Below are 59,448 nucleotides of genomic sequence, written 5' to 3'. Positions count from 1 at the left end.
TGCACTTCAGCCTGGGCGACAGAGTGAGACTTAACGAAAAAAAAAAAAGCTGAAGACAGCATGTTAAAAAATTCAGATTCGAAGATGGGCGCGGTGTCTCGTGCCTGTAATCCCGGCTACTCGGGAGGCGGAGGCGGGAGGATCGCTTGGGCCCAGGAGTTTGAGTCCGGTTCAAGTCCCGCCTTGGGCAGCATAGCAAGACTCTGTCTCTAAAAAAAAGAAAGTTCAGATTCAAACACACCTCCTACTGCCCCAGAAAACTGAGTTGTTGGTTTTGAGACAGGTCTCACTCTTTGGGTGGTTGGTTTCGGAGACAGGGTCTCGCTCTGTCGCCCAGGCTGGAGTGCGGCAGCACAATCATAGCTCACTGCAGTATCACTTTGTAGTGCCAGAGAGGAAGGAAGTATTCCACACGTGTGCTCACACACAAAATTAGGGGGTATGCCAGGGTGCCAACTGAAAGAGCTCCCAATGGCCAAAGCTGGAAAAATTTGAGCAGCAAAATAAAGTAGTATTGCATTATAATCCCAAATATAAAGTATCCATGAGCCTGTGGTCATATAGATGAATAGAGAAAAATAAAGGGGGGAGAATAGACAGACAAATAGTTTGTGCAGAAGAATTCCAAATAACCTGTGTAGATACTCTGCTCTCAAGAAGGTGAAGGATTCCTCCCCATTCTGTAAGTATGGACTGTGCATAGTGACTTCCTTTCAAAGAGGAGGGTGCAGGAAAGGGGAGAAAAAGACTAAATTTACAGTGGAGAAACCGGACTTTGACATCCAGGTTGTTGAGGTTAACCTCAACATTGGTAAGTCATGTGATTAAAATGGCTCTTTACTTCTGGGATCTTTCAATCAAATCATGAAAAAAACACTAGACAAATTCCCATTGAATCACATCCTCCAAAACACTTGCCTAGTACTCCTCAAAACTGTTGGTGGGCGCAGTGTGTCACCTGTAGTCCCAGTACTTTGGGAGGCCAAGGCAGGAGGATCACTTGAGGCCAGGAGTTCGAGACCAGCCTGTCCAACATGGCGAAACCCTGTCTCTACTGAAAATACAAAAAACTTAGCTGGGTGTGGTGGTGCATGCCTGTAATCACAGCTACTTGGGAGGCTGAGGCAGGAGGATCACTTGTACCCGGGAGGCGGAGGTTGCAGTGAACTGAGATCACCTCATTGCACTCCAGCCTGGGCAACAAGAGGGAGACTCAGTCTCAAACAAGTAACACTGTCAAGTCATCAAAACAAGGAAAGTCTGAGAAACCGTCACAGCCAAGGATACATGGATGCTAAATGTAATGTCTTACCTTGGGTGGGATCCTGGGACAGAAGGGCATTAGGTTAAAAAAACCAAGGAAATCGGCCAGGTGCAGTGGCTCATGCCTGTAATCCCACTTTGAGAGGCTGAGGCGGGTGGATCACCTGAGGTCAGGAGTTCGTGAGCTGTCTGGCTTTCCAGAGCAGCCTGGCTAACATGGCAAAACCCCATCTCTACTAAAAATACAAACATTAGCCGGGCATGGTGGCGGGCACCTATAGTCCCAGCTACTCGGGAGGCTGAAGCAGAAGAATTGCTTGAACCCGGGAGGTGGAGGTTGTGGTGAGCCAAGATTGTGCCACTGTGCTACAGCCTGGGCAATAGAGTGAGACTCCATCTCAAAACAAACAAAAAACACTAAGGAAAGCTAGATAAACTATGAAGTTTAGTTAATAATATTGTGCCATATTAGTTCATTCATGGTAATAAATGTACCATTCTAATATAAGATGTTAATCATAGGGGAAACGGGTATGTGGGATTTTTTTTTTTTGCTGTCATTGCAATTTTTCTACAAATCTAAAACTATCCTAAAAATCTTCTTTAAATAAAACAGGTTCGAAGGCCATACCCACAATGGTTCCAATTCTGAGTCTGTGGTGGGTCAGAGGAATCTGCATATTTAAAAAACAGAACCCCATATAATTAAGATGCAGCCAGACGCAGTAGGTCATGCCTGTAATCCCAACACTCTGGGAGACCAAGGTGGGAGGACTGCTTGAGCCTAGGAGTTAAGGACCAACCTAGGCAACAAAGCAAGACCCTATCTCTACAAAATTAAAAAAAATTTAAATTACTCCTTGGGAGGCTAAGGTGGGAGTATTGTTTGACCCCAGGAGTTTGAGGCTGCAGTGGGCTATGATGGTGCCACTGCACTACAACCTGGGCAACAGAGTGAGACCCTGTCTCTTCTCAAAAAAAAAAGTAAAATTAGGATGCAGATAATCCAGGGACCACAGTTTGAGAAACCGCTGTTATCTAGGAGGTTGGCTGAGCAGAGCAAGGCATAAGAAGTCTTCCCCCAACTCTCTTCATACATGAATAGACTTGCCTGGACCACCCACTTGTGGTTGCCACTGTGTCCTGACCACAGAGCAGGTGGGGGTGAGTCTGGATTACCACAAGCAGTTTTGGTTCCATGTCTGTCAAAGCAGCAGCACCATGTAAAAGCTTCTGTTGAAGCTGTTCGCTTTCAGGGTAATTTGTCATGCAGCAACAGATAATATACCCCTCAGCCTTTTCAACCAGGGAGTATTTTTCCATTTCCAGAGTTCATTGAATTTATTTAGGATGGGATCCAAACAATATTAGCAATCACATGAGAGCTTGTTAACTAGTAGCCGTTCATTTCTTATGGTGCACCCTTCCAAATGCTTAATTTACATTTTATTTTTATTTATTTATTTTGACATGGAGTCTCGCTCTGTTGCCCAGGCTGGAGTGCAGTGGCACAATCTCTGCTCACTGCAACCTCCACCTCTGGATTCAAGCAATTCTTGTGCCTTAGTCACCCAAGTAGCTGGGATTACAGGCATGCACCACCATGCCTGGCTAATTTTCGTATTTTATATTTTTAGTAGAGATGGGGTTTCACCATGTTGCCCATGCTGGTCTCAAGCTCCTGACCTCAAGTGATCCACCCACCTCGGACTTCCAAAGTGTAGAATTACAGGCGTGGGCCACCACACCTGGCCATAATTTACATTTTATTTAACTGATAGGTTGCAGGGGTTGAGGAGGGGCAATTTTCATCCCATTTTACAGACTGAGAAAACTGAGGTTCCCACAGGGAAAGTGATTCGCCCTAGTTTACAAGGAGGTAAGAGGAGCCAGGATGGATGAGGTTCATCTGACGTCTGAAACCCTTCCCTTAACTGCAGTATTCCAACTGCTTCAAACTCAGTGTCCACCTCTGCTCCCCCTCCCTCCCAATCTTTAAGCTTTAGCTGATAGGTGGGCCCTCTGTGAAACCTCCTGACACTGCCATCTACTTTCCCAGCCCCTCAGAACACAGCACACCCTACCATAGACACGATCACACCCCGATGCAATCAATCCTCTGCAGTCAATTCCCCATCTGAGCTAATGGCATCGACTACAGCTGCTCAGGCTCAAACCTGCCCTGCCAACTCGATCTGTCCTTTCCTTGACCACCTCCCACTGACGTGTGAGTCACTGACAACTCTGTTGCCCAGGCTGGAGTGCAGTGGCACAATCTTGGCCCACTGCAACCTCCACCCCCCAAGTTCAAGTGATTCTCCTGCCTCAGCCTCCTAACTGGGACTACAGGTGTCCAACATCATGCCTGGCTAATTTTTTTGTATTTTTAGTAGAGATGGAGTTTCATCATGTTGGCCAGGCTGGTCTCAAACTCCTGATTTCAAGTGATCCACCTACCTTGGCCTCCCAAAGTGCTGGAATTACAGGTGTGAGCCACTGTGGAGTCTACCTTTCTTTTCTGTCTGTCTTTCTGACGGAGTCTTGCTCTACCAGGCTGAAATGCAGTGACACAATCTCAGTTCACTGCAACCTCCGTCTCCCGGGTTCAAGCGATTTTCCTACCTCAGCCTCCCAAGTCACTGGGGTTACAGTCACGTGGCACCACACCCAGCTAATTTTTGTATTTTTAGGAGAGACGGGGGTTTCACCATGTTGGCTACTATGGTCTTGATCTCTTGACCTCATGATCCGCCTGCCTTGGCCTCCCAAAGTGCTGTGATTACTGGCAAGGGCCACTGCACCTGGCCATGGAGCTGCATCTTGAGTGGTCTAGCCTAACTGTGGTCATTTCCCTTCTCACTAACAGGGATCAGTTTAGAAGCGAACACAGGCTCAATGAGACATACGGGCATCTGCTGGGAGCTGTTAAAGTTTTCCTCACTCTTAAAAAGGGAGGTAGGGAGGGGGGTTGTTTTCTCTTCCCTGACTCCCCTGCCCCCTGCAGGTCTGGATTTTGGTTCAAGGTTATTCTCGCCTCTGCTGGAGCCCTGGTTCTGCCCCTGCCCCTGCCAGGGGTCCCTGATTCCAAGGCTGAACCCCCACGGGGACAACCAAACTCCATGATTGTTTAAATCAACACCAACTCTTCTGTTACAGCCAAAAGCATTTCCAGTATCAAGACCCAAAATCACCTTGTTTGCTTATTATTACTGCTACCTTCCTGCTCCTACAAGGGAAGGTCCGTGAGGAAAGGGGCCTGTCTTACTTCACTATCCCTGTTGCACCGATTGGCAACGTCCAGTGCATTCTACAGCAGGTGCTTCGTAGATGTTTGCTGAATGAATGTCCAAATCAACATGCCTGTCTTCTCCCCAAGACCCCCAGCCCCCAGGGCAGGCCACAGCTGACTCACCTCCTGGCCTTAGCACGTGGTGGGGTTCCTAAGCCTTTATTGGATCAATAGGCTGGGAAGTCAAAGACAGCGGCTCAAGAACCCAATTTAATCAGATTTATGAGTTGACACGTACAAAAAACATGGAACAATGCAGAATTCATCGCAAGACTAGGGACTGAATCTGGAAGGCAGAGTCCCCGCCCTGGGGAGGGGCCCAGCGTGTTGGAGATCTCAAGGTTTTTTCCCACTGATTCTCTACGTCTTGGCCTTATCTAACACATGAAACCAAACCCCACAACTGAGGCTAAGATTTAAGAGCTACCCAGAGCTAACTTTTCCCCTCCCCAAGCCTCCCTGCTCTAGAAGTGGAAGGGAAAGAAGGGGAGAGACTATGAACCTAAGGAGAGTAGAGCCTCCAGTGCCACTGGACAGGGACTGCATAGCTGTCCAACAACTGAGCTCCTCCTGCCTATCTGTGGCCAAACGCCCGCCATGTGTGCAGGCTGGTTGGCCAACAGGGGATGGGGAGGGTGGGGGGAGGCAGAGGGGTACCCCAAACACCCTGGAGAGGCCGAAGGGAGGAGGGGCAGCACCGGAGGCCCCATTCAGACTTCCTGCCACGGGAATCACCACTGCAGGGGGCCGATGTCAGCTCCCAGCTCCTCTTCCTTCAGCTGGAAGGGCTTCACCGGCCACTTCACCCTGACGATGGGCTCCACGTGGTCCTGAAGGCGGTGCCGCTTCATGTGGGCATTTCGACTCTTGATCTTGTCAAACACCCTGAGGAGTCGCCAGAGGACATGGGGTCAGAGCAGGGAGGAAGGGATCATGGGGGGCTGAGGCTGAGGCTGGGAGCCCTGGGGGCGTCTCCAGGAGAAAGCGAGTACCTTTCACACTCTCTGCATGGAAAAATGCCCTGGCTCTCCACGCTTCCTGATGGCTCGGGGGTCCGCTTGGGGCCTGCATTTGGGCTGGAGCTGAGGATGGACTCCCTCCTATAACTCTTGGTTTTTATCTTTAACTCAGGAATTGGATGGTGGCTGGGTCTCTCCCGAGGGCTGCATGGGACCTGCAGAGGGAGCAAAAGTGACATAAAGGTGCCGACCTGTCTTGCTGTAAGAGAGGCACAGAGCTGAGGGCACACGTGTCTCCTGCAGGGAAACCCTTCCGTCAGGAGCATCCCTGCCCTCTGACCCCACCCTCCAACTCCACAGGCAGCAGGCACTGGGAGGAGAGACGAGCTCCCAACACCGCCCCGGTTCCTCTACCTTTTCCTCTGTCCTTTCCACCTCCTCCGGCTCTCTCTTGACCCTCTTTTCTAGCCCTGGGGCTCGGCCACAGTCAAACTTGATCATTTTTTTCCAGATGTAATAATACTCAACACACTGAGCTACCGTCTTTGTCTGGATCTAGTGAAAGAAAACAAGCAGGCTGTGGCCGTGCCACGCGGGCCCCGGGAGTGTGACCTTGCCACTGGGCCGGCCGCCTCCTTTGGAAAGCCCTTCGGAAGGATCTCTTCCTTTGGCTTGGCGTCACCACTCACCACAAAGGCACAGGACCACAAAATCCTTCCTGGGGATGAGGCCGTTCAAAGTGCAGCCACACAGTAGCCACCAGTACTTAAGCCTGCACATTCTGAGCAGTCATTCCAGCCCAGGTATTCTTTCCTAAGGAAGATGTGCACAAAGGTCCCTGCAGGGACGCTAACTGTGACATCATGCTAATAAATCGGAATGCCCTCTACAGGCAGAATACTACACAGACATTACAACAGCTAGGCAGAGCCTCTAAAGTCTTGGCAGGAAGTGGCCCACTCTAGAAGAAGGGGAGGTTTTGAGTGCACAGCATGAACCTATGGGATCATTTTCCCATTCCTCCACTAAGAAAGGATCCCACTAAAAATAACTTCTGTTAAAAACAAAAGGGAAGCTGGGCTTGGTGGCTCACGCCTGTAATCCCAGCACTTTGAGAGGCTGAGGCAGGAGGACTACTTGAGGTCAGGAGTTTGAGACCAGCCTGGGCAACATAGCAAGACCCTATCTCTACAAAAATTTTTAAAAATTAGCCAGTCATAGTGGTGCATGCCTGTGGTCCCAGCTACTTAAGATGCTGAGGCAAGATGACCGATTGAGCCCAAGAGTTCAAGGTTAGAGTGAGCTTTTTTTTTTTTTTTTTGAGACAGAATCTCACCCTGTCACCCAGGCTGGAGTACAATGCCATGATCTTGGTTCACTGCAACCTCCACCTCCCGGGTCCAAGTGATTCTCCCACCTTAGCCTCCTGAGTAGCTGGGATTACAGGTACCTGCCATCATGCCCAGCTAATTTTTGTATTTTTGTAGAGACGGAGTTTCACCATGTTGGCCAGGATGGTCTTGAACTCCTGATCTCAGGTGATCTGCCTGCCTCGACCTCCCAAAGTGCTGGGATTACAGGCCTGAACCACTGCGCCCGGCCAGCAGTGAGCTATGATGTGTCATGGCACTCCAGAGCGAGTATCTCTTTTTTATTGAGATGGAGTCTCACTCTGTTGCCCAGGCTAGAGTGCAGTGGCACGGACTTGGCTCACTGCAACCTCCACCTCCTGGGTTCAAGCGATTCTTCTGCCTTAGCCCCCCGAGTAGCTGGGACTACAGGTGCGCACCACCACACCCAGCTATTTTTTGTGTTTTTAGTAGAGACGGGGTTTCACCTTATTGGCCAGGCTGGTCTCGAACTCCTGACCTCGTGATCTGCCTGCCTCAGCCTCCCAAAGTGCTGGGATTACAGGCGTGAGCCACCGCGCCTGGCAAGCGTTTCTTTAAAAAAAAAAAAAGAAAGAAAGAAAGAAAAGGAAAAGTTTAATTGCTCTAGGAAGAAAATTTCTCAGGAAATAAAATTGACTATTGAGCTCACTCCAGAAAAGCCATTCTCCACTCAAATGTTTTTCAGCTTTTTAAGTATTCACAAACGAGGAGTCAAAACAGCACAAACTCTGCCTAAGAAACATCACTAAGTTTAAAAAACGTTGAACTTCTGCTTCTGAACAAGATGGAGCAACAGAACCAGATTTACCCTCTCGTCCAAAACAATGAAAACAGAGTCAAAATATAAACAATGTTTGGCAAGACACCAGGCGTCATTCAACAAAGGGCAGTGAACCCTGACAGGAAGCAAGCTGCCACTGCTCTGGCTTATCACCTTGTGTTTCCAGGCCACCACCTAGGCAGGGGCAATTTAGACAGAACCCAGCAGGACTTAGGGAGCTGAGGTGGAGCACAGTGCCCCCGGAGACCACGGTGGTAGAGCCTACAGGATAGAGGATAGGAGAGGAAAGAGCTGCACACAGAACATTCCAGAGATGGGGAGCAAATTTCCCCCAAGGACTCAGCCAAAGACTGCCCAGCACATGCATGGGAACAGACCAGCCAAAGCTGGGTAAAGAGCCATCCAAAACGATGAGAGGGAAAAGTGCCTGCTGCTCCTACAGGGCCAGGAAGAGTGCCCGTTCCCACAGCCAGAGTGGGAAACTTCATGACTCAGGGGGCACTGGGTAGGGCAGTGACACAGTCTTGCCTCAGTAAGGAGAAATAATCAGCCTTAGAGAAGAGCTATGCTGGTCCCATCTAAAAAATCTAAAACTGAATCTAAAAGTAGCTATGTCCCAGAACAAAACTCAAGAATATTTATAAGGCTGCAAAAATATCCAGCATCCAACAGCTAACATTCACAATGCCTGTGATCTGGTGAAAATCACCATGCATGCTAAGAAGCAGGATAACATGGCACATCAGGAGGAGAAAACCCAATCTGTCAAAGTCAACCCACCACAGACACAGATGTTAGAATGAGCAGGGAAGGACATGAAAGGTTACCGTAACTGTTTAATATATGTTCAAAGAGTTCTGCCAGAGGCCAGGTGCGGTGGCTCAAACTTGTAATCCTAGCACTTTGGGAGGCTGAGGCAGGAGGATCACCAGAGGTCAGGAGTTTGAGACCACCCTGACCAACATGGGGAAACCCCATCTCTACTAAAAATACAAGAAATTTAGCCAGGCGTGGTGGTGCGCACCTGTAATCCCAGCTACTCAGGAGGCTGAGGCAGAAGAATCGCTTGAACCCAGGAGGTGGAGGTTGCAGTGGGCTGAGATCATACCACTGCACTCCAGACTGGGTGACAGAGCGAGACTCCGTCTCAAAAAGAGCTAGGTGTGATGACACACACCTGTAGTCCCACCTACTCAAAGCTGGAGGATCACTTGAGCCCAGGAGGTCAAAGGGTACAGTGAACTATGATCACACCCCTGTACTCCAGCTTGGGCGACAGAGTGAGATGCTAGATCTTAAAAGAAATAAAAACAAATAAAAACTTGAAAACACTGCTAAGAGAAATTAAAGATGACGCATAGAGACACAGCCCCTGTTCATGGGTCAGAAACTGAGTGTTATTAAAATGTCATCTCTCCTTGGCCAGGTGCGGTGGCTCACGCTTGTAATCCCAGCACTTTGGGAGGCTGAGGCAGGTGGATCACCTGAGGTCAGGAGTTCAAAAGATCAGCCTGGCCAACATGGTGAAACTTGTCTCTACTAAAAATAAAAAAATTAGCCAGGCATGGTGGTGGGCGCCTGTAATCCCAGCTACTTGGGAGGCTGAGGTACCAGAATTGCTTGAACCTGGGAGGTGGAGGTTGCAGTGAGTGAAGATCGTGCCACTGCACTCCAGCCTGGGCAACATGAGTGAAACTCCATTTCCAAAAAAAAAAAAAAAAAGTCAACTCCCTCAATTGGCCTATAGAGTCAATGCGGGTACCAGTCAAAATCGTAGCAGGGTTTTTTTTTTTTTTTTGGTAAAAACGGATAAGTTACTTAGAAAGTTCATATGGTAATACATGATTTCAAGACTTATAAAGCTACAGTAGTAAAAACAGTATGGTACTACTTTTTGTCTTTTCAACAAAAGGTACAAAAGAATATCCACATACAAAAAATGAACTTTAACTCATATTTTACACCATATACAAAAATTAACATGAAATGAATTGTAAACCTAAGTGTAAAACCTAAAACTATAAACCTTCTAGAGAAGGCCGGGTGTGGTGGCTCACATCTGTAATCCCAGCACTTTGGGAGGCCGAGACGGGCGGATCACGAAGTCAGAAGATCAAGACCATCCTGGCTAACACAGTGAAACCCCGTCTCTACTAAAAATACAAAAAATTAGCCGGGCATGGTGGTGGCGGGCACCTGTAGTCCCAGCTGCTCGGGAGGCTGAGGCAGGAGGATGGCATGAACCTGGAAGGCGGAGCTTGCAGTGAGTCGAGATCTCACCACTGCACTCTAGCCTGGGCGACAGAGCGAGACTCCGTCTCACACACACACAAAAAAAAACTTCTGGAGAAAACAAGGGGAAAATCTTTGTGGTTGGGTTAGGTAAAGAATTCTTAGATACAACACCAAAAGCATAGTCCATAAAAGAAAAATTAATAAACGACTTCATCAAAATGATAAAATTTTTCTTTAAAAGACATGGTTAAGGCCGGGCGCGGTGGCTCACGCCTGTAATCCCAGCACTTTGGGAGGCCGAGGCGGGCGGATCACAAGGTCAGGAGATCGAGACCATGGTGAAACCCCGTCTCTACTAAAAAATAGAAAAAAATTAGCCAGGCGCAGTGGCGGGCGCCTGTAGTCCCGGCTACTCGGGAGGCTGAGGCAGGAGAATGGCGTGAACCCAGGAGGCGGAGCTTGCAGTGAGCCGAGATTGCGCCACTGCACTCCAGCCTGGGTGACAAAGCGAGACTCCGTCTCAAAAAAAAAAAAAAAAAAAAAAAAAAGACATGGTTAAGAGATTAAAAAGCTACAGATTGGGAGAAAACATTCCCAAAGCATGGATCTGGATAAATGACATGTATCCTGAACCGATAAAGAACTGCTACAACTTAATAATAAAAACACAGATGGCTGGGTGCGGTGGCTCACACCTGTAATCCCAGCACTTTGGGAGGCTGATGTGGGCAGATCACCTGAGGTCAGGAGTTCAAGACCAGCCTGGCCAACACAGCAAAACCCCGTCCCTACTAAAAATACAAAAATTAGCCAGGCGTGGTAGTGGGAACCTGTGATCCCAGCTACTCAGGAGGCTGAGGCAGGAGCATCGCTTGAACCTGGGAGGCAGAGGTTGCAGTGAGCGTGGATTGTGCCACTGCACTCCAGCCTAGGCGACAGAGTAAGTACTCCGTCTCAAAAACAAAAACAAAAACAAAACAAAACACAGACATCCCAATAAAAACATACGCAAGAGATATGAACAGACACCTCACCAAAGAAGGCATACAGACAGTAAACAGGCCCATGAAAAGATGCTCAGCATTGTCAGTCATGAAGGAAACACCATGCGATGCCACCACACTGTCATGAGAATGGCTGGAATTAAAAGGACTGGCCCTACCCAGGGCTAGCGAGGTTGTGGAGCAACTAGACATCTCATTTCCTGCCGGCAGAAATGTGAAATGATACAACTACTTCGGAAAATTGTTTGGCGGTTTATTAAAAAGTTAAGCGTATACCTACTAAGTCATTCCATTCCTGGTATTTACTCCTCTAGAAAACAAAGTACATGTCAATACCAAGACTTGTACCTGAATGTGCATAACAAATTTATTTATAGTCACCCCAAACTGGAAGCCACTCAAATGTCCACCAACAGGCAAATGATTACATAAACCGTGGTACGTCCATCCAGTGGAATACTATTCAGCAGTGAAAAGGGGAGATCAATACATGGAACATGGATGAACTCAAAATCATGATGCTGAGTGCGAGAAGCTGGACCAAGCAGAGTCCATACTGTGTGACTACTCCATTTATAGTAAACTCTAGGAAATGAAAACGAACTTACAGTGCCCTGGCAGATCAGTTGCGACTGAAGAGAGGGGGTGCAATGGGGAGTGATTACTATGGGGCAGGAGGAGATTCAGGGCTGAGGGACATGCTCATTATGTTGACTGTGGTGATGATTTCCCAGGTGTAGTATCAATATGTCAAAACTTAGCAAATCTTATTATACTTCAATTATGTACAATTTTGTGTACATCCAAGTTTTTTTTTTGAACAGAAAATAAGCAGCAGGACATTATATGTAGTGAGATCTTATCCTTTGGGTTTTTTTGGGGGGACAGTCTCATTTTGTCACCCAGGCTGGAGTGCAGTGGCGCAATCTTGCCTCATTGCAGCCTTCACCTCCCAGGCTCAAGCAATCCTCCCACCTCAGCCTCCCAAGTAGCTGGGACTACAGGCACGCGGCACCAAGCTAAGCTAATATTTAACTTTTTTGTAGAGACAAGGTCTCACTATATTGTCCAGGCTGGTCTTGAACTCCCAGGCTCATGCAATCCTCCCACCTTGACCTCCCAAAGTGCTAGGATTACAGGCATGAGCCACTGCGCCTGACCTCATCCTTTTTTTCTTTTTTGAGATGGAGTTTCACTCTTGTTGCCCAGGCTGGAGTGCAATAGTGGGATCTTGGCTCACCGCAACCTCCGCCGCCCAGGTTCAAGCAGTTCTCCTGCGTAGCCTCCCGAGTAGCTGGGATTACAGGCATGTACCACCACGCCCAGCTAATTCTGTATTTTTAGTAGAGATGGGGTTTCTCCATGTTGGTCAGGCTGGTCTGGAACTCCCAACCTCAGGTGATCCACCCACCTTGACCTCCCAAAGTGCTGGGATTACAGGTGTAAACCACCACACCTGGCCTTTTTTTTTTTTTTTTTTTTTGAGACAGAGTCTTACTCTGTTACCCAGGCTGGAGTGCAGTGGCACAATCCCCACTCACTGCAACCTCTGCCTCCCGGGTTCAAATGATTCTTTTTTTTTTTTTTATTTTTTTTATTTTTTTTAGAGACGGAGTCTTGCTCTGTAGCCCGGGCTGGAGTGCAGTGGCCGGATCTCAGCTCACTGCAAGCTCCGCCTCCCGGGTTCACGCCATTCTCCTGCCTCAGCCTCCGGAGTAGCTGGGACTACAGGCGCCCGCCACCTCGCCCGGCTAGTTTTTTTTTTGTATTTTTAGTAGAGACGGGGTTTCACCGTGTTAGCCAGGATGGTCTCGATCTCCTGACCTCGTGATCCACCCGTCTCGGCCTCCCTAAGTGCTGGGATTACAGGCTTGAGCCACCGCGCCCGGCCTCAAATGATTCTTATGCCTCAGCCTGCCATCTAGTTGGGATTACTCACCACCCGGCCCAGCTAATTTTTGTATTTTGAGTAGACGGGGTTTCACCATGTTGGCCAGGCTGGTCTGGAACTCCTGACCTCAAGTGATCCTCCCGCCTTGGCCTCCCAAAGTGCTGGGATTACAGGTGTAAGCCACCATGGATGGCCCTTATCTTTTTAAAAGTATATGCATACCTGTATATATAAAATTTGTACAGACAGAAACGCCTGTTGCTTAGTGGAATACGTAACAGAAGTCACCAATCAGAAGCAGGACTGCGAGAAGGGGCATGGAAGACTGTTGTGTGCAGGTGATGCAGGTCTCTACCATTTGGAGCTGTTCACGAGGATGGCTTTTTGACACTGTAAACTGTCTACACTAAGAGTGCTGCCACAGACAGGTGAGGGTGGGGCCCTCTGACCCCAACCAGCCCTGCAGCTCGAGCTTGTCTCAGCTGTGTGAGGCGGGGCCTTGGACACCAGCCCACATTCACTTTACCGTCTTGTGTATCAAGTAGAAGTCCTTCTTGTGGGCATAGAACGCCTTCTTAAAAAGCCTCTTCTCTATAGGGGTCCAGACGTCTGAACCTATCAAAGAACACAGCCGACAGGGGGAAGGCCATTTGTCCTGGGACCACAGTCATGGCTGAAATGCAGACTACCTTCCCTTTTGTAGCTGCCATTACTGAGCACCAATTATGTACCAAACTCATAAAAAAAAACTCAAGAGTCTCCAGAAGGGAGGGACCACTACTAGCCCCACTTAACAGATGTGGCAACTGAGGCTTCAGTCGCTTCCTAAGGGCAGGTGGGGGCCCTGGCAGCCTGTCTCCAGGGCTGATGGATTCAACCACTGAACCTAAGCCCATCTCCCCTCCCCCTGGCCAGGATCATTCCCTTTGTGGCTGGGCAGAGTCTGTAAGGAAACCACTGGGAAAGGGTGAAGCAGGATCCCACTAGCAGAGTGTGGCGCCCACTGAGTCATCCTGAAAAGGACAGGCCCTCCTGAAAGGCAGGCAAAGGCCCCGAAGAGAACTCCAGGAGGCAGAGGCAGAGCTTGCAACAGAACTGGCCGATTCATAGGGGTCTCAGCTGGGCCAAACCAGCCCAGCAGCCTTTCCCCGTCACCTGTGTAGCGATAGTCAGCGAGCAGGTGTGTCGGTGGCTTGTGGGGCCCTCGGAGCAGGAGAGTCTCCAGGGCGACCTGGAACAAGAGGAACGGCAGGCTGCCCAGGACCAGGTGGGGGAAGAGGACCATCGGCATCCTCCCATTCATCTGAAAAACACTTGTGGCTGTCCCTAAAGTCACTGCCTGTCCCAGGGTTATTCAAAGTAGCCCTGGGTGGGCCACCAGCCTGTAACTGTCTGGGGGCACATCAACTATGACACCAGGCACACCACCGAATGCAGCTGAAGTTATTTTTTCACAGCAAGTCTATCTTGATGAAGGAGACTGTGTGTAGATTTATTCTGGCACAAGCTCCTTAGGGAATGGCACTTTGAGGAATATGACCCTTGTCTAGGTCCCCATTTTTATTTTCTTCATAGCACTAGTCAATAGCTAACAATTGAAAACATTTTATTTTATTTTTAAAGACGAGGTTTCACTATGTTGTCCAGGCTGAGCTCCAATTCCTGGGCTCCTTCAGTCTCTGCCTCCCAAGTAGCCAGGAATACAGGTGGGTACCACTGTACTCAGCTAGCTAACAATTTTCCTTTTATTGGGACAGAGTCTTGCTCTGTCACCCAGGCTGGAGTGCAGTGGCATGATCTTGGCTTACTGTAGCCTCCACCTCCCAGTTCAAGCGATTCTCCTGCCTCAGCCTCCCAAGTAGTTGGGACTACAGGCATCTGCCATCACTCCCTGCTAATTTTTTTTTTCTGTATTTTTAGTAGGGACGGGATTTTACCATGTTAGCCAGGCTGGTCTCGAACTCACGACCTCAGGTGATCCGCCTGCCTTAGCCTCCCAAAGTGCTGGGATTACAGGTGTGAGCCATGTGCCCAGCCTAGCTAACAATTTTTAAAAGTAAATTTCCTTTTGACTTTCCTAAAATGTAATCCCCCTGAAGGCAGGGATTTTATGTCGATCACTAGTGTAAGCCATCATTGCAGGGTTTGCATAATTTGTGAGGCCCATTGCAAAATGAAGATGCAGGGCTCCTTGTTTAAAAAGCACTAAGAATTTCTGTTTGTTTTTTTTTCTTTTTTGAGATGGAGTCTCACTTTGTTGCCCAGGCTGGAGTGCAGTGGTGCAATCTTGGCTCACTGCAACCTCCACCTCCCAGGTTCAAGCAATTCTTCTGCCTCAGCTTCCCAAGTAGCTGGGATTACAGGCGCCCACCACCGTGCCTGGCTAATTTTTGTATTTTTAGTAGAGATGGGGTTTTACCATGTTGTCCAGGCTGGTCTCGAACTCCTGAGCTCAGGTGATCCACCCATCTCGGCCTCCCAAAGTGCTGGGATTACAGGCGTGAGCCACCGCGCCTGGCCAAGAATTTCAAGACAGAGACAGCAGAGCATTAAACCAAGCATAGAGTCCCTCAGCTGGCCCTGGCCCCAGTGCCTACAGTACAGGCAACCAGCAGGTACCCAATAAATATGTACTGCCACTGTGCTGAGGACCTGCTATATGCCAGACACTGCCTCTCAGCTTGGTGAAAAGCAAGACCACGGCATGACTCTTAGATCCCGAACACAGGCAATATGGCTCTTCCTCTCCCGCTCCTCACAGTAAGACTTTTAATTTACTTTCTAACACCCAGAATTGTGAGGCGGACAGTCCTTGGAGTAGGTAGAGGCATTTATGTTGCATCAGAGGTTTGTATATATGAGTTTTCAATTGAAAGCTAAAACTCAAGGAATGAAGTAGATGAATGCAGGGCCTCAGCTGGGTCTTCGGGGCTTCCTTTCTCCAGTGCCCCCTGAGATCTCAGAGGAAACACTGTGCATGGTTGTTACCCCAGACAATTAGCTACGAATTGGGCCCATGTCTTAGCATTCCCCTACAGTCTGTGCACAAGGACCACTGCAATCTCAAAGCCGCTGTGGAGAAGGATGGGCGGCCTTCTTCCAGCTTCCATCCGCTCTGAACCCCGAAGCAGACACATGTCACATGCACCTAGAACCCTGGGTCCCAGGAAAGCAGGTAGCGTCCCCTTGCTGTGCCTCACCTGAACGTTGCCCTGAGCCTCGTGCAGGCAGTGCAGAGCGAGCTCCAGGTTGGTGCCCCCTCCTGGCATCACGCTGGAGCATGCCACGTTGCAGAGCTCAGTCACTGTTTCCAAGAAGGACATGAGGAAGAGGAGGCACACAGGAGTCATCAGCTGCTAGGGAGGAACCCTTCCCAAGAGACAGCAGAGAGGGGTGCCTTCCCCTTCTCTCTCCTGCATCTCAGGGAGGGACAAGGAGGAAGAGGAGAACCCTGTCCCCAGCACCCGCTCTGGATGGCCTGACCAGCCACCATATGACAAAAGAGGTAGGGAAGGGAGAATGCAGCAGGGAAGAAGCAACACTGGCCAAGGGCCAGCTCCCTCCCACGCCCAGGGCACACTGCTTCTTGGATCCAGTGGTCAGGAGTTCGAGACCCAGGAGGAAAAACACCCTGGAAATGGAGGGGAAAGAAGGACCCTTAGGAATTTAGCCCCAAAGCCTCAGCCACCTCTATCCTGTGTCTCTGGGTTGATCATCATATCTCCCCATGGCTTCCAGACCAGAGAAGCTACATGCTCGTCAGTTCCAGCCAGGGATCTTTCCTGAAGTTCTGGGATCTCTGCCTGAAACCGGCTTCCTATATTGATATGTCTGAAACGAGGCCACACACACAGATAAGGGAGACGTACAAACATGACTGAGATGGGAAGTGAAATGGAGACGCTGTGTGCCCTGCTCTTGGGCTACAGCCTGCTCTGTGGAAACCCTCTGCTGTCTCAGGTGCATCAGGTACATGCTGTCCCTGACAGACGCACACAGGCAGTTCAGAAACTTCTGCAGGGACACTTCCTCCCTTCCTCTGTTTTCCTTCATTGTCACATTTCTCTCTCAGGGTCAAGGCAGTGGAGGTACAAGCTGACACCCGGCATGTGTCTATGTCCACACCACAGCCATCCAGCCACATCCCTCAGGCACACTGGAGTCCCACTCTGTGCCGTCAACAATTCTACCTGGAACCCTAAGGGTTCTAGGTGTATATATATATATATATATATATATATATATAAACAATTTCTAGAAGGAATAATTTTGGGGGATCTTCCTACATATACTTGGAAAAATCGACCGCTTCATGCCTAGGGAGCCTATGTGAGTAAATCTGAACCCCCACCATGGGAAGAAGGAATGCTTGGGAAAAGTGACACTAGAACTCAAGGTGGGGTAAAAGCAGCTTCACTGGGAAGGACCCAACTTACGGCTCAATGCTGATCTTGGTGTCATCCTTCACCACACAGATGCCAAAAGACCCATCCACTTGATCTAGAAAACAGAGAGTGAAAAGGCTCAAACAGACAGACAGCAGGTAACCCACAGGGTCCTCTGCCTGCCTGTGTGGATGCAGCTGAAAGCAGGCTCTTGAAGATCTAGCGGGTTGGCCGGGCGCGATGGCTCACGCCCATAATCCCAGCACTTTGGGAGGCTGAGGTGGGTGGATCACGAGGTCAGGAGATTGAGACCATCCTGGCTAACACACAGTGAAACCCCGTCTCTACTAAAAATACAAAAAAATTAGCCGGGCATGGTGGCGGGCACCTGTAGTCCCAGCTACTCGGGAGGCTGAGACAGGAGAATGGTGTGAACCCAGGAGGCGGAGCTTGTGGTGAACCAAGATGGCACCACTGCACTCCAGCCTGGGTGACAGAGCGAGACTCCATCTCAAAAAAAAAAAAAAATCCCATGGGAGAGGGCAGCACTTCAGAAAAGGTAGAGGAAGGAACTCAGCAAACAAATTAACTCATAACAAGTATACGTATATATAAAAACAGCACACTAAAGTCTCTGGAAATTGTCCTAAGGTCATTCAGCACTTGGAGAAATAATATTTAAAAAAATCAACTAGACTGGGTGCAGTGGGTCATGCCTGTAATCCCAGCACTTTGGGACACTGAGGTGGGCGGATCACTTGAGGTCAGGAGTTCAAGACTAGCCTAGCTAACATGGCAAACCCCATCTCTACTAAGAATACAAAAACTAGCTGGACATGGTGGCAGGTGCCTGTAATCCCAGCTACTTGGGAGGCCAAGGCAGGAAAATCACTTGAAGCTGGGAGGCGGAGATTGCAGTGAGCCGAGATTGCACCACTGTGCTCCAGTCTGGGTAACAGAGTGAGATTCCATCTCAAAAAAATAAAAAATAATCAACTGAATATTGCTAAGAACAAGAGGCTGTTGCATCTGAGCTGTGACCTGATCCCTTACCCAGCCAGCTCCCAGCTCCAAGGGTTCTACTCCAGGTAGGTGCAGCCCAGACAGGGTCTGCCTCTACTGTCAGATCCCATGCTTAAAGAATTAAAGGAAGGTATAATGACAAGTTTTCATCATAGACGGAATATCATTAAGAGACAGAAATTATTAAAAAGAGAGAACCAAATGGGAATTCTGGGGTTAGAAAGTAAAATATTGGCAAGTGAAGCTGTTGAGGAAAAAAAATAACCAAAATGAGGCTCAATAGGTTTGAGTCGACAGGAAGAAAATAATCTGTAAACTTGAAGACAGATCAAGAGAGACTATGGAATCTGAAGAACAAAGAGAAAAAGAATAAAGAGAAATAGAGCCTCAGAGAAATGTGGGATACCATTAAGTACAGCAACTACATGTAACAAGAGTACCAGATGGAAAGGAGAAAGAGACAGAAAGAAATATCTAAAGAAACAGGCCTGGCGTGGTAGCTCACAAATGTAATCCCAGCACTTTGGGAGGCTGAGGCGGGTGGATCACCTGATGTCAGGAGTTCAAGACCAGCCTGGCCAACATAAGAAAACCCCGTCTCTACTAAAAATACAAAAATTAGCCTGGTGGTGGTGCACCCCTGTAATCCCAGCTACTCAGGAGGCTGAAGTGGGAGGCTAACTTGGGAGTTAGAGGCTGCAGTGAGCCAAGATCAGGCTACTGCACTCCAGCCCGGGCAGCAGAGAAAGACTCTGTCTCAAAAAAAAAAAAACCCTCCAAATCACCCCCCAAAAACAAAAAAAAAAACAAAACTTAAAAGCTACAGTAATCAAAAGTTGAAAGCTACAGTAATCAAGACAGTGTGATACTGGCATAAGGATAAGTATACAGATCAATGCAATAGAATTGAACACCCAGAAAAAAACCCACGTTTGTAGTCAATTGATTTCTAACACTGAATTGTGCTGAGTCAATTCAATGGGAAATCTTCAAAAAATGCTGCTGGAAGAACTGGATATACACATGCAAAAAAATGAATTTGGACCTTTACCTCATGTAATATATATATATACACGTTATCTTAAAATTGATTACAGACCTAAATCTAAGAGTTAAAATTACAAAACTCTTTTTTTTTTTTCCCCTGTTGCCCAGGCTGGAGTGCAGTGGTGCCACCTTTGCTCACTGCATAACATAAATCCACACAAAAACCTGTACATAGGGCTGGGTGTGGTGGCTCAGGCCTATAATCCCAGTAGTTTGGAAAGTCAGTGCAGGAGGATTGTTTCACCCCAGAGATTTTTTTTTTTTTTTTGAGACGGAGTCTCGCTCTGTCGCCCAGGCTGGAGTGCAGTGGCCGGATCTTGGCTCACTGCAAGCTCTGCCTCCTGGGTTTATGCCATTCTCCTGCCTCAGCCTCCCGAGTAGCTGGGACTACAGGCGACCGCCACCTCGCCCGGCTAGTTTTTTTGTATTTTTTTAGTACAGACGGGGTTTCACCGTGTTAGCCAGGATAGTCTCCATCTCCTGACCTCGTGATCTGCCCGTCTTGGCCTCCCAAAGTGCTGGGATTACAGGCTTAAGCCACCGAGCCCAGCCTTTTTTTTTTTTTTGAGACCAAGTTTCACTCTTTTGCCCAGGCTGAAGTGAAATGACACGGTCTCGGCTCACTGCATCCTCTGCTGCCGAGACCAGCTCGGTCCGGGAGACCCTAACCCAGCGGCGCTAGATGAATTAAAGACACACACAGAAATATAGAGGTGTGGAGAGGGAAATCAGGGGTCTCACAGCCTTCAGAGCTGAGAGCCCTGAACAGAGATTTACCCATATATTTATTGACAGCAAGCCAGTGATAAGCATTGTTTCTATGGATTATAGATTAACTAAAAGTATTCCTTACTGGAAACAAAGGGATGGGCCGAAATAAAGGGATGGGTCTGGCTAGTTATCTGCTGTAGGTGCATGTCCTTAAGGCACAGATCACTCATGCTATTGTTTGTGGTTTAAGAACGCCTTTAAGCGGTTTTCCGCCCTGGGTGGGCCAGGTGTTCCTTGCCCTCTTTCCGGTAAACCCACAACCTTCCAGCGTGGGCATCAGGCCATCATGAACATGTCACAGTGCTGCAGAGATTTTGTTTATAGCCAGTTTTGGGGTCAGTTTATGGCCAGATTTTTGGGGGCCTGTTCCCAACATTCCGCCCTGAGTTCAAGCGATTCTCCTGCCTCCCGAGTAGCCGGGATTATAGGCACCCGCCACCATGTTCGGCTAATTTTTATATTTTCAGTAGAGATGAGGTTTCACCATGTTGGCCAGCCTGGTCTCAAACTCCTAATCTTAGGTGATCCACCCACCCCAGCCTCCCGAAATGCTAGGAGTATAGGCATGAGCCACCATACCTGGCCCACCCCAGAGTTTGAGACCGGTCTGGGCAACATGGCAAGACCCCCCTCCCTACATAAAAACAATTACAAAAAATTAGCCGGGCACAGGGGCACACGCCTGTAGGCCCACCTACTCTGGAGGCCGAAGCAGAAGGATCAGTTGAGCCCAGGAGGTTGAAGCTGCAGTGAGCTGTGATCACACCACTGCACTCCAGCCTGGGTGACAGAGTGAGGCCCTGTCTCCCAAAAAACCCCAAAAAATTTCTACACGAATGTTTATGGCAGCATTATTCATAATAGTCCAAAGTGGAAACAACCCAAATGTCCATCAACTGATGAATAAATAAAATGGGGCCCATCTGTACAAGGGAAAAATGTTCAGCCATAAAAAGGAATTGAGCACTGATATGCACTACAATATGAAGGGACTCTGAAAACATGCCAAGTGAAATAAACTAGACACAAAAGGCTGCATATTGTATGATTCTACTTACATGAAATGTCCCAAATAGGCAAATCCAAAGAGAGAAGGCAGATGAGTGGGTGCCTAGGCTGGGGGAAGAAGGGACTGTGGGGATATGGGTGGAGTCACTGCTAATGAGCTCCGGCTTCTTCTTTTTTTTTTTTTTTTTTTTTTTTTGAGACGGAGTCTGGCTCTGTCGCCCAGGCTGGAGTGCAGTGGCTGGATCTCAGCTCACTGCAAGCTCCGCCTCCCGGGTTTACGCCATTCTCCTGCCTCAGCCTCCGGAGTAGCTGGGACTACAGGCACCCGCCACCTCGCCCGGCTAGTTTTTTTTTTTTTTGTATTTTTAGTAGAGACGGGGTTTCACCGTGTTCGCCAGGATGGTCTTGATCTCCTGACCTCGTGATCCGCCCGTCTCGGCCTCCCAAAGTGCTGGGATTACAGGCTTGAGCCACCGCGCCCGGCCATGCTCCGGCTTCTTCTGAGGATGCGAAGCGTGCTCTAAAATTAGACTCTGTGATGGGTGCACGGCCTTGTGAATATCCTAAAAAACACTGCATACTCTAAATGGGTGATTTGCATGGCATGTGTAGTATAGCTCAATAAAGCTGTTAGGAAAATTACATAGGCCAGGCCAGGCCAGGCGCAGTGGCTCACGCCTGTAATCCCAGCACTTTGGGAGGCTGAGGAGGGTAGATTACTGGAGGTCAGGAGTTCGAGACCAGCCTGGTAACATGGTGAAACCCCATCTCTACTAAAAATACAAAAATTACCCAGGCATGATGGCACATGCCTGTAGTCCCAGCTACTTGGGAGGCTGAGGCAGGAATTGCTTGAACCTGGGAGTTGGAGGTTGCAGTGAGCCAAGATTGCACCACTGCACTCTAGCCTGGGTGACAGAGTGATACTCTGTCTCAAAAAAAAAAAAAAAAAAAAAGGAAATGACACAGGCTAGACAGGGTGGCTCACACATTTAATGCTAGTACTTTGGGAGGTCAAGGCAACAAAATCACATGAGTCTGGGAACTCAAGACCAGCCTGGACAGCATAGCAAGACCCCATCTCTATGGAAGCTAAAACATTGGCCAGGTGTGGTGATGTGCATCTGTAGTCCCAACTATTTGGGAGTCTGAGGCTGAAGGATCGCTTGAGACCAGGAGATCGAGGCTGCAGTGAGCTGTGATTGAGCCACTGCACTCCAGCCTGGGTGACAGAGCAAGACCCTGCCTCAAAAAAGAAAATGATAATGACACAGAAGCTCAGGAGGAAGCATGGTAAGATAAATGGCCTCTATGTTTTCTTTCGGGCTGTAAAATTCTATGCACTAGAAGGCACTTAGCTTAGTGCTGGGGCACATCTGAATAGCAAAGGAACCCTCAGACTAGGTACACCCAGGCAGGAGACAATCACTGAACCCAATGCTACAAGGGAGAGTGGCCATGATCTGAAGGCGATCCACCCTAGGATCACAGAGTGAGTGCCCCAGCCTCACTCACTCACCGAGCATGGAGCTGATGAGCTGGTCAGGGCTGGCCTGAGTGGATGTGGAACAGAGGGTGTTGAAGTACACTCCAGAGCCCTCCCGGATGGGACTGAGCATTGGGGGTGGTGTGTAGGGGGAGCACTGGAATAAGCCCTTCAGGAGGCGGTCCACCAGGAACATGGGTGACCGCAGGCGACTCTGGTGGCATCCTGCAGGGCCGGGCTCCCCAGCCGTGGAGGGTGGAGGAGGGATGAACAGCCCCTTGGGTGGGGGCCGCTTCTTCCGCTTTCTCTGCTGGCTGCTCTCCTTGCTGTCTCGCTCCTCCCCGTCTTTCTCTTGTTCCTGAAGAAGTTTAGAACCACAGGTGGTCACCTGAAGCCGCCTACTGCACCACTCCATCTCCAGGATGGAAAGAAAGCAGGAAAAAGAGACTGGCCAGAGATAGGAAACTAGGACATGTACGCCCAGCGAAGGAGGCTGGCCACACCTGGGCCACACCTGAGGTATGGAGCCTGGTGATGATACGGCTGCAGCCTTCTACTGCACCCACTGCCCCAGGAGAGCCCCTGACTCTGTGTGAGAATGGCCTCAATCATTAAGACGACTGGCCCTTAAAAAGAGAGAGATCCCCAGAGATACAGTGTGACAGTGACAAGAAAGAAATGCAGCTCCACCCAAATGACAAGCACCCAAAAGACCCAGCCACTGACTCAGGGGACCTTCAGGTCCATGGACTCTGTCCTGGAGTCCAGCAGGAGCTTCTCCAGTAGGGGGTCCTCCAGTACAGGCTGCAGAGACAAGCCCTACGAGACTGATCACTCGTAACTCACCACGCTCTCTCTCGCCTCCACAAAATCTCCTCTCCGCTCTGCCAGCCCTGCTCCTCCCTCATCCTCCAGGTCTCAGCTCCCATACCTCCTCCAGGAAGCCCTCCCTTACCTCCTCAGGCTGGGTAGGAGCCCCCTTCAGAACTCCCTGGGCTCCCTCTGCTCCCAGCTCTGCCCACTCTGGGTTGTCACTGTCTGGGGACAGGCCTGTCTCCTCCACTGGACTGGGAGCCCCAGGAGGCAGGGCCCAGGCTACTGTGGTCACCTCTGTGTCCCCAGCACCACCCAGCACAGGGGCCGGCACAGAGGGGCTCAGTCAATGCTGAATGACTGAACTAACATGCAAACCAGTTTCTTTCAGATCATGATTTTTTTTTTTTTTTGAGACAGAGTCTCACTCTGTTACCCAGGTTAGAGTGCAGTGGCGTGATCTCAGCTTACTGCAACCTCTGCTTCCCTGGTTCAAGTGATTCTCAGGCCTCAGCCTCCCGAGTAGCTGGGTTTACAGGAGCCTGCCACTATGCCCAGCTAATTTTTTTGTATTTTTAGTAGAGACGGGGTTTCACCATGTTGCCCAGGCTGGTCTCGAATTTCTGAGCTCAGGCAATCCACCCGCCTCAGCCTCCCAAAGTGCTGGGATTACAGGCTTGAGCCACCACGCCCAGACTGGAGTCAAAGATTTTCTGTGGTATCTGGTTTGGGTTTTTCCTACGGCTTCCCCCAGCAGCTGGGGGCAGTGGCAGGAAGTAGGCAGACCGACAAGCACCCACCATGGCCATGCTCCCTACGTGTCGGGTCACTGGAACCACGGGGATCGAATGGGGGACCACCAAAGGGGCTGCAGCTGTGGAGTCCAAGGGCTTCTTGGCTCCTGGGGGACTATGCCTGTCCCCTTCTGGCCTCAGCACCTGTCTTAGCGGCTTGAAAAACTCTGTGCCAAACACCTAAACACAGAAGAGAAGAGATGGCTCTTTAAGAGATAAGGTAGGTGGGGAAAGAAAGAGCTGCTTCAGCAAAAAAAGCTGTCAAAGAAAACAGCAGTGAGTCTGTGGCACGGACTGAGCTGCAGAGCTGCTGCAGCCCATAGCGACAGCCTGCCCCTGGAGAGCCACACAGCCCAACTCCAGTCCCCAACCCAGAATGACGTCCCCATCCTGAGATAAGTGACACCAGTCTCGTTTACTCCCCACAGGCCTGCCAGAAACCCAGTAACCACAAAGCCACTGGTCGTCCCCCTTCACCTGCGGTTCCTGCTTCCCTCGAGGTGACGGCCACTGGTCGCTGTGAAAACACATGTGGCTGCTCAGTCCTTTCTCCGTATAAAACATCTGGCTGCAGTTCTTGCAGATGAAAGTGCTCCTGGGCTCCGTCCAGTCTGTGGAACCGCCATTTTGCTGGTTACTGTAGGTAGACATGGCAGGAAAGAAGGGTGGGAGATTGAGACTCCATCCTTGATCACTGATTCTTTGGTTTTTTTTATCTTTTTTGTCTATAACTCCAATCCACTGACTACTCTTTTTTTTTTTTTTTTTTTGGAGATGGAGTCTCACTCTGTTGCCCAGGCTGGAGTGCAGTGGCACTATCTCGGCTCACTGTAACCTCTGCTTCTTGGGTTCAAGTGATTTTTGTGCCTCAGCCTCCCAAGTAGCTAAGATTACAGGTGTGTGCCACTATACATGGCTAATTTTTGTATTTCTAGTAGAGACAGAGTTTCACCATGTTGGCCAGGCTGGTCTCAAATTACTGACCTCAAATGATCCCCCTTCCTCGGTCTCCTGAAGTGCTGGGATTACAGGCATGAGCCACCGTGCCCAGCCTGACTACTCTTGATAAACCCTAAAAAATGGAGGCTGTACCCTAATCCCATTAGGACTGAAAGCATCCTCCCCACTCACTCGTCCAGGACCAGCACAGGAAGGCCAGAGGACTCCTGTCGGGGTGCATGCAGGATTGGGGGCTTCTTAACTTACCCTCCGCCTGCCACGTTCTCTTCCTTCACTGGATGGGGGAGCCTGTAGATGTTTCCACCCTGAAGATGAAAATGCATCTGAACCAACACATCCAAAATGAAGAGGCAAGAAGAGCTCAAATTACAGACTTTCAGAAGAAAACATAGGAGTAAATCTTCATGACCTTGGATTAGACAGTAGTTTCTTAGATAAGACACCAAAGCAAAACAGACAAATTAGACTTCATCAAAATGTAAAACTTTTAGCCAGGCATGGTGGCTCATGCCTGTGATCCCAGGACTTTGGGAGGCCGAGGTGGGAGGATTGCTTCAGCCCAGGAGTTTAGGACCAGCCTGGGCAACATGGCAAAACCCCATCTTTACAAAAAATACAACAATTGGCCTGGCATACTGGCGTGGGCCTGAGGTCCCAGCAACTCAGTTCAAGGTTGCAGTGAGCCATGATCACACAACTTCACTCCACCCTGAGTGACAGAGTGAGACCCTGTCTCAAAAAAAATAAAAATAAAAATAAAAACTTTTGTCCTGCTGGGCACGGTGGCTCACATCTGTAATTCCAGCACTTTGGGAGGCCGAGACGGGCGGATCATGAGGTCAGGAGATCGAGACTATCCTGGCTAACACAGTGAAACCCCGTCTCTACTAAAAATACAAAAATTAGCCAGGCAAGGTGGCGGGCGCCTGTAGTCCCAGCTACACGGGAAGCTGAGGCAGGAGAATGGAGTGAACCCGGGAGGCGGAGCTTGCAGTGAGTGGAGATCGTGCCACCACACTCCAGCCTGGGCGACAGAGCGAGACTCCGTCTCAAAAAAAAAAAAAAAAAAAACAAACTTTTGTCCTGCAAATGGTAACATAAATAAGGTGAAAAGACACACCACAAATGAGAGAATATTTGCAAGTCATGTGTCAGATAAGGGTCTTGCATCCAGAATACATAGAGAACTCAAAAAATAGTAATTTGATTTTAAAAAATAAGCAAAGGACCTAAACAGACATTTCTTCTAGAAAGATACACAGATGGCCAATAAGCACATAGAAAGGAGTGCAACATCAGCAGTCATGGGGAAATACAAATCAAAACTACAATGAGATACTGCTTCACACCCACCAGGGTAGTTATAATTTGAACAAACCACAGACAATAACAAGTGTTGGTGAGGATGTGGAGAATGTGGAGCCCTTATATACTGTGGGTGGGAAGAGGAAACAAGCAAAACAGCCTAGTAGTTCCTCAGACCTGAAACAGGGAGCTGCTGTACCACCTGGCAATTCTACTCCTAGAACATAAATCCCCATAAAAATTTGTACATGGATGAATATTCACAGCAGCACTATATTCAAAATAGCCAAAAAGTGGAAACAACCCAAATGTCCATCCACTGACGAACAGACAAATGAAATGTGGCCTTATCCATCCAACAGAGGATCACTCAGTCATGGAAAGGAATGCAGCTCTGCCATTTGCCACCCCACAGATGAGCCTGGAAAACGTCACGCTGAGTGAAGGAAACCAGACACGAAAGCCACAGAGTGCATGATTCCACTCACGTGCAATGTCCAGAACAGACACATCCACAGAGACAGAAAGGACACTCGTGGCTGCCAGGCGCTGGGGGGAGTGTGAGATTGTGGGTGACAACTAAGAAATGTGGGGTTCCTTTTGGGGAGATGAAACTGTTCTGGCAGAGTGGGGATGGTTGCACAATCTTGTGAATATACTACAAATTACCCAATGCTGCGCTTTAAAATGGTGTATTCAGGCCGGGCACCGTGACGCAAGCCTGTAATCCCAGCACTTTCGGAGGCCGAGGCAAGCAGATCACCTGAGGTCAGGAGTTCAAGACCAGCCTAGCCAACAGAGTGACACCCCAGCTCTACTAAAAATACAAAAATTAGCTGGGCATGGTGGTATGTGCCTGTAATCCCAGCTACTTGGAAGGCCCAGGCAGGAGAATTGCTCGAACTTGGGAGGCAGAGGTTGCAGTGAGCCAAGACTGCACCACTATACTCCAGCCTGGGCAACAGAGTGAGACTCTGTCTCAAAAATAAATTTGGCCGGGCACAGTGGCTCACGCCTATAATCTCAGCACTTTGGGAGGCCGAGGTGGGTGGACCACGAGGTCAGGAGCTCAAGGCCAGACTGGCCAAATGGTGAAACCTCATCTCTACTAAAAATAAAAAATTAGCCAGGCGTGGTGGCACATGCCTGTAATCCCAGTTACTCGGAGGCTGAGGCAGATAACTGCTTGAACCCAGGAGGCAGAGGCTGTGGTGAGCCGAGATAGCACCACTGCATTCCAGCCTGGGCGACAGAGTAAGACTCCATCATAAATAAATAAATAAAATAAATTTTAAAAATAAAATAAAGTGGTGGATTTGGCTGGGCATGGTGGTTCATGCCTGTAATCCCAACACTTTAGGAGGCTGAGACTATCGCTCGAGCCCAGGGGTTCAAGACCAGGCTGGGCAACATAGCAAGACCCCACCATCTCTAAAAAATATATAAAAAATAAAATGGTGCATTATATGGCACCTGAATAATAATGCTGTTAATAAAACAAAAATGAGGTAGCTGTGGTATGATGGGAAGCTACTCATCCTCCTGAGTAGCTAGGACCACAGGTGTGCACCAGACCCAGCTAATTTTTTAAAATTTTGGTAGAGACGGGGTTTCGCCATGTTGCCCAGGTTGGACCTGGAGTCTGGAGACCTGGACTCCAAGCACAATGTCTGGAGGAACCAGTGAATAATTGTCAATGTGCTGAAGTATGGGGGCACGATACAGGTGCCCACTTGTGCTCATGGAAACCATGGGTCACAATCAGAAAACACAAGGCCATTTCAAGCAGGAATCTTTAAAGGAAAGAGGGCATCTACCTTCATATCCTCTGACGATTCTAAAAAGGTAAATCCAAAGGCAAACAAGATTTAAAAAAAAAAAAAAAAGGCTTAGTGAGGTAACAGAGTTTTGAACAACTCTGCAATATCCTCATGTTGATCTTTTTTGTGTTTTTGAGACACGGTGTCGCTCTGTCACCCAGGCTAGAGTGCAGTGGCACAATCTCAGCTCACTGAAACCTCCACCTCCCAGGTTCAAGCGATTCTCCCACCTTAGCCTCCCGAGTAGCTGGGACCACAGGTGTGCACCACCACACCCAGCTAATTTTTTTAAAATTTTGGTAAGACAGGGTTTTGCCATGTTGCCTAGGCTGATCTCGAATTCCTGAGCTCAAGCAGTTTCCCCACTTCGGCCTCCCATCCCAAAGGGCTGGGATTACAGGCCTAAGCCACCTCACCTGGCCTCATTTTGGTCTTTTTTTTTTTTCAGTGGGGAAAACCACAAACTTTGGGAACCTGAATTCCTTCCTTTGTAAAACTGCATCTAGGGATTCCCTGAAATGAAATAAAATGCCTGGACAACTAACAAATGCAAAGGAAACTCACTCCACTCTGGTCAGGCCACGTGAGAGAGAGCTGGTACCTGGATTCTGCTGAATATTGTCAGCTTGGACTTGGAGGGATCTGCGGGGGGCCCGGCCGATGAGAAGGAGGCCATGGCTACCTGGCTCGGGGAAGCCGCACAGCACATATCCATCTTCGCCTTTTCTTTCCGGAAGCCGGAGAATCGCGGGGCCCTGGGGTTGCCCAAGAGCCGGTAGCCTCCACCCCGGGAGCAGGGTGGGACTTTTTCACCTTTAGTGGTCCCTGAAACCGCGCCATTCTCGGCTGGGGCCTGCTTCCCGGGCAGCGAGGCTCCCGGCAGCTCCTCCCCACCTAACTGGGTCTGCCGTTGGCCTGTGGAGGGGAAGATGTCCCCCAGGTCCAAGGTCCCTTTAGAGGATCGCAACTGCTTGGCCAGAGAAGAGATGTCTGGATTCCTGGAAGGGTCCAGAGACGGCGCTGCAAGGGGCGTTGGAACCGCGGCCACTTTCAGTCCCCCCTTTGCGTCTCGTCTCGTGCTGCCGGGGGAGGCCTCTCTGGCAACCCCGGGTGTGGTTTTTCTCCTGCGGGCTGGGGAGCCCCCTGCCTCGGGGTTTCCAGGGCCAGCATTGAGAGAGTCCACAGCAGGAGCCAGTGGCGGAAGCTGCTGCGGCCATGGCCCCTGCAGCGGCCTCAGGGCGGCCGGCTTGCCCTCAGGCGCGGGGAGCTGGGAGGAGGCTGCGGACACCTGGGCGTGGGAGAAGATCCGCTGCGACTTGGTGATCATCTGGAACACCTGCATCTGTTCGTGGCTCACAAGAGGCTCCTGCGACTTGAGGAAGAGCTGGCGGAAGAACGGCGAGGCATCCGCAGGGAGCCCCCCAGACTTCTGGGCCTCCTGGAGGCCAGGCTCCCCGGGATTCTGGCACAGGAAGGAGTCGCAGTCGAGCTTGCCCTTCCTGGGGGCGCAGGGGTCATCTTCTCCGCTGGCCGACCTGGGGTCGCTCAGGGCCTCCCCGGGGGCCCTGAGGAGCGCGGGAGGGAAGGGCAGCGCGTCCTCCAGGCCGCCCCCGGGGCCGGGCGGGGACTCCTCCGAGGGGGCGGCGCTGCTGGGTCCTGGGCCAGACTCGGAGCTCTCCCGCGATGGCACGGCCGGGGGCTTGTGGACAACAAACATGTTGTTTCCTTTGCTTTTGGGGCAGCCCGGCAGGTTCCGGAGCCACTGGAAGCTGTGGCTCGATGGCTGGGAACTGGCAGGGACCGTCTGGCCTCGGAAGAGAGACAGGCAGGCGGGCACGGAGCCGCCCTCGGGCCAGCCCTCCGCAGTGGACCGGGCCTGGAGCAGCGCGGGATCTGGCTCAGGCGCTGGCGGGTCGGAGGCGCCATTCTCGGCGGCCCTGGAATTAGGGACTGTGAACACGTCAGTGGCCGACTCTTTCTGTGAGAGACGAGGCTCCTCGGGAAGCTCGGTGTCCAGCGCTGCTGGGGCCGCAGCGGGACCGGCTGGGGTGCAGGAGGAGGACCCCGATGAGGCGGGGCAGGGACAGGCCGTGTTCCTCCCTTCGCTGTCTGAAGCCCCTGCTGGGGCCGGGCCAGGAGAAGGGGTCTTCTGGTGGACGATGCTGCTCACGATGCGGCGCAGGAGGTCCCGGTGGGGCAGGAGGGAGCCGGGGGACCTGGCCTCCGGGGGCACCAGAGACCGCAGGCTGCTAGAGGGAGGCTGGCCGGCCGACTCGTGGGCGTGGGGGGAGTCCCCGCAGGCCTCTTCCTCCGGGGGGGCTTCCTTCAGGATGCACAGGCCGTGCTGGACTTCGTAGTGCCGGCGCAGAGACCGGTAGTCGCAGTAGCTCTTGCTGCAGCCCTGCTCGATGCACACGAAGGGCTTTGTCTTCTGGTGGGTGAGCATGTGCCCGGTCCTGGAGCCACAGACACAAGCAGGGGCGTCACTGGGGCACCTGGGACCGGGCTTTCTGCTGTAGGACCCTGGCGGCCCCAAAGAGTCTGTGGTACAGTTGCACCACAATTCAGAAATTGTACTCAGCCCCCACGAGGAAAGACCACCCAGCAAACCCTGCTTTGGTCAACGCCATCAGGCAGGGGAGTTCCTCTCCCTCACCTTTAAGCAAACCCCTTACAGAAAAGTAAAAACTCCAGCGGGGCACAGTGGCTCATGCCTGTAACTCCAGCACTTTGGGAGGCCGAGGTGGGTGGTGGATCACTACTTGAGGTCAGGAGTTTAAGACCAGCCTGGCCAACATGGTAAAACCCGTCTCTACTAAAAATACAAAAAATTAGCTGGGTGTGGTGGCACATGCCTGTAATCCCAGCTACTGGGGAGGCTGAAGCAAGAGAATCACTTGTACTCAGGAGGTGAAGTTTGCAGTGAGCCGAGATCGCACCACTGGCACTCCAGCCTGGGCGGCAGAGTAAGACTCTATCTCAATAAATAAATAAATAAAAATTTAAAAAAGAAAAATAAATCCACTGAGGCCAGATCAGACTTCTCCAGAGTGGGTTCCCAAGGAACACACAGATCTCCAGAGTTGCTCCTCAAGGACTTTGGCACAGCTGATAAATAAGTTTTGAAAAAACACCATTCACTCCTTGGAGGTTCACAATGCACAGTAGCAAATTTAATTAATTAATTTTTTGTTTTTGAGGCGGAGTCTTGCTCTGTCACCCAGGCTGGAGTGCAATGGCATGATCTCAGCTCACTGCAACTCTGTCCCCCAGGTTCCAGCAATTCTTGTGCCTCAGGCTCCAAGTAGCTGGGACTACAGGTGTGTGCCACCACGCCCAGCTAATTTTTGTATTTTTAGTAGAGACGGGGTTTTGCCTTGTTGGCCAAGCTGGTGTCGAACTCCTGACCTCAAGTGATCTGCCCGCCTCGGCCTCCCAAAGTGCTGAGATTACAGGCGTGAGCCACTGCGCCCGGTGCACAGTAGCAAATTTAAAAGCCACACACAGAGAGACCTGTTTAACTTTCAGTGTCTCTCAAACTTATTTGCCCAGAGTACTGTTTTTGTTTTGTTTTCAAAAAGCCCCTATTAGCATTCCTGAGAACCAGAATTCTGCAGAATAGACTGGAGGAGATGCTAACTTGGGTATGATCCTTCCTTTAACAAAGGAATCTGTGCCTTACCATAGGAGACCCCTAAGAAGATGCTACCTGGAACCCCGCACAGCAAAGAAGCCAATTTACATAGGCCCAATCCATAGAAACATTATAGAGCCAACCAACCAAATGTGCCTATAGTTTCTGCAAACAGAAATGCATGTAAAATATGTATCGCATCACACCTACCTCTGCATTAACACATTATAAATATAAGCAGAGGAGTACATCACCCTCTGGGCCCCCAACAGCCCTGCTCTGGACAGTCCTAGTCGATGTGGACTAAATCATAAAGTCTTTCCCCAAAGGCTCACCCTCGGCCTCTGTCTGAGGGAAGCAACAGAGGGAATCAGGAGACTAAGTTCTACTCCCAGCTGTTACCAACTTGTGACATGAGCAAATCGGCTCCTTTTCCTGGGGTAGGTGTGGGTGAGAGGTAAGATGAAAGATGGATTAGTCAAAGCCCCTTGTGAAAGGGAGGAGCACAGTAAGAATGCAAGGTACTTTCATCTCCCACTTGCAGGTCTCCTGGTTTGAAAAATGTCTTTCCTTCCCCCACAGGCAAGACAAGCTTATTTCCAAGACATTAAGCGGTGGGTCACACCTGTAATCCCAGCACTTTCAGGAAGCTGAGTCACACAGATCACTTGAGGCCAGGAGTTCTAGACTCCTGGCCAATATGGAGAAACCCTGTCTCTACTAAAAATACAAAAATTAGCCAGGCATGGTAGTGCATGCCTGTAGTCCCAGCTACTCAAGAGGATGCGGCAGGAAAATCACTTGAACCCAGGAGGCAGAGGCTGCAGTGAGCTGAGATCACACCACACCACTGCACTCCAGCCTGAGTGACAGAACAAGACTGTCTAAAAAAAAAAAAAGGATATTTGCTCCTGACACTTTTTAAGTTAAAAGGAACAGAATGAGTTTTTTAAAAAAGAAAAAAGCAAACAAAAAAAAAAACAACAACAACAAAAAAGAAAAACAAGGCTAGGGCCAGGCGCAGTCGCTCATGCTTGTAAACTCAGCATTTTGGGAAGCTGAGGTGGGTGGATCACAAGGTCAGGAGTTTCAGACCAGCCTGGCCAATATAGTGAAACCTCATCTCTACTAAAAATACAAAAATTAGCTGGGCAGGGTGGCGAGCACCTGTAGTCACAGCTGCTCGGGAGGCTGAGGCAGGAGAATCACTTGAACCCGGGAGGTAAAGGTTGCAGTGAGCTGAGATGAAGCCACTGCACTCCAACCTGGGTGACAGAGCAACACTCCGTCTCAAAAAAAAAAAAGGGAAAAAAGAAAAGAAAAACAAGGGTTAATGCTCCATTGCCATGTTCTAGAAGCAGGTGTCTCATCTTTCATGTCCTGTGCTATATCAACACACAGAGAACGCTGATCCCCTTTCCTCAGACACCTACCAGAGAGTAAGGACATAGCTCTATAAAGTTAGCCCAACTCTTCCCATAACATAATTGACTCAGGAGCCAGTTGTTAGGTGTTTTTAACCCACAAGGGGCCCGTCTGCAAACAGAAGCAGTGGCTTCCCCACAGGTATTAATTTAGGGACTGGAACAGCACCCACTCTCTTCCCTGCGCTCTGATGGTGTGAGAAGAACAGAGTGGGTGGGGTGTGGTGGCTCACACCTGTAATCCCAGCACTTTGGGAGGCTGAGGCAGGAGGATCACTTGAGGTCAGGAGTTCAAGACCAGCCTGGCCAACATGGTGAAACCCTGTCTCTACTAAAAATAATACAAAAATTAGCCAGGCATGGTGGCAGGAGCCTGTAATCCCAGCTACTCAGGAGGCTGAGGCAGAAGAATCACTTGAACCCAGGAGGTGGAGGTTGCAGTGAGCTGAGATCATGCCACTGCACTTCAGCCTGGATGACAGACAAAAAAAAAAAAAAAAAAAGAGAATGGAGTGACTGTGGCTGTGGCTGAGCAGAAGTTATACACATCTGGAAAACCCAACAGAGGATGAGACAGGTTGATCTGGGAGGACAGGAAGAAGACCCAGGAACACGTCCCCACCCCCAGCCCCTGAACAGACGTTTTTCTGACCAGACTCCTACATACAGGTGGTCCTGGCGCTTAAAGGCCTTGCTGCAGATTTTGCAGACGTGCTTCCTTTCCTGGCTGTGCGTCAGGTAGTGCTTGCTCAGAGAACTGGCGCTGCTGAAAACCTTCCCGCACAGGCTGCAGTCCAGAAGTGGGTTTTGAGGGGAACTGTGCTGCCGCTTTCCTTTCCTGGCACTCCCCGAGGTGGCCCTTCCTCCTTCGTCAGCCTCTTTAGCCTTAAGCACACCTAGCCCCAGGTCTACACAGAGGGAGAAAGCACAGGTTATACACAGCCAAGGAAACCAAGCAAAAAGCGCGGCTAAGGCACTCCACACCTCTTAGAGCCATGGTGGCCTTGTAAGTGCCGCACAGGAACTCTTGCTCCACACAAAGTAAACAAGGTTCAGGAGCAGGTGAGGGGAACAGAAGCCCTGCAGGACAGCACCCGGACTCGGTGCCACGCGTGGAGGGACGACTGCAGGCTGAAGCCCTTCCAGAGCAGTGTGACCGCAATGGGCTGGGCTTTACGACCACACCATCACCAGGTACTCTTGGAAGGGCAATTAGAAATAAATTATCCAAAACCTTGGAAAAGTGGAAATCCTTGCACATACCCAATTCTGTTTTTGGGGTTTTCACATAAGGAAATAAATGTAGCTTTGTACAAAGATCTAGCTGCAAGGGAGTAAACTGTCATATTGCTTTTCCTGGTGAAATTTTATAAACAACCTAATATCTGGGTTGGGCATGGTAGTTCACACCTGTAATCCCAGCACTTTGAGAGGCCGAGGCAGGTGGATCATTTGACATCAGGAGTTCAGGACGAGCCTGGCGAACAAGGTGAAACCCTGTCTCTACCAAAAATACAAAAATTAGCTGGGCATGGTGGTGTGTGCCTGTAATCCCAGCTATCTGGGAGGCTGAGGCACGAGAACTGCTTGAACCCAGGAGGCAGAAGCTGCAGTAAGCTGAGATTGCACCACTGCACTCCAGCCTGGGCGACACAGTGGGACTCTAAGCAAAAAAAAAGAAAGAAAGAAAGAAAGAGAATCAGATGGACTAGCAGGATTATGAGCTGGTTTTATTTTCCTCTTTTTGTATAGGTAAATTGTTTACATTTTATGTATCCCTTGGATAAAATGATAAAATATATAGTTATGAATCACATAGCCCAAGGAATAGCTAAAGGAACTGGGAATATTCAGTTTGGAGAGGGCAGATATCCTCAAATATCTGAAGGGCCAGTGTACACAGGAGATGGCAGACTGCTTCTATCTTGCTCCAAGGGACAGAGCTAGGCTTGGTGAATGAAAATTAAGGGGAAGCTGACCTCACACCACTGGAAACATAGGGCCATGGATGCAAGGACTTAGCCTCGCTCACTGCTGTGTTCTCAGGTGCTAGAGTTCCCATTTTGGCACCCATAGGCACTCAATAACTGTATATTAGATGAAGGAATAATAAAAGATTTTTCCACTTTTAGATTGATCTGAAAGGTGCATTAGATTGCCCTTTTTTTTTTTTTTTTTTTTTTTGGGACTGAGTCTTACTCTGTTGCCCAGGCTGAAGTGCAGTGGTGCAATCTCGGCTCACTGCAACCTCTGCCTCCCAGGTTCAAGCCTCAGCCTCCTCAGTAGCTGGGACTACAGATACCCACCATCATGCCCAACTAACTTTTGTATTTTCAGTAGAGATGGGGTTTTACCATGTTGGCCAGGCTGGTCACGAACTTCTGGCCTCAGGTGATCCACCCACCTCGGCCTCCCAAAGTGCTGGGATTACAGGTATGAGCCACCGAGCCCGGCCTGCCTTTTAAATTTCTTATTTCTTATTATTTTCTTAATAGAGATGGGGGTCTCAATATGTTGTCCAGGCTAGAGTGCAGGGGTTATTCACAGACGCAATCATAGCTCACTGCAGCCTTGAACTCCTGGGCGTGACCAGTCCTTCTGACTCAGCCTCCCAAGCAGGTGAGACTACAGGTGCACACCACCATGCCTAGCTAATTTTTAATTTTATTTCTTGAGACAGGGTTTTATTCTGTCACCCAGGCTGGAGTACAATGGTGTGATCACAGCTTATTGCAGTCTCTAAGTCCTGGGCTCACGTGATCCTCCCACCTCAGCCTCCTGAGCAGCTGGGACTATACGGGCCACCACCACTGCCAGCTAATTTTTAAATTGTTATTTGTTGTAGAGACAGGGTCTCACTATGTTGCCCAGGTTGGTCTCAATCTCCTGGACTCACGCAATCCTCCTGACTTGCCTCCCAAAGTGCTGGGATTACAGGCGTGAACCATACATAGCACCTGGCTTAAACTGCCTTATGAGTTGGCAAGTTTGTTTGTTTGTTTGTTTGTTTATTGAGATGGAGCCTCATTCTGTTGCCCAGGCTGGAGTGCAATGGTGCCATCTTGGCTCACTGCAACCTCTGCCTCCCGGGTTCAAGTGATTCTCCTGCCTCAGCCTCCTGAGTAGCTGGGATTATAGACGCCTGCCACCATGCCAGGCTAATTCTTGTATTTTTAGTAGAGACGGGGTTTTGCCATGTTGGCCAGGCTGGTCTGAAACTTCTCGCCTCAAGCAATCATCCCACCTCAGCCTCCCAAAGTGCTGAGACAAAGTGTGTGAGCTACTGCACTTAGCCAAGGGTTGGAAAGTTTAGAAATAATCGTTTATCAGGGATGCTATGGAGATGGGACCCAAGAATTCAATGGGCCAGGGCATGGGAAAAGCAGGAGGCTGCTCTAAAGGATCCAAACGTGCAAATTCTCTGTGGCTCATGAGATGCAGTGTGACAGACACAACAGAAGTGAAACTGGGCTGGGAGTCTTGAGGCCTAGACTATCCTCCCAATCCTGCCTATGGCCATTTGTCATGGAACTTGCTTGGCCTTCATCTTTGTCCTCTGAGCAATTACTATAATGAGTAGTCAAATAACTCCAACAGTTCAAACAAGGAAAAACCGGGATCCCTCAGGCAAAAGTCCTTAGCCCTCTTCAGTCACTTTAAAATGCCTATTAAAGCAACTATTAAACTAGAAAACAAAACATTTCTAAAAATTGGCAAGGAGGCTGGGCACGGTAGCTTATGCCTGTAATCTCAGCACTTTGGGAGGCTGAGGAGGGTGGATCATGAGGTCAGGCGTTCGAGACCAGTCTGGCCAAGATGGTGAAACCCCATGTCTACTAAAAATACAAAAATTACCCAGGCACGGTGGCGGGCGCCTGTAATCCCAGCTACTCGGGAGACTGAGGCAGGAGAATCGCTTGAACCCAGGAGGCAGAGGTTGCAGTGAGCCAAGATTGCGCCACTGCACTCTAACCTGGTGACAAAGCAAGACTCCGTCTCAAAAAATAAGTAAATTAATTACTTAACTAATTAATAAAATAAAATAAATTTTTAAAAAATTGGCTAGGATGCTGAAAACCAGGCAAATAGAGGCACTAGCCTGGGAAGTCACTTCATCTTCTTAGAAAACAGTGTTATAAGGGCTCTACAGTTTTTTAACATTTATTTATTTGTTGAGACAGAGTCTCACTCTGTTGCCCAGCCTGAAGTACAGTGGCTCAGCTCACTGTAACCTCCACCTCCCAGATTCAAGCAATTCTCCTGCCTCAGCCTCCTGAGTAGCTGGGATTACAGGCGCCCACCACCATGCCAGGTTAATTCTTTTTTTTTTTTGAGACAGAGTCTTGCTCTGTCGCCCAGGCTGGAGTGCAGTGGTGCGATCTCCGCTCACTGCAAGCTCCGCCTCCCGGGTTCACGCCATTCTCCTGCCTCAGCCTCCCGAGTAGCTGGGACTACAGGTGCCCGCTGCCACGCCCAGCTAATTTTTTGTATTTTTAGTAGAGACGGGGTTTCACCGTGTTAGCCAGGACAGTCTCGATCTCCTGACCTTGTGATCCACCCGCCTCAGCCTCCCAAAGAGCTGGGATTACAGACGTGAGCCACCACGCCTGGCCTTTTTTTTTTTTTTTTTTTTTGAGACGGAGTCTTGCTCTTTCACCAGGCTGGAGTGCAGTCGTGCGATCTGCCCGCCTCAGCCTCCCAAAGTGCTAGGATTATAGGCATGAGCCACCATGTGTGGCCAGAGCTATAAAATTATTTAATGCTCCGTCTGGGTAAACTGACTTTGAGGAAAATATTCAAAGAACTAATCCAAAAGAAAACTCAACATGTACAAAGTTGTTCACAGAAACACTTTAACAGTCCAAACAGCAAGAATATGGTCTAACAGTCCAATGGAATAGCTATTTCAGTGACCCTCAGTATGAAGGTCTACCTTCAATATGAAAGCAAATACACAAACTCTTACACCTTAAATGAAATTACATACTTAATATTATCTCTGCAAGACTATGTATGTCTGTCTTCACCTATGTGTTTAAAAATTTACAAGTGAGGTCAGGCATGGTGGCTCACACCTGTAGTCCCAAGCACTTTGGGAGGCCAAAGGTGGGCAGACTGCTTGAGCTCAGGACTTCGAGACCAGACTGGGAAACATAGTAAAACCCCTTCTCTACTAAAAATACAAAAGTTAGCTGGGCATGGTGGCACACACTTGTAATCCCTGCTACTCAGGAGGCTGAGGCAGGAGAATCACTTGAACCTAGGAGGCAGAGGTTGCAATGAGCCGAGATTGTGCCATTGCACTCCAGTCTGGGCGACAGAGAGAGACTCCGTCTCAAAAAAAAAAAAACAACCAACAATGAATATCTCTCCAGTGCTTTAAGGTCTATGAATTGTGTTTATAATAGTTCCTTCTTTCGTTTCACTCTGGGGGGAGGCAGAGAGGATGTTATTGTCCACCCGCTTTATGGATAAAGACACTGGGGTCTAAGGTGGTCTGACAACCAAAGATCAGAAGGGACAGGACCCCAGTTCATTCTAAAAATGTGAAATCAGCCTCTAGGGTGTGGTAATGGGAAGGAAAGTCTTTAGTAAATGCTAACATCTGCCCACACACTACACAAAAGATAAGGATATCCCCAAACACCTAAGTTTCTGAACATTATTCCCTAGAATGAGTGTTCTGTTTCCTTTACTAAAGAATTGGGGGCCGAGAGTGGTGGCTCATGCCTGTAATCACACAACTTTGGGAGGCCGAGGTGGGAGGATCAGTTGAGGTCAGGAGTTCAAGACCAGCCTGGCCAATATGATGAAACCCCATCTCTACTAAAAATACAAAAATTAGCCGGACATGGTGGTGGGTGCCTGTAATCCCAGCTAGTTGGGAGGCTGAGGCAGGAGAATCACTTGAACCCGGAAGCCAGAGGTTACAGTGAGCTAAGATCGTACCACTATACTCTGCCTAAAACAAACAAACAAACAAATAATAATTGGGGAAAAGTTCCCAAGTAGGAAAAAGGGGGACTGTTCCCTAAGTCACCTGTAGGAGGGAAAAATTTTCTTAACCAATCCATGCAGAATCAGTCCCTAGCTGGCCACAGAAACTGTCGAACATCCTGCAGGGCCTTTCTACCCAGGTGACAGCCTCACCTTGTAAGGATGCCTGAGACTCCGAATCTGCATACTCCTCCAGCAGCTTCACAGAATCACTGTCCTTCCCCGAGTACAGGGACAGGGTGTCTAAGTTGTCCTCCAGCACCTCGCCGGATATGTCAGGTGTTGGGAGGTTGGGGTCTGGGTCCAAACCACTCAGGCCAGCATAGAGCAGGTCTCGTGTGTTGGGACCCAGATCCCGGTTGAGGGTGTCACTGCAGTTGAGCCCTTGGCTCTCTGAAAATGAAGGGAGGTGCATTTCTGACGGGAGGGCACCCTCGTCTCCAAGGCTGTACTGGTCCATGGCTCTCCACTGACAGGTCTTGGCCAAGAGCTACTCTCCGGATAAGCAGAACCATGTAAGGAGACAGTGAGAGAGCCCTTGATGGCAACTAATTCCTGAAAATGAAGCAGGAAGAAGAATGAAGGTTATTAGGTGGCAAAACAGCATTGTGGGCAGAGCACAGACTTGCAATTCAAGCAGACCTCAATCTGGGTCTGTTCTCTGCCCCATAACAGTCATGTGGCTTTGGGCAAGTCACTTAAGCTCCACAAGCCCCAGGTGCCTCATCTGTAAACTGGGTGTAAGAGGAGTACCTCCTTCACAAGGTTGTTGTGAGGAATAAGTAAAAGTACTTCCAGCAACATGGTGGACTGAACTGACCTCTTCCTCCAGCTATAAACATATACATGTATAACAAAAGATAATTTTTTAACACATAGCCTCCGTCAAAAGACAGGAAAAATCCCAAGTGCCAGCAGCAACAAGAAAACTCAATGCTGGAAGTGTAAGCTCACGCAGGCCCCAGGGGAAAATCAGAATCAGATACAGGGCCTAGAGCCATTTGTCCAATATGGTGGCCACTAGCTCCATGTGGCTATGAAGTACTTTTCATTTTTTACTGATATCAAATGAAAAATGGATAATACATTTTTTTAAGATATGGGGTCTCACTATGGTGCCCAGGCTTGTCTTGAACTCCTGGGCTCATGTGATCCTCCCACCTTGGCCTCCCAAAGTGCTAGGATTACAGGCGTGAACCAACACACATGGCCCTGTGAAGCACTTGAAATGTGATTGGCCTGAATTGAGACAGGCTGTGAGTACAAAATATAACCTGGATTTGGAAAACTTAGTACCAAAAAAATGTCAATTTAATAAGTTTCTACACAGATTAAATGTGGAATGATAATATTTTTTCTTTTTTTTTTTGAGATGGAGTCTCATTCTGTTGCCCAGGCTGGAGTGCAGTGGCAGGATCTCAGCTCACTGCAACCTCCACCTCCCAGGTTCAAGTGATTCTCCTGCCTTAGCATCCCGAGTAGCTGGGACTGACTACAGGCGCACGCCACCACACCCGGATAATTTTTGTATTTTTAGTAGAGATGGGGTTTCACCGTGATTCCCAGGCTGGTCTCAAACTCCTGACCTCAGGTGATCCACCTGCCTTGGCCTCCCAAAGTGGTGGGATTACAGGTGTGAGCCACTGCGCCCAGCCTGCAATGATAATATTTTCTATATAATGGGCTAAATGCAACATGTTATTAAAGTTAATTTCATCTGCTTATCTTTATAACGTGGCTTCTAGGAAATTTAGATTATATATGGCTCATATTCTGTATTATCGAATGCTGCCCTGGAGGCTGGGACCTGGGATGATAACAGACATGTGGGAGAAGGAAACAGGGCCTTGAGTTCCCAGGCAATGGAGGCCTGGTGCCCTGGAAGAGCTGAACCATCCACAGGACAACTAAATAAATGAAAAGAAAAGCTTCACACAAGCCTAGAAAAGTACCCCCAAGAACTAGAAAAAAATAGCACAGTGAGAGATGACAAAGCCGAGCATTCTACGAGTCTACAAAAGAATGACAATTACCCTGATGGCAAACTTCTCAACAGAAACAAGCCTCGAAGATAAGAATAAGAATATCATCAATGGACTAAGGACAAGTCAGCCAGCACTGAGCTCAACATACAGGCATGAGAGAGGGAGTGAGGAGGCTGGGTGCCAGGGTTCACACCTGTAACCCCAACACTTTGGGACGCAGAGGAGGGACGATTGCTTGAGGCCAAGAGTTTGAGAGCAGCCTGGGCAACACAGCAAGACTGGCTTCTATAAAAAATTAAAATAGCCGGGCGCGGTGGCTCACGCCTGTAATCCCAGCACTTTGGGAGGCCGAGGCGGGTGGATCACAAGGTCAGGAGATCGAGACCACAGTGAAACCCCATCTCTATTAAAAAATACAAAAAAGTAGCCAGGCGTGGTGGCAGGCGCCTGTAGTCCCAGCTACTCACGAGGCTGAGGCAGGAGAATGGCGTGAACCCGGGAGGCGGAGCTTGCAGTGAGCCGAGATTGCGCCACTGCACTCCAGCCTGCGCGACAGAGCGAGACTCCATCTCAAAAAAAAAAAAAAAAAAAAAAAAAAAATTAAAATAATAGCCAGGCATGGTGGCATCTATCTGTAGTCCCAGCTATTCAGAAGGCTGAGGCAGGACGATCACTTCAGCCTGGGAGCCTATAGACTTTTACACACAAGGCCTAAGAATCTACCTTATAGATGCTGGTCCAAAAAATGACTAAAAGTTTTGAGTCATTTGGGAAAAAAAAAAGAGATGATGATAACTTCATACTTTTAAGTTTGCACACTAGAAGAATCTAAGTCTAACCACCAAGAGAAGAAAAATAAACCACATAACATCTAAACTAGTAGAATTTATTCCCCCCAAAATGGGTGGCGGGGGTTGGGGGAGCAGAGTTTACTTTTACTGCAGGGAAAAGAGAGAAAAGACTCATAGTACTGTAATTAGGAATTAAAGAGGAAACACATCACTAATGACCTTAGAAAAAATAAAAAGGACTATAAAAGAATACTATAAACAACTGTATTCAGACAATTAAAAAATTAGATAACTTAGATACATTAACTTAGTTATTTAAATTAGATACAACAAATTAGATAACAGATTAAAATGGGCAAATTGCTAGAAACATACAAATTACCAAAACTGACTCAAGAAGAAACAGAATTTCTTTCTTTTTTTTTGAGATGAAGTTTCGCTCTGTTGCCCAGGCTGGAGTGCAGTGGCACAATCTCGGCTTGCTGCATCCTCCTCCTCCTGGGATTAAGCAATTCTCTGCCTCAGCCTCCCGAGTAGCTGGGATTACAGGCACCCACCCCCAGGACCAGCTAATTTTGTTTTGTATTTTTAGTAGAGACGGGTTTCACCATCTTGGCCAGGCTGATCTTGAACAGTGTCAGGAGACACTGTGATCCACCTGCCTCAGCCTCTCAAAGTGCTGGGATTATAGGCGTGAGCCACCGTGCCCGTCCAAGAAACAGAATTTCTGAATAGAACTGTGAGAAATAAAAGACTCGGTCAGGCACAGTGGCTCATGCCTGTAATTCCAGCACTTTGGGAGGCCGAGGTGGGCAGATCACCTGAGGTCAGGAGGCTGAGGCACAAGAATCACTTGAACAGTGGTTGTCTGTCTGTCTGACCTGTCAGTGGCTCCCTGAAGGCCTAATGCAAAGATCTTGCCTTTTTTTGTGCCTAACTTGGAACTCTCTGGGGTGCAGTATGGCTACGTGCAGGGCGTTTGTTACGAACATTAAAGTCAAATGAACTAGACGCTGCAGCCTGGCACAAAAGATATTGACTGGGGCAAACAATTGACATGCTGAAAGCCAGGGAGGAAAAGCTGGGAAGTTAGAAATAAAGGCTTTGAAAAATAAACCAGGTGCAGTGGTTCATGCCTGTTATCCCAGCATTTTGGGAGGCCGAGGCAGGTGAATCACCTGACATCAGGAGTTTGAGACCAGCATGGCCAACATGGCGAAATCCCGTCTCTACTAAAAACTCAAAAATTAGTTGGGCATCGTGGCAGGTGCCTGTAATCCCAGCTACTTGGGAGGCTGAGGCAGGAGAATCACTTGAACCTGGGCGGCGGAGGTTGCAATGAGCCAAGATTGCGCCACTGCACTCCAGCCTAGGAGACAAGGGCAAAATTCTGTCTCAAAAAAAAAAAAAAAAAAATCCACACTGGCAGTTTCTTATAAAGCTAAATATAGTATTTTTTTCTGCATCTATTTGATGATTGTAATATATATATGTATAAAATCTTATCATGCAATCCAGCAACTATACTCCTAGGCATCCACCCAACTGAGCTGAAAACTTCAGTCCACACAAAAGCCTGCACACACATGTTTAGAGCAGCTTTGTTCATAACTGCCCCAAACTGGAAGCAGTCAAGACATCCCTCAATAGGTGAATGGATCAACAAACTGTGGAACATCCAGACAATGGAATGTTCTTCAGCAATAGAAAACAATAAGCTATCAAGCCACAAAATGACATGGAGGAACCTTAAACGCACATTGCTAAGTGAAGGAAGCCAGTATGAAAACATTACATACTGAAAAAGAAGACAAGACTACATACTGTGAGACTCCAACTATATCACATTCTGGAAAAAGGAAAACTATAGAGACAATAAAAAGATCAGCAGTTGTGTGGTTTGGCGGGTAAGGAGTGAAACTATTTTTGCATGATAATCTAATGGCGCATATCTGACATTAAACCATAGTCAAAACCCACAAAACTATACAACACAGAGGCTGAGCTCTGGCTGGGTGTGGTGGCTTACACCTGTAATCCCAGCACTTTGGCCCAGGAGTTTGACACCAACCTGGATAACAAAGTCAGACCCTGTCTCTATGAAAAAAAATTTTTTTCATTAGCCGGGCATGGTGGCACGTGCTTGTGGTTTCAGCTACTTGGGAGGCTGAGGAGGGTGAATTGCTTGAGCCTGAGAGTTGGAGGCTGCAATGAGCTATGATTGCACCACTGCACTCAAGTCTGGGCAACACAGCGAGACCCTGTCTCAAAACAATTAATTAATTTTTTAAAAAATTTAAAAACCCAAATGAATAAAAAAAGAGCTTCCACATATTCCTGGGAATTTAGAAGGCGTCATCTCAGGGTGGGCACATGTTTGGAAAGGACCAGAGAAGGCTTCCAAGCTCTCACGTCTGGCTGACCTTCGCTCTCTGCAAGCAGAGTGAAGGCGAAGGTAGGGTTGTTAACTGCCTGCCTGAGTGTGGAAGGAGTGCCGCGCTGCAAATACTGGAAGCTTTTTGGTTTTTGTTTTCTGGTTTTTTTTTTTTTTGCTCCAGGAGTTTAAGGAGATCTCTGCTAAGTCACTAGCTGACCACTAAACTAACAACAGTCTACTGACCACACCCCACAAAGAACACAGTCTTCACAAAAATAGCTTAGAAAAGCCACCAAACAAACAGTTACAACCCACAATAAGCAGCAACAACCAAGCCTGAGGACAGGGAAGAAAGGAAGGATCCCATTCCCAGAGAGACCAGACTGCAATATGCAAAATTGCATAAAACGCTGGGCGCGGTGGCTGACGCCTGTAATCCCAGCACTTTGGGGGGCCAAGGCGGGCAGATCACCTGAGGTCAGGAGTTCAAGACTGGCCTGGCCAACGTGGCGAACCCCCGTCCCTACTAAAAATATAAAAATTAGCGGCCGGACATGGTGGCTCAAGTTTGTAATCCCAGCACTTTGGGAGGCTGAGATGGGCGGATCATGAGGTCAGGAGATCGAGACTATCCTGGCTAACACAGTGAAACCCTGTCTCTACTAAAAAATACAAAAAACTAGCTGGGCGAGGTGGCGGGCGCCTGTAGTCCCAGCTACTCGGGAGGCTGAGGCAGGAGAATGGCATGAACCCAGGAGGCGGAGCTTGCAGTGAGCGGCGATCACGCCACTGCACTCCAGCCTGGGTGACAGAGCAAGACTCCATCTCAAAAAATAAATAAGGCCGGGCGCGGTGGCTCAAGCCTGTAATCCCAGCACTTTGGGAGGCCGAGACGGGCGGATCACGAGGTCAGGAGATCGAGACCATCCTGGCTAACACGGCGAAACCCCGTCTCTACTAAAAAATACAAAAAACTAGCCGGACGAGAGAGGTGGCGGGCGCCTGTAGTCCCAGCTACTCGGGAGGCTGAGGCAGGAGAATGGCGTAAACCTGGGAGGCGGAGCTTGCAGTGAGCTGAGATCCGGCCACTGCACTCCAGCCCGGGCGACAGAGCCAGACTCCGTCTCAAAAAAAAATAAAAAATAAAAAATAAAAAATAAATAAATAAATAAATAAATAAATAAATAAATAAAAATTAGCTGGCTGTGGTGGCAGGCACTTGCAATCTCACCTACATGGGAGGCCGAGGCAGGAGAATCGCTTGAACTCGGGAGGTGGAGGCTGCAGCGAGCCAAGATCATGCCACTGCACTCCAGCCTGGGCAACAGAGTAAGGCTGTGTCTCCAAAAAAGACAAAAACAGGCCAGGCACAGTAGCTCAAGCCTGTAACTGGCTTGGGAGGTCCGGGAGGGCGGATAACTTGAGGTCAGTTGTTCAAGACCAGCCTGGCCAACATGGTGAAACTCCGTCTCTACTAAAAATACAAAAATTAGCTTGGTGTGGTGGTGTGCACCTGTAATTCCCGCTACTCAGGAGACTGAGGCAGGAGAATCACTTGAATCCGGGAGGTGGAGTCTGCAGTGAGTTGAGAGTATGACAGACTGAGACTCCATCTCAAAAAAACAAACAAAAACAAAGAAACAGACAAAATGTCCAGTTTTCGAATCATGAAACCTTGAGAAAAATGAGAAGGTCGAGTTTTCCAGCAAAAAATTACGAGTCATGCAAACAAAGAAGCATGGCCCCTTCAGAGGGCCCTCTCACACAAATGGAATCAGATGACCTGTGACCTTCTGTGTCTGGCTTCTTTCACTAAGCACAGCGTTTTCAAGGTTCACCCATACTGCAGCCATGTCACTCCTCCATTTTTTCCAGGGCTGAATAAGGTTCCCCTGTCTAGAGAGACCACATTGTGTTTATCTGCTCTCCTGTTGATCAACATTTGGGTTGCTTCCATTTTTGGGCTATTGTGAAAAATTCTGCTCACACCTAGACGTTTAAGAAATGCTTCATGACTCACTGATAACAAATCTAGTGTATATTGGAATAACGGGAGTTTGGGACTAGATTTCTAGGCCACCAGTTTCTGCTTTCTAATAACTTTTCATGTTGATATGTAATAGAACCACTGCACCTGCAATGTCTGTGTTGCATGTTATCTGTCTATCTGCGTGTCTGTGTGTATGCAGCCTATTGAGGCAGCAAAAATTTAAAGTCAGATACAGGTCCATAATCCCATATACAACTCTGAGACCCAACTGAATTTCATAATTTGAGGGGGTTTTAGAAGTGTAAATCAATGCATACCCTGTATTTTAAGTAACCTCCAGTGGGGTTTGGGGCAGTACCTGGTAACCAAATGATTATTTCTGCATCATTACCTATGACCACTCAGCGTACGTGAAATAAAGGCTGTGAAAAGCAACATGTAAGGTCAGGTTTGGCCACCAGATGATATTTGAGATGCCACAGGATTCTCAGGGCTTTTTGGGTTTCCAGAAAATCAGGGAGAGGAGTATGGCTCTGTAAGCCAAATTCAAACTCCACCAATTCCACAGTTTCTGCTACAGTGCTGCTATAAACTGTTTTCACTACTCCATGATGGGAAAAAACCCATCTCCTCCTGCATCTCCCAGTAATAAAAACAAGTGAATAAAAATCATATATATATATTTTTTTTGAGACGGAGTCTTGCTCTGTCCCCTAGGCTGGAGTACAGTGGCGCAATCTTGGCTCACTGTAACCTCTGCCTCCTAGGTTCAAGTAATTCTCCTGTCTCAGCCTCCGAGTAGCTGGGATTACAGGCACCCACCACCACGCCCGGCAAATTTTTGTACTTTTAGTAGAGATAGGGTTTCACCATTTTGGTCAGGCGGGTCTCAAACTCCTGACCTCAGGTGATCCACCAGCCTCGGCCTGCCAAAGTGCTGGGATTACAGGCCATGAACCACCGCACCTGGCCTAAAAATCGTATTTATTAAGCACTTTCTCCACGTTGGGTATCATACCAACTGCTTTATATGCATTAACTTACTTCTCACAAAAACCTAGGTTGTAGTATTACTTCCCTTTTACAAATAAGGAAAGAGAGATTAATTTGTCCAAAGTCAAAACCTAACAGCCAGATCTTAAACCCAGATATTTTGACATTAGCACTAATGGTCTTGCCCATTACACAGTACTGATTCCCTATAAACTAAACTGTATACTGCACTGCTCCTATTAAACTACAAAACACATAAGGTGCTGGGTCAGGGGAAGAATGTCTCTGGACTCCCCAAGGCCGTATCACCTGCTTTCCAATATACTCCCATAGTCCACAGAACAAATTGGTCGGGTTACTACCTCAGACAGGCAAGCCAAAAATCCAAAAGCCATGCTTTGATATTTATATCCTTCTCCAGACAGTAAAGCAAAACCACCTCTGCCGATACTGAGCTTCCTTTTACTCTGTCAACAAATCAATTCAACAAGAGTTTTAGCACCTTCTAGGTGCAAAACTCCCCGCTAGTCCTTGCAAGGCAGAGTTTACGGTCTCCTGCAACCTGGCAGACATTCCCAAGGACCCAAATACTCTTTCCAAGAATTTTATCATTTTGTGTTTTCATTTAAATGCTCAACATCTGTAACGATCAGGGAAATGCAAATCAAAACCACAGTAGTTATGATACCACCTTACTCCTGCAAGAATGGCCATAATCAAAAAATCAAAAAATAACAGATGTTGGCATGGATGCGGTGAACAGGAAACCTTTCTACACTGCTAGTGGGAATGTAAACTAGTACAGCCACTATGGAAAACAGTGTGGAGACTCCTTCAAGAACTAACAGTGGAACTACCATTTGATCTAGCAATCCCACTCCTGAGTATCTACTCAGAGAAAAAGAAGTCATTATACAAAAAAGATACTTGCACACACGTTTAGAGCAGCACGATTTGCAATTGCAAAAATATGGAACCAGCCCAAATGCCCACCATCAACCAAGGAGCAGATAAAGAAATATATATATATATGAGACGGAATACTACTCAGCCATAAAAAGGAACGAAATAATGGCATTTGCAGCAACCTGGATTGAACTGGAGACTACTCTTCTTCTAAGTGAAGGAACTCAGGAATGGGAAATCAAACATCGTATGTTCTCACTTTATAAATGAGAGCTAAGCTGTGAGGATTAACGGTATAAAAATGATACAATGGACTTTAGGGACTCAGGGGGGAAAGGGTGGGAGGGGGTGAGGGATAAAAGACTACAAATTGGGTTAAGTGTATACTGCTTGGGCGATGGGTGCACCAAAATCTTACAAATCATGACTAAAGAACTTACTCATATAGCTGAATACCACCTATTCTCCCAAAATCTATGGAAATAAAAAATTAAAAAAAGAAAAACCCAGTACCTCTGGATCATTAGAGGACTCCCTTGTAACTGAGTACTACCATGTGGTTTCAATGCCTGGGTGTGTTTATGATCGCACTCATGCCAAAAAGGACTACTTTAATTGCTTCAGGCTAACAAGAAGAGGATGGAGGGGGATTTAGCTCATAATAAGGCCTTTGGGCTCTACTAGAGGCCAGCTGGCATCACAGTACAAACGGAGGTTTTGCTGCAGTTCAAATTGAGACAAGGGATGGGAGAATTGAGACCTCACAGGGCCTGCTAAACCCAAACGGGCCCAGGGTGGCAGTCAGCAAAGTAATTGTTTCAAGGGGCAGTTAAGTTTCAGGAAATGGTATCCCTCTCATTAAATTAATGTTTGTAATTCAAATTACATCGGTTTGGTAGATTTGTTTGTATTTAATTTGCGAATTGATTTTGGCTTTATAGCTGCACAGGAAATGTACGCTTCAGGAACTTATGCCTTGTTCTATCATCATTGATGCCTTAATAGTTTTAAAACAATTTAAGTCAACATTGGGGATCCAAAGCAATTTTTATTTTTTTTTCTTTTAAAGAAATGCTATCATCCCAGTGCAGTGGCTCACGTCTGTGATCCCAGCACTTTGGGAAGCTGAAGTGGGCGAATCACTTGAGGTCAGGAGTTTGAGACCAGACTGGCCAACATGGTGAAACCCCGTCTCTACTAAAAATAACAAAAATTAGCCGGGAATGGTGGCGGGTGTCTGTAACCCCAGCTACTCAGGAGGCTGAGGCCCAAGAATCTCTTGGACCCGTGAGCCAAGATTGTGCCACTGCACTCCAGCCTGGGTGACAGAGTGAGATTTCATCTCAAAAAAAAAAAAAAAAAAAAAAGGGCCATCATTCCATGACTGGTGGGGGTGTGGGGAATCAAAGGATTCTCCTAAGAAATGCTACAACCCTTTGGGAAAGTAACCTATCATAAGATTCTAGACGGTAGAAGTAAATCCACAATAGATAAATCATATTTACTGTGGTGTTGTTTGGAGGGGAGGGATCAATCTGAATGCCCATCTGATTTACAAATATATTTCATTTAGTCTGCAATATATTCAAATATGTTTCAATTAGTTATTCAGTTAAAAAATAGATGGGGCCAGGTACGGTGGCTCACGCCTGTAATCCCACCAGTTTGGGAGGCCAAGGCGGGCAGATTACCTGAGGTCAGGAGTTCAAGACCAGCCTGACCAATATAATGAAACCCCGTCTCTATCAAAACTACAAAAATTAGCTGGGCGTGGTGGCACTTGCCTGTAGTCCCAGCTACTCAGGAGGCTGAGGCAGGAGAATTGCTTGAACCCGGGAGGCGGAGGTTGCAGTGAGTCGAGATCATGCCACTGCACTCCAGCCTGGTGACAAAGCCAGACTCCATCTCAAAAATAAATAAGTAAATAAAATAAAACAAAAAACAGAAAAATAGATGGAGAGAGCACTAGAGCATCACTATCCAAAAGTACTTCCTGTGTTACTCAGCCTGCACTGCCCAGTACTGCAGTCTCTAGCCACGTGCAGCAAGTGAGCACAGAGATGCAGTGTTACTCAGCCTGCACTGCCCAGTACTGCAGTCTCTAGCCACATGCAGCAGGTGAGCACAGAAATGCAGCTAACACCCCGAGGAACTAAACTCTTTATTCTAGTTAAATTTATTTATTTATTTAGAGACGAAGTCTCGCTCTGTCACCCAGGCTGGAGTGTAGTGGTGCAATCTCAGGTCACTGCAAACTCCACCTCCCGGGCTCAAGTGATTCTCCTGCCTCAGCCCCCCAAGTAGCTGGGGATTACAGGTGCCCGCCACCATGCCCAGCTAACTATTGTATTTTCAGTAGAGATGGGGTTTCACCATGTTGGCCAAGCTGGTCTCGAACTCCTTACCTCAAATGATCAGCCCTCCTCAGCTTCCCAAAGTGCTGGGATTACAGGCGTGAGCCACCGCGCCCGGCCAGTTAAACTTAAACAGGTACAAGCGGCTAATGGCTACCACATCACGCGCTGCAAATCTAGAGATTTCTCATTCAACTTAGGCTTTCTAACTTCTATTTAAAAATCTGAAAGAAAAAATCAGAAGATCTGTCAATGCTGAGTCCACATTCCTGCAAGGCAACAATTGGTTGAGCTGAGAAGCTGCAGCCACCTTTAGACAGGGCATGCAACGCTCCACTTTGCCACAGCCCCTACCACTCCCTGTTCTCCCACAGTCTCTCAGCTCACTGATTTCTGTGCCCTGCCAGGCCTCTGGAGGCATCTGAGTTTATGACCCTCCAAATGAAATCCTCCAAACTCAGGCTTACATGTCACCTCCACTATAGAGAACACTCCCAACATAACAAAGTCTGAGATTAATTTCTCCCTCCTCTAAACCCTGACAAGAACTTGTGTAACAATCCACTTAACATTTATTCTAAATTATCTAAGAAGTTAATCATCTTTAAAGTTCTATTTTTCCCAGACTCTGAGCTCTAGGATGGCTGGGACTCGGCGTTAGGTCGTTAGGTGTCTAAACTTCTCACAGTATCTTGCCTAGCACAGAACTTTGACCACAGAAGGCTCTCAGCATCCTTTTCATTTATGAGTGACAGAATTCCATTGTGCCACCTCTTTTCCTCTTTGAAAAGCTCCAACCACTGTTCTGCCACCATTTCCCCCACCTCCCAAGCACCACCTTCTACCTTCTTTCTCTGCATCCATGTTACCAAGGAGAGGGTCATCAAATCTGAGTAACAGCAGGTGCTTGGGAGTCGAGAAGAGTGACTTGCAGCTTTCACCCTAGCTATGCAATTTCCTTTATTTTATTTTATCTTACGTTATCTTATCTTATTTTATTTTATTTTTTGAGACAGGGTCTCACTCTGTCATCCAGGCTGGAGTGCAGTGGCGTGATCTTGGCTCACAGAACCTCCACCTCCCAGATTCAAGCGATTCTCCCATCTCAGCCACCTGAGTAGCTGGGCTTGCAGGCATGCACCACCACACCTGGCTAATTTTTGTATTTTTAATAGAGACAGGGTCTTGCCATGTTGGCCAGGCTGGCCTTGAACTCCTGCCTTCAAGCAATCCACCCTCCTCGGCCTCCCAAAGTGCTGGCATTACAGGCTCGAACCACTGCACCCAGCCTGCAATTTCCTTCCTTATTTTCTCACTCCAATTTTTTTTTTTTTTCCCCTGAGTTGGAGTCTGTTTCTGTCACTCAGGCTGGAGCGCAATAGCATGGCCTTGACTCACTGCAACCTCCGCCTCCCGGGTTAACGTGATTCTCCTGCCTCAGCCTTCCGAGTAGCTGAGACTACAGGCGCACACCACCACACTCAGATAGTTTTTGTATTTTTAGTAGAGACAGGGTTGCACTATGTTGGCCAGGCTGGTCTCAAATTCCTGACCTCATGATCCACCCACCTTAGCCTCCCAAAGTGCTGGTATTACAGGTATGAGCCACTGCACCCAGCCTCCACTCCAAATATTATTGTAAACTATAGACTCTTTGGCCTACACAGTGTTTCCACAAATTGGATTAGTCACCATTTTTTTTCAAATGGGGAGATTTCACCTTCCTATATGGATTTCTGGTTTCTCTTGAAAATGATTAGATTTGACATTCCTTCACAGTTAACAACAAAGTAGACTTGAGGGACAAATGGCACTTCTAGAAAGGGCTTACGGTCTCCAGTTTTCCCAGCCCTCACTTATCTTCCTGCCTGGCCCTTATAATATTCATCATTGAATAATAACAGTGAACATTTATTGAGGCTTTATGACATGCCAGGTATTCATGTAATCACTTATATATCATTATATTTAATTCCCACAATACTTCTTTGAGGCATGTACTGTATTATTAACCCTATTTCACCAATGAGCTAAATAGTCCAGAGAAGTTGAGTAACTTGCCCAAAACCAGAGTTAGGATTCAACCCTGGGTAGTCTAATTTTGAAAGCCTTACCCTTGGCTACTCCACTATGCTATTATTACACACTTGAGACTGGGACTCCTGCTTCACACTCCGTGCCTACATTCTTTTTTTTTTTTTTTTTTTTTTTGAGGCGGAGTCTCGCTCTGTCGCCCAGGCTGGAGTGCAGTGACCGGATCTCAGCTCACTGCAAGCTCCGCCTCCCGGGTTCACGCCATTCTCCTGCCTCAGCCTCCCGAGTAGCTGGGACTACAGGCGCCCGCCACCTCGCCCGGCTAGATTTTTGTATTTTTTAGTAGAGACGGGGTTTCACCGGGTTAGCCAGGATGATCTTGATCTCCTGACCTCGTGATCCACCCGTCTCGGCCTCCCAAAGTGCTGGGATTACAGGCTTGAGCCACCGCGCCCGGCCCCGTGCCTACATTCTTAAGTAGAACAATCAATAAAGACTTCCAGCTGGACAAGACGGTACTCACCTGTAATCCAAGCACTTTCTGAGGCCTAGGTAGGAGGATTGCTTGAGTCCAGGAGTTCAAGACCAGCCCAGGCAACAAAGTGAGACCCTCCCCCTCCCATCACTACAAAAAAATTAAAAACTAGCCAGGTGTGGTGGTGCACACCTGTGGTCCCAGCTACTCGGGAGGCTGAAGCAGAAGGATTGCTTGATGTTGGGAGGTCGAGGCTCCAGTGAGCCATGATCATATCACAGCACTCCAGCCTGGGCAAAGAGCAAAACCCTGTCTCAAGAAAAGAAAGGAGAAAAGAAAAGAGCAAAGCAAAGCAAAGCACAAAGACTCCCTCCTACAGTCATGTAACCAATATCTAATCTTAACCAGAAGGTAAAGTTGTTTTCTCCGGCCGGGCACGGTGGCTCATGCCTCTAATCCCAGCACTTTGGGAGGCCAAGGCGGGCAATTCAGTTCAAGACTAGCCTGGCCAACGTGGTGAAACCCCGTCTCTATTAAAAATACAAAAAATTAGCTGGGCGTGGTGGTGCGCCTGTAATCCCAGTTACTTGGGAGGCTGAGGCAGGAGAATCCCTTAAATCCAGGAGGAGGAGGTTGCAGTGAGCTGAGATCGTGCCACTGCACTCCAGTCTGGGTGACATAGTGAGACTCCATCTCAAAAAAAAAAAGAAAAAGAAAAATCAGAAGGATACTCTCAAAGGAAAATCCATACAGAGTTAACTGAAGTAGGAAAACACACATCAAAGTTTCTCCCCAAAAGCTGATCCTAGCAGAATATGCAAACAAACCCTAAAACCTAGAAGAGCAATTTTCATGGTTAGGTGAATGGGGGGGACCCTTTGGGGTCCTCAAGAATCTTTTGGGGAGTCTGCCATATCAAAACTATTTTCATAATTACATTCAGACATTATCTGCCTTTTTCACTCTCAGTGAAGCTTTCCAGAGGCTACAAGACATGTGGTATCTCAAGAGACTGAATGAGGAGGTAGGGAGGAAAATTCAGATGACTGTGAAAATATAAATCAATGCCACTCGTCTAAATTTTTCTGAAACAGTTTTTTAATTTAAAAAGTCTTGGCCGGGCGCGGTGGCTCAAGCCTGTAATCCCAGCACTTTGGGAGGCCGAGACGGGCGGATCACGAGGTCAGGAGATCGAGACCATCCTGGCTAACACGGTGAAACCCCGTCTCTACTAAAAATACAAAAAACTAGCCGGGCGAGGTGGCGGGCACCTGTAGTCAGTCCCAGCTACTCCGGAGGCTGAGGCAGGAGAATGGCGTAAACCCGGGAGGCGGAGCTTGCAGTGAGCTGAGATCTGGCCACTGCACTCCAGTCTGGGCGACAGAGCGAGACTCCGTCTCAAAAAAGTCTTTTGGGCGAGGCACAGTGGCTCACACCTGCAATCCCAGCACTTTGGGAGGCCAAGGCAGGTGGATCATGAGGTCAGGAGATTGAGACCATCCTGGCTAACAATGTGAAATCCTGCCTCTACTAAAAATACAAAAAATTAGCCAGGCATGGAGGCGGGCGCCTGTAGTCCCAGCTACTTGGGAGGCTGAGGCAGGAGAATGGCGTGAACCTGGGAGGCGGAGCTTGCAGCAAGCCGAGATCAAGCACTGCACTCCAGCCTGGGTGATGGAAGTCCATTTTGGCTGGGAGTGGTGGTTCATGCCTGTAATCCCAGCACTTTGGGAGGCCAAGGCAGGCAGATCACTGGAGGCCAGGAGTTTGAGACCAGTCTTGCCAACATGGTGAAACCCCAACTCTACTAAAAATACAAAAATTAGCTGGGCATGGTGGTGAGCACCTGTAATCCCAGGTACTCAGGAGGCTGAGGCATGAGAATCACTTGAACCTGGGAGGTAGTTTGCAGTGAGCTGAGATAATGCCACTTCACCCCAGCGTGGGCGATAGAGCAAGACTCAGTCTTTAAAAAAAAAAAGCTCATTTTGTTATTTTGTTTATATATAATGGGTTTATTATCGCCCTTCTAAAATCAATTAAATATTTTGAAAGTTTATTAGTTTAAACTTCTAACACAGCAAATGCAAGTAGATAAAGTTTACATAAACAAAAATTCTCTACAGCCTTCAATAATTTTTAAGTGCAAAGGGGTCTTAAGAGCAAAAGTTTTAAATTAGCCAGGCGTGGTAGCACGCATCTGTAGTCCCAGCTACTTGGGAGGCTAAGACAGGAGAACTGCTTGAACCCAAAAGGCATAGGTTGTGGTGAGCCGAGATTGCACCACTGCACTCCAGCCTGGGCGACAAAGCGAGACTCCATCTCAAAAAAAAGCAAATGTTTCAGAACTGCTGTTCCAATAAGAAAAAGTCCTGCATGTACACATAGGCCCAAGCAGACGTGCATCTAACAGAAAGTAACCCGAAACTGAAAATTCCAAAGTGGTGGCTGGCAGGCATATAAGTTCCCTACGCTGCCTTTTTTTTTTTTTTTTTTTGAGATGGAGTCTCGCTCTGTTACCCAGGTTGGAGTGCAGTGGCACGATCTCCACTCGTTGCAAGCTCCACCTCCCAGGTTCAAGCAATTCTCATGCTTCAGCCTTCCCAGTAGCTGGGACTACAGGCACCTGCCACCACACCCAACTACTATTTTGTATTTTTAGTAGAGACAGGGTTTAACCATGTTGGCCAGGGCTGGTTTCAAACTCCTGACCTCAGGTGATCTGCCCGCCTCCGCCTCCCAAAGTGCTGGGATTATAGGCATGAGCCACTGTGCCTGGCCTACACTGTCTTATTTAATTCTTAAGTTACCAAATGTGTTACCAGCATTTAAAAATCAGAAGGTTTCAGCCGGGCGCGGTGGCTCATGCCTGTAATCCCAGCACTTTGGGAGGCCGAGGTGGGTGGATCACAAGGTTGGGAGTTCAAGACCAGCCTGGCCAACATAGTGAAACCCTGTCTCTACTAAAAATATAAAAAAAATTAGCTGGGCCTGGTGGCAGGTGCCTGTAATCCCAGCTACTAGGGAGACTGAGGCAGAAAATTGCTTGAACCCAGGAGGTGGAGGTTGCAGTGAGCTGAGATCAACCACTGCAATCCAGCCTGGGCGACAGAGCAAGACTCCGTCTCAAAAAAAACAAAACAAACAAACACAAATCAGAATAAACCAAAAACTAAGGATAGTTTTCTGGCCTTTTCTCAAAGAAATAAAAAGTTCTGGCAACACTGGCCTGGCATTTCCACTGACTGGCATCACTTGGATGGGACATACAATCTTTGGTTCACAACAATCCTTACTTCTTCCATTTACCTGTGCCTTACCTGTAAGTATCGGAGTTGCTACCCTGAGCTAGGGAAGGAAAAACGTTTTTTGCAATAAATGTCAATAAAGAAACACACATCAATCTGTCTGCACTCCTCCTAACTGGTCAACATGCACAATAAACAGCCCTTTTCCCTATTTTACTTCTCCAAAGCAGTAACTTCTATGATCTCACCATTAGTACGAACTTTGGGATTGCTTAGAAACCCTCTTGAAAAAGAAAGACATCTATCCAACAAAGCAGATGTGCAAAGGAAGGAAACTCACCAGAAGAGCAAGTGAGTGAATCTCCAGGGAACAGGAGGACCCCCCCGTTTAGGCCCCACAGGGAGGGGGTTCAGGTGACAAGCAGACCATTGGATATGTCCTCCTGGAACGCTGAGTGGTAAACGCAGGACACTCTCAATTTCTTTTGCCCTGAAAGCAGGTGGTGGGAAGGAAGAAGCAGTCAGGACTTGGGTGGCAAAGAAACAAGAACACAGATGTGAAATTGGAGAAGAGTAACAATTTTTGGAAAAAGGCAGAAAGCAGTATCAACAAGGGAGATGTGAGTGGGGAGGAAAGATTTTTTTGATAAGAGGAAATAATTGTTCCTTCTTTCCTTATTTCTCCCCCCTGGGAAGAGACCTAGAGAATTTTACTGGGAGAAGCTTAATTAGGGCAGAACTGGTGATAAAAGAAGGATATTTGCTGGACAGTTGGGGGTAGGGGAGGAGGACTGAAAATATAAACATTAGACGAGAGAGAAACTGGAAGGAATGAGTTGGTTTGTTCTAAGTGAAAACATATTCCAAAAAGGGGCACTCTAGGTGTGAAGAAAAAAAGTTTGCTGGAAAGTGATCCTGAATGGATGAAAAAAAAAAAAAAAAACTGGATTAATTTTTTTTCTTTTTTTGGCGCTAAAGGAAGTTTCCTAAAGGAGGGGGAGGGGCATGTCAAGGAAGGGAGGAGAGATTTGGAGTTTTGCTGGCAGATCCTAAAACGGGACAAATCTGGGTGCCCCAAAGTGGGACTATGGAGGAGGAAGGGGGTTTTGAGCAGAAGGGGCCTGGAAGGGGCCAGCGAATGCAAGGTCGAGATGCAGAAGGTGCGGAGGTCGGGTAGGGCTCGCGGCGCGAGCTGGGGGGCTGCGAGGGGGCAGTTGAGGCCCGGGGGGACGGAGTGGGAAAGAAAAGGGGGTGCAGCGGGCCAGGGGCTCCTGAGGAGGGTCTTCTCCAAGGGGGAAGGGCCTGTGGGGTGCAGCGGGGCCCGGAGCTGTTGGGATGCAGAAGGTGCGTGCGTGACGCGGGGTGAGGGGCGCCCGCCGCTCCTGCTGCGCCTCTCGAAAGGCAGACGGGGCCCCCTAAAAAAAGAAATAAAGAAACGAATGAGATTGTAAAAAGGGGGAGGGACTGAAAAAGGAGGAAAGAATAAGAATGGGGGATAGGGAGGAAAGGGAGGGGCAGGGGCAGCAGCAACCGGGTTTTACCCGCCCCCGGGGGCTCGCGCGCCGGGCCTCGCGCCTGGCGCCTCGCGGGGCTCCCAGCGGCCTCCCGCCTTCCCTGCGCCGCCCGGAGCGCACGCGCAGGCCGGCCCACCCCCGGATCTCCTCGCTCACACGCGGCGCGGGCGCGCGTACGTGACCACGGGCCACCTCACGCCTCCCAGAGCGGCCTCGCGCCCGCCGCGCACCGCCCGGGCTCCCGGCGCGTGCCTCCTGGCCGCGCGCTCTCGGCTGCTCCTCCGAGGGGCGGGGCTTGCCGCGGGCGGGAAAGGAGGCGGTTGGTCGCCATTTTGGGAGGAGGGCGGTTGAGGGCGGAGAGTGAGAAGAGGGAACCGGGGAGCGGCGGCGGGGGGAGGGGCCAGTCCCCCAGGATCCGCACCCGGAGGCCGAGAGTCCCGGGAGCCTCTGCTCCAGCCATTGTTCCTGGTGGGCGGTGTTAGAACGCGGTGGCGGCCGCTGGGTGGCTGCCCCCAGTCCGGAGGGGCCTCTCTGAGCAGCGCCCTGGTGCTGGGGAGGACGTATAGTCTGTTTCCCGGGACCCTGTCGCAAGCGCGGGCGTCTCTGGGGGTCTCTTCTGCCTGGCGGGTGGGGGAGATGTGAGGCGAGCTGCTCCTCCCCTTTTTTTTTTTTAATTAATTTTTTTCAGAGACAGGGTCTCTCCCAGTCCCCCAGGCTGCGATCACGGCTTCCGCACCCTCCCCTTCCTGGGCTCACGAGATCCTCCTGCCTCAGTCTCTTGAGTAGGAGGAACCACAGGCGGGCGCAGCCACACCCTGCTAATTTTTACATTTTTTTAGAGATGAGGTCTCGCCATGTTACCCAGGCTGGTCTGGTTCCCTTGGGCTCAAGCGATCCTCCCGCCTCAGTCTCCCAAAGCAGTGGGATTATAGGTGATAGCCACTGCGCCCGGCCTGTTCCTCCCTTCTTTGGGGAAAGGCTGAACCATCTGGGCCGCCTGCTCTGGGCTGAGCTGTGTTGGGAAGGGCGGTGGGCCGTGGTGCCGACTGGCCAAGGAGCATCTTTTTTTTTTTTTTTTTTTTTTTTTTTGAGAGAGGGTCTTATTCTGTCGCCCAGGCTGGAGTTCAGTGGTGCGATCTCGGCTCACTGCAATCTCCGCCTCCCGGGTTAAAGCGATTCTCCTGCCTCAGCCTCCCGAGTAGCTGGGATTACAGGCACGCGCCCCCCACGCCCGGCTAATTTTTTTGTATTTCTAGTAGAGACAGGGTTTCACCATGTTGGCCAGGCTGGTCTTGAATTCCTGACCTCAGGTGTTCAGGTGATCCGCCTGCTTCTGCCTCCCAAAGTGGTGGGATTACTGGCGTGAGCCGCCGTGCCCGGCCTGACCGAGTAGCTTGAACTGCCCTACAACTAAGGCAGATAATTCATTCCTTAGAAACGGAGTGCTGAAGATCTGTGGAGAATGAGAGCAGATTGGTGGTTACCTGGGGTGGAAAGGGGC

General features: G+C 48.7%; 1 protein-coding gene across 9 annotated transcripts; it reads right to left on the bottom strand.

Moving 5' to 3' along the window:
• Positions 1-4,749: 4,749 nt before the first annotated feature.
• Positions 4,750-58,194, bottom strand: ZNF541 (zinc finger protein 541). 9 transcript variants are annotated; one of them, XM_037991896.2, is made up of 17 exons: positions 57,975-58,185; positions 56,774-56,923; positions 39,434-39,835; positions 33,951-34,191; positions 28,827-30,681; positions 25,347-25,405; positions 24,618-24,777; positions 24,147-24,320; positions 22,567-22,891; positions 17,250-17,313; positions 16,502-16,644; positions 16,014-16,117; positions 13,969-14,044; positions 13,340-13,428; positions 5,926-6,066; positions 5,545-5,726; positions 4,750-5,437 (listed from the first exon to the last, which is right to left on the bottom strand). In XM_037991896.2, exons 3-17 carry the CDS (start codon positions 39,738-39,740, stop codon positions 5,284-5,286), a joined length of 4,074 nt encoding a protein of 1,357 aa, XP_037847824.1. In that variant the 5' UTR covers positions 39,741-39,835; positions 56,774-56,923; positions 57,975-58,185; the 3' UTR covers positions 4,750-5,283. The 9 variants fall into 9 exon arrangements, with proteins under 9 accessions (XP_037847824.1, XP_037847825.1, XP_072872347.1 ...); XM_037991897.2 differs by lacking the exon at positions 5,926-6,066 and having other exon boundaries at positions 57,975-58,186; XM_073016246.1 differs by having other exon boundaries at positions 56,774-58,185.
• Between the last annotated feature and the right edge of the window lie 1,254 nt (positions 58,195-59,448).

Source organism: Chlorocebus sabaeus, chromosome 6, assembly GCF_047675955.1.
Source record: "Chlorocebus sabaeus isolate Y175 chromosome 6, mChlSab1.0.hap1, whole genome shotgun sequence".
In the NCBI taxonomy this organism is placed as follows: Eukaryota; Metazoa; Chordata; class Mammalia; order Primates; family Cercopithecidae; genus Chlorocebus; species Chlorocebus sabaeus.
This window is presented reverse-complemented; position numbering and strand designations above follow the sequence as displayed.

What these genes read in the sequence shown, in the direction of transcription:
- ZNF541 (XM_073016246.1), bottom strand. Translation starts at nt 39,740, where the DNA reads ATGGACCAGTACAGCCTTGGAGACGAGGGTGCCCTCCCGTCAGAAATG. An exon ending in ACCAAGATCAGCATTGAGCC is followed by an intron (nt 16,645 to 17,249) that starts GTAAGTTGGGTC and finishes GCCTCGTTTCAG; the next exon opens with ACATATCAATATAGGAAGCC. An exon ending in CCCAGAGACACAGGATAGAG is followed by an intron (nt 16,118 to 16,501) that starts GTGGCTGAGGCT and finishes TCTTGGAAACAG; the next exon opens with TGACTGAGCTCTGCAACGTG.